We start from the raw sequence: 72,089 nt of genomic DNA, 5'->3' as shown, positions 1-72,089 counted from the left end.
CCAAGAGTACGGAATAACTCAACAAATATATGAAAGGATAGAACACAATTAACTTTTCAGATCAATAGTTAATTGCAATATCTAAGTTTTATTGGGACAGGGGTGCTTCCCTCCTTCATTTGCTTCTAAAATACAAAAGACAAAGTTAAATTAGGAACACATATTTTAGAGAATTTTACTTGTTACATTATAAGGACCCCAATTAGAAAATAAGCCTTTCTCTTTATCAAAATTGCCATAGCCTTCATATAGAAAAATATTTTCACTTTCTACACAATTATCAACATAATTTACTATAGAATTCTTGATTCTTTTTTGAATAATCAATAGAAATTATAGTGTTGATCTCCTAAAACTAACTACTCTATCAATTAAAGTCAGAAAAATGTCTTTTCTATTGTTATCAAGGTTAAGAATTGAATAGTTTTTATCATGACAAGTTAAAGTGTTTCCTAATTATAGCAGGAGTATACTAGCCAAAAGTCACCAGGAGGTGCACCTGAGTTTTATAACTAAAAATATAACTTTCTCCTCTAATTTCTATACCATTCCTCAAGTGGCCCTAATATCACAGTTGTCCTATTTCTTTCCCTGATTCTTCTAAATTTGAATTCCTCAAGTTTTATAATTTTTTATACAATCTCAGATGACTTTATACAGTTCACTAAAAATTGCTGTTATGGTTTTAGCATATAAAAGCCATTAAGCAAAATTTTATGACTTACCCAAATCTCTTACTTTTTAAGTTATATAGTTAAATTTCCACTCAAGTAACCTCTTTTCACTAATTTACCTGTTAGTAAATTATTATAATTATTCACTCAAAGAATGTGACCACATTTTATTCTTTTGCTCTATCCCTTGGTGAGAGAAAGAATGGAGAATAAAGAAAATTTCACTTTCTTTTACCTGCTCAATTTCTAATCATATATATGTATATGCATATACATATATATGCATACACACAAAAATCCATTAAGATATCAGTGCTGTTATTATGAATTTTAAAGAAGGGGAAAGGAAGGTTATACACAAGGGAAGAATCACATATAAATAAAATTAATTTATTAACAAAGAAGGGAAAGGTAAGGGAGGATAAGGGGAAGGGGTTTGTATCTGACTTATCCCAGCTATTAAACTCGCTATCTATCTACCCTAAACGAAATACCTAAATTTCCTAAGGGTAAGTCTAACAGGAACCAGATTTCTCACACACAGAGAGTCCTTGGTGGGTCAGGTACAGGAATCCAATTGAGTCCTCAGATATCCCAGGATTCCTCCAAGTTTCCACTCTGTCCACCAGAGGGAGAGGAGAATTTCCTCTCGCCCTTGTTTGATGGTGTTCAGAGGCTGCTTGCAAACTGTCCAGGAGAATCCAGGAGAGATCAGATCTTTACCTTTCAGGCTTCACTGTTAGCTCCAGACTGACAGTTGGAAACTTGCTCCTTTCAATCACTTAAAATCCTGACCCAGTAGCTCTTGAAATCCAGGCCTATTCATCATATTCTTGCTACTTTTGCCTTCCCTTGCTACAGTGCTTACAAAAAATCTTTAAGAGGCCCAAAATGACCCACCCTCCTGTTGGAGCATTGGAGGTGGGGAAAGGGAGTCCCAAGCATTTTCAAGGCCAACTGATAAGTCAAAAGAATCTTAGCCAAATTAATACTTACAGAAATTTTCCAAATTAAACAATACTTTACTCCTTTTCTGCTCACCTTTCAGAATCTGGGGAGAGCTAATGATCTAAGTTTATTACATTTTGAGAAACATTGTATTTAGAAAAAAAAATTTATTAATAGAATTTATTTACAAGTGTCTAAAGTTCCTCTTTCCCCTCCCAACATCATAGAAGGCATCATCCAGGAAGCATACGTATATATAAAATGTCTTTCACGTTTACATTTTTCAGTTCATTCTCTGAAGGTAACATTCACAATTTATTCTTCAAGTATTAAATCTATTACTGTGTATATTGTTCTCTTGGTTCTACTCATTTCACTGTTTATTACCCTGAATAGCTCTTTCCAAGTTTTTAAAAATTAGTTTTTTTCATTATTTCTTTTGGCACAGTAATTCCATGTTTAGAGAACTTAAAGTGTAGGGTTTGAGAACAGAGACGTGGAGATAATGCAAATAAGCAAAGTATCATCACTTATTTACTAGCGCTCTAGGTGCTCCTCCCAAAGGAGGAGCCGCGCTGGCTAGGGGAACACCTTTTATAGTATAGGGGGCTAGCATGAAATGTTAAACAGTAGGATGTTGTGATTTGGCAGTTGCAGCTAGCTAAGGGGTTCACAATACAGGGAGCGTCTGCTTAGTTGTTGAAATGGTTATACTGACTTGAGAAAGAGTTTACCCCTGGCCCCCAGAGGGAGGTTGTTCTGACCTCCTTCATTCCCTACTTCTTCTACTGTACATGAGGAATCTCCCTCATGCGACCATATCCTCATAAGGGAATTCAGTGGCAGTCAGAGTTTGATATTGCTGGTGCAGGACCATAGGTAGACAGTATTAATGTGATCCTTGACAAAGGCTACTAGGCTACTAGGTGATTAAGAATGCATAGAACTGGGGGCAGCTGGGTGACTCAGTGGATTGAGAGTCAGAACTAGAGACAGGAGGTCCTAGGTTCAAATCTGGCCTCAGACACTTCCCAGTTATGTGACCCTGGGTAAGTCACTTGACCCCCATTGCCTTGCCCTTACCAGTCTTCTGCCTTGGAGCCAATACACAGTATTGACTCCAAGATGGAAGGTAAGGGTTTAAAAAAAAAAAAGAATGCATGGAACTAGCCCCGGATGATCAGCATAAAAGCAAAGAATCCTTAGGCTAGGAGTCACGAGGATGCAAGGGAGCAGAAGAATTTCCTGACAATAGTCTTCCCGAGTTTCTGGAGGTACAATACCTATGTCATCTCCCCTCTCTCCAAATATCTAGGGGAAAGGGATCAATGGTCTCAGTTTTCTGTAGCTTCTTCAGATCTGAGAATGGTTGTAGAGCTGTCCCTGCCTATTGTTAGGAGAGAGGTATTGACTGTAGACAATGTCCAGGACTTCAGGATAGAATGGTTGCCAAGTTTTCAGGAGCATCTAGGTGACTCCCATGAGTCTTTTACCCTAGAAGCAACTAGAGAAGTGACAAGGTTACAAATGCAAGGTCCACATATCCCACAGGGGAGTAGCCAAAAACTTGAACAAGGAGGGAAAGGTTGTGGACACAGGGTCTTAGGTAGGTGGGGACCTGCTTGGAGATCTGAAGGATGTCCAGCGACTGCTTCCCCCAATTGACAGACAGGTCACAAGGGGGAGAGTCAGCCCTTAAGATAGAAGTGTAGAAAACAAGCCTGGGGAAAAAACTAGAACACCAGAAACAGAGAAGCCAATAGACTCCATCTTCAGAAATCATCTTCTGACAGGAATAGATCCTTTTAGGAAATTGGATTCCTGAGTTGTCTGCAGAAAAGAATATCCTTTTGAAAAGTACACATTAGCTATAAACAATTATAAGCATTCAAGCAACAATATTTTTCAGATGTATTTCTTTACCCCAAATTCTGGGGGAAATTCGAAAAAGCCTTGAGCTATATCTCCAAGCTCAAGATCCAAACTTCAACTGTGGTAAATTAAAGCTACAAATACAAGCCATCTATTAATAAACTTCACCTACTTCTCAAAGTATGTTCCCTAACAATTTAAGAATTTTCAATTATTAAGGTTGTTTGAGAAAACGGAAACTAATTTTACAATTTGCATTATATGCTGATTATGGGAATTTGTCACAAAGGAAAAGACTGACAGGGCTTCATGTACAGGCCAAAGCTATCACTGGCTCATGTCATCATTGTATCACTCGAGGACTAACAGCCTAGATGGTCAGAAAAGGTCCATTCCCAGGTGAGCCCAGAATATGCCTCTGTAACCATCCCAGGATATTCTCTGTCCTTTGTGTACTTAGTCACCATTAGATCCCAGAAACCTTATTTTTCCTTAAAAGATAAGTCTCACCCATTTCAGCTGAGAGAAATTCTGCTTATTAGCAGTCCAGAAACAAATTCCCATACCCTCAAACAAGCCTTTTATATCCCTACAAGGCTGATCACTCAATTATTCTTATGTATTTTGGCAATAATTTAGATATCACACTTTAGTCACAAAACCTGAAATAAAGAACATGAGTGCTGAATTGAGTAGCTCCATAGTAATATAAATCAGAGCTATATCATCTCTTGGACCTAGGCCATCTGAAAGACTAAGACAAGATCAGTCAGGAATCACTTCAGGGTAACTGTCCAGAGAAATTATAGAATCATATGTGATTTTCCCACAACACATACATTAATTTTAGAAATTATCCCTAGGTCAGGATCCAATTATAAGAGTAGAACATCTATCTGTTCTCTTTTACCTCCCTACTCATCTTTAAGTTCTATCACACAGTGGCTGTCAACTCTGTGAGGTCCCTATTTCAGTCCCTAAGTATCAGTGTGGAACAATTATAAGCACTTCTTTCTCCTTCCTGTGTGCAAGGAAGGGGTTAATAGCTTGTGAGATGCACTTATTTCTCCTTCCTGTGTGCAAGGAAGAGGTTAATAGCTTATGAGCAATTTATCTTAAGGCTACTTGGCTCAATTTGGGTTTTAACCTTGTCCCATCCTTCTTTAACAAGTGAGCTTAGTTTACCACAATTTAAAATTTTGAATGTATCAAATCCCCTTCATAATAATTTACTCTCAGTGGATTATAGTTTAAACTCCACAACTTCCAAATAACTTCGATTAAGTCCTTTAGCAATCTTTCAGTGTGCAACCAAACTGAAGTGCAAAGCATTTACCTATACTCCTCTCAAACCTCTGTCTAAAGTAGAATAGAACCTCCAGTTTAGTTTTCTTTTAGCTCAAAACATTGACACATCCCTGATTAAATTCCATCAACATTATTCCAATTTATAATTTGTTGTGTCTATTTCACACTAAAATTCATAGTATCAACTAGTAACTCTATCCATTACTCTTATTTCTTCTGGCTTCTCCTCTTTACCATTATTGTAAGTACAGGAAAGGTACTGTACTGAATTGTATTTAATCCTCATGACAAGCCCTTCTTGATTTCAGGGCTGGTCAAATTTGTCTTGTTAAGGACATACAGTTTGCATATCATATGCCCGTAACCTTTTTAGGTGGAAAACTTAATTCTCTCTATAGTACAAATGCACACATGATTTGTATCTGAATACATGTTCATCTCTAGATCACAAATTCCTTCCTATGGATTGGGCACATTTTTAAACAGTTCATATAACCTTGGTCAAAGACAATATCATTTAGAAATTTCATCTTTTGCAAAATACCAAATTCTTAGTACTTGTATTATTAAATCCCATGCACAGATTAACGACTTTAAAAACTTCTTGTGTCATATGATTTCTTGTTGCTAGTTCTGACAGCATATATATTAAAATAACATCTGATTTGAAAAATCCCAAGTTTAAATTCTAGAATAAGTTCTTTTCAACAACATAACAACTTTTTCTGGATGACTTTTACATCTATAAAGTAGCCAGTAGAGTTTCTGTCCTTATAGAATAAAACATTCCCTCTCTGTGTCAGGCTGGCTATTAATCACATTTAGACAATTCTCAAATTCACTGAAACTATTACGCATTGCAAGATCTAACAAAACAAACTTCTAACAAGAAAATCTGCCTAACATTTCACATTTAACTGACAATTACCACAATACATGAAATTACATTTGAACCATATCAAAATCATTAGCAATCCTCCCAAGTTGTATGCATCAACCCTTAGAATTAATCTTAAGTGAAAAGTGCCTTTAACTGTGGTCTGTTTGGCATCACCCCTCTTCCTCCCTGCAGCAGAGGAGGGAGGCAGATCTGATCAGTGAACTGATAGCTTCCAGGTTGCCTGTTTTTCTTATCATCTCTGCCTGGATTTCTCAGTGGGCCCTTGCCTTAAAATCCAAGCAAAGAGTAAGGGGCTTCTACCCATATTATGCCCTCTTTCTTGTAAGGTATGTCCAATTTCCACCTCGTGTTAGAATTTGGGGTATCAAAAAGCCAATTTCCTCAGTTTTTTTTCTGATGGTGCTCAGCTATTTAACATGAGAGAAAACAGGTAAAATAAACAAACATAAAACCCCAGAACCATCAGCCCAACCATTTGGATGGGGAAGGCCGTTGTGGAAGAAGGGGGGTTGTTCTCGGGGTTAGGGGAAATGGGCCTGCCTCATCCCCTCATCCTATGTGAAGGAGGGGGGTAGGTGGTAAAGGTGCCTCCAGCTGCACAACCATGGCCTTGTTAGGAGGAAGGGGAGGGGGAAACCCAGGGATGTTCCAGGTCCCTCCCCTGAGCCATCCGACACTGAGGGAGGCCATTCTCCCGCACAAAAGGTTTGGAATTTATCCCTTTTGATCTCCACAGAGAGATTGTGAGCCCTGACTTTAAAGTCGGGCCAATGAGCTAAAACTAGGAGCAGGGAGTAGAGGGAACCTGGCCCATTTTTAGGGCTACAGAGACACAGATAACAAAAAGAACAAGACAGACAAAGAGACAGACAACAAGTTCTCTGGAGAAACAGGAAGAGAATAAATAGTACAAGGGTCTCGTATTTTTCTGATAGCCAATTGTATTGGTCTGACCAACGAGACCCAGGATGCAGGTCTAAGTTAACCCAGAAATCTAATTCGTGCACGTTCATGAATCTTGCAGCTGGGCTCCAAGTCCCAGGGGACTCCAGTCCCTGTAACCGAGGTCAAACCTCAGTGCCTTAGTTCCAAACTAGGCAGAGGAACTCTAACCCCCTGTATTCTGGGCAAAATTTTCAAACAAGAATTCCTGGCCCCCTCATTTTCCAGGCAGAAATCCTCTGGGCAAAAAACACCAAACAAGAATTTCTGTTCCCCCCCCACACACACACTGTGTTCCGGGCGGAAATTCTTGGCGCCACAGACAAAAATTCCTCAAACATTCATCACCAAATCACTTCCCAGCCTTTCTGGCCTGGACCCTCGCAGGTGACAGAAACCATGTACTAAGCTGGTCCACACTCATACACAGGAGGAACCAGACCACTTAATGGAATTGGACTTGACAATAGGTCCCCTTCATATAAACCCTGAAGGTGGTGGGACTGGCCGGGCCACTTAGTCATATGTCCTAATCCCGTGATCAGTTCCCCATCAGTCACAATCACACAACACTACCCCAACAGTCACACTAACCTGGTGTCCGTGTTCCCATGGTCCACTCGTGGAGGATTCCCGGCCAATGCACCAAATGTAGGGTTCAAGAAAATCCCCCAACAATGGAGACACAGAGACAATGCAAGTAAGCAAAGGATCACCGTTTATTTATTAGTGGGCTAGGCGCTAGGGCTGCCCCAAAAGAGGAGCCGCGCTGGCTAGAGGAACACCTTTTATAGTAGAAAGGGCTAGCATGAAATGTTAAACAATAGGATGTCGTGATTTGGCAGTTGTAGCTAGCTGAGGGGTTCACAATACAGGGAGTGTCTGCTTAACTGTTGGAAAGGTTATACTGACTTGAGAAAGAGTTTACCCCTGGCCCCCAGAGGGAGGTTGTTCTGACCTCCTTCAAAAGAACAAAGTTTACTTTTGCAGCTGCAGACACATGGCCCCAATTTCAGATACTGTAGAAAACAGAATAAACCACAAACTTTAATTTTGAAATTCAGCTAAACTTTAATTTCCAAAATTTCTCTTTAGTTTTCCAATTAAAGTTTTCATCCTAAAAGCAGGAAGGAAAGCCTGTTTTCCAATTTAGACAAAATTTAGGGTTAGGGTTGGGCTTAGGCTAGTATGCATATATGTTTTGCATTTGTAATTGATATCACATTGCCTTCTCAGTGGTGGTAAAGTTAAATTAATAACTGCAGGTTCACAGTTTATTTTTTTTTTAAGGCAATGGGGGTCAAGTGACTTGCCCAGGGTCACACAGCTGGGACGTGTCTGAGGCCAGATTTGAACCTAGGACATCCCGTCTCTAGGGCTAGCTCTCAATCCACTGAGCTACCCAGCTGCCCCCTCACAGTTTATTTTTAAAAAATTTTTTAATATTAAACCCTTACCTTCTGGCTTAGAACCATTACATAGTATTGGTTCCAAGGTTCCACAGTTTATTAATATTACTTGAATAAAGAAAGCAAATAGAGATTAAAGCCTAATCTATTCTAGGTCTGACCACGTGTTGTTCTAACCTCATGGCCCTCAACCAGGCTCTCACACTGCCCCTGTTCAGGGAAATAGAGAGACTGAACTCACCCTGTGCCACTCCTGTAATCCTTCATGCCCATGTGTATCCCTGTGAATTCATGTTCATTCATACAAACGCAGACACACAAATGGTATGAGCTGGGGGGAGGGGGGGACGGGCAGATAAGGGGGGAGGCAGATTCTATTTACACAGCAGGGGGGGAGGTGATGAGAGGAAGAGAACTTGGAACTCACATTTTAAAAAGAAAAGAGTCTTTAAAATAAATAATAATTTTTAATTTTTAATAAAAATGTAAAATACTTTTTAAAATTTATGATTTTATATTTGATCTTGGAAATGATAGGGAGCCACTGAGGTTTACTGAACAGGAAGGTAGAAGATCAACTTGCCTTCTCTGAAGGATAGTTTTGCACAGAGAGAGACTTAAGGCAGGGAGACCAATGATCAGCTTATTACTATAGTCTAGGTGTGAGGTAATGAGGGTTCACGCTAGGGTGTTGGCAATGTCATTGGACAGAAGGGGGTATGTACAAGAAATATTATGAAGGTAGAAATGGCAGGACAACTGATTGTTCAGGGGAAGTAGTCAAAGGGAATATTGAGCATAATACTGAGGTTGTTAACCAGGGGGACTGGGAGGATGGTCATCTTGGAAGTTAGAGAGTTTTAGAGCCACTATCTAAGGAGGAAAAGAATTCAGGTAACAACCAGCATTACCCACAGTGGAACAGTAATCTGCTCTACAGTATTCCCAACACATGGACCTCCAGCCTCCATTTGAAGGCCACCAGGAAAGGGGAACTCACTACTTCCAGAGATCACTCATTTAAATGACTGAGTCTATAACTATCTCCTAATAACCCCCCCCCCCTTGCTTCCTGTTCTTTCTTCTGTGGTCCTGTGAATAAATCCTTCAAAGTGTCCTATTATGTGCCAAGCACAATGCTCCCATAAGGATGCACTTTGGCATATGGGTTGGACTGCAAAGCTGCTGAAGTCCCTTCAAATTCTGAGAGCTATACATTCTTTTGTTTCCACTGCCCAAATCAAAGAGAGAAAGTTTGTATTCAGAAACCTCTCTAGACAATGAGGGTGAAGGTGAATACAAGGGTCTTAACAATCCTAATCACTACCCTACTTTACCATTGCTAAACTGAGTCTTTCCTTTAAATATATACATTTAATAAACCTCATAAAATATAATATTTTTATTATTAGAGATTATAATTTAATTTTTACATGTATATTTTAAATATAAAATAATGTCTACATATATCATGTATACTATATATCTACACTATTTTTCATATATACATATCTATATATATATACATACATACATTTCTATGTATGTTTATGAATATAATTCTGACATCAGACACTAGAAGGAGCTATTTCCATATATACTGCACATTGCCAAAAAAAGTTCTGTATGAAACTGTGAACCTCCATTTCATATTCCTTGTTTTTATATGTATTATACATATATATATACATATATATGCATGTATTTACAAAACTCTAGATAGTTATAGAGGTATAGTTGTAAGTACACATTAGCAGGTAGGTGGCACAGTAGATGGAGCGCTGGGCCTAGAATCAGGAAGACAAGTTCCTGACTTCAGATCTATCTTCACTGACTGTGTGAACCTGGGTAGGTCATTTAAATTCATTTACCTCAGTTAACTCATCAGTAAAATGATCTGGAAGAGAAAATGGAAAACTACACCAGTATCTTTGCCAAGAAAACCCCAAATATTGTTGCAACATCAACCACAACTAAAAACAACTGAACAAAAACAAATGACATAGGTACAGATATGGATTTACACATAGGGTCTTGGAAAACTAAGTATTCGTGTCTTAAGCTATTAAAATTTAAAACAGAACTAACTTTGGGATAGAATTTTTATGACATGAAATATAAAAATTTATATAGGGAATATAAAATTTATGACATATAGACATTTGACACAACTTTCTTTTTCAAAATTCAATTTTATTTTATTTTCAAATCCATATTTTCTCCCTCTCAATTCTCTTTCTCCCCTCATACCCACTGAGAAAGAAAAAATACAACTGTTTACATATATGATTTTTAAAAATCAGATTACTGAATTGTAAATGTCAAACAAAGGAAAAAGAAAAACAGTCATTCTATCACTTCTTAATCTCAGAGTAGGCAGAAAAGTTTTATTATGTGTCCTCAGAAATTGATTTATTTTCCTTCTTGGGGTTCCTAAAATCTTTCAAAGTTGTTTGTCCTTACAATGTTGCTGTTGTTGTATAAATTGTTCTTTTGGTTCTATGGACTTTATTCTTCAACAGTTCATAAGAATCTTCTCGGGTTTTTCTGAAACCATCACTTTTGTCATTGCTTATAATAAAAAAGCATTCTATCACATTCCTATGCCATATTTATGTTCAGTCATTCTCCAATTGATTAATTTCCCCTCGGTTTCCAGTTCTTTGCAACCACATAAAGAGCTGCTATTAATATTTTTATACATGAGTTATTTTCCTCTTTCTGGCATATAGACATATCCCTGGTTCAAAATGTATGCAAAATTTAATAGCTTTGGGGCATAATTTCAAATTTCTTTCCAGAAAGCCTGGAATAGTTTACATTTTTTCCCCACAGCCTCTCCAGATTTTGCTATTTTTCCTTTTTTTTACCATCTTTGCCAATTTGATGAATGGTAAATGGTACCTCAGAGTTATTTTAATTTGAATTTCCCTAATTAGTAGTGAATTAAAGCATTGTAATGGCAGTATTCATAGCCTGAATTTCTTTCTCTAAAAACTGCTGAAATCTTTTGACCATTCATTAATTGGGGAATGAGACAAAAACTTGTCTCTCTTCACTCCAACTCCAAGTGATCTGTCTTCTAGTCCAACTCTGAGTGACTGAATTATCTTGATCTATACCATCCAGTGTGTCTGTTTCCTCTATTTAAAGATCTTTTTCTCTTGTGTCACCTCCCTTAAATTTTCCATCTACCAATCACAGCAGATGCTCCTCTCCAGGGCTGCCCACTCATTTACACGTGGATCACAGACCTCCCACTCAATGTATGAAATAGGTGTTCATATCTTTTTGTGGTTAGTTCACACCTTCTTGTGGCTAAAATGGGTAGATCTACTTTAAATACTGAGTTAACATTTTTGGAGATTAAAATCTAAAAATAGACATGAGATTACAATTTTATCTTCACTATCAAGGAAGAGCTAAGTATCTTCATTGTCACAATCTGGAGATAGCCAAATCCAATCTTCACAGGTGGCTTAAACCTGGCTTTGGGCAGCCCAGGGGGTTAGTCAGTTGTTTCTGATTTGTCACTTGCTAGCACACTAGGGTCATAGACCTTCCTCCCCCACACTTAATCCTTAAGTAGGAGTGTATACATTCCTGGTTGATAAAATTCTAAAGACTAAGCAGGATGGAATAAATCTAAAAGTCACACTTGGATCCCAAATCTCACTGCTAAGGCCTTGTACTGTCCTCAGGGGGTAAGTCTGTAGTGCCCTCAGCCAGCCTCCAAGAATTTAGAGACTGCTTGGCCATCACTCTTCCTCTGGCATAGTAGATCATGGGGAGGTGGGGAAGGGTTAATCAGCTTGTGCTTTGATAAGTATAGTTTTGCCCCCTTATAGCATGGAAATCCCCAAACACTGCCTACCTTTAAGGTTGCACCCCATGGGAGAACCCCTTTACTCATCCGATTTTCATTTTTGTCCTTTTGATATGCTTTGTAGTGATCAGTTGGAAGGGGATTCCAAAAGTTCCTGCTACTCTGTGGCCATCTTAGCTCTGCCCCCTGTATAGTTATTTTAAATAGAATTTGTCTTTCTATCTTTTCTGCAAGAATTCACATTTTATATGTCAAACCTTCTGAATTTCTTCCTATAGAGAAATGAGTCTGGATACCCAGTTATATCTAGGAACAAGGATGTTTTGGTAAAAGGTTCTCTACAATGAAATACACTAGTCTTGCTTTGCAATTGACTTAATGATAAAGTATGTTTTAATGTCTCCCTTTACTGGTTGTTTGTTGACTGACTACCTAAAACAAACCATGCATGTTCTCCAAAGTTGTTTACTGGGCTAATCAGGAGACAGTGCCTCTGTTCATTTTCAGAGATATCCCCTAGAACTGGTAAGGTCCTTCAAGATGCATCTGTTTTAGAAGCACGTTGAGTTGTTTTCCTTGCACTCTAGAATATAGAACATTCTAATAGAGACGTAGAATCCCTTGAAAGAATTTAACTTAACTGTACACTGTATATACATATTACAGACAATGCTGGTAAAAAAAAATGTCTTTCCCAGGATTTGACATTTATTTAGAAAGACAATCTACACAGATTGTTCATCAGCATCTGTGTCTGAGACAAATAGTACAGTGGATTATTTGGGCCCAGAGTTAAAGAGGAAAGGGAGTGCAACCTATAATGTATGTGGGAAACTGTAGTTCTCCTTTATGATCACAGGTTTATTCTAGAAATGAAGGCTATTTTTAGAGTCAATCTTCTAAAAGGGTTGTTTTCTGCCTGAAAATAATGTCCAAAGTACTGAAATTGAAAATTACTCCCAAAACAACTGAGAGGTACATAGTGGATGTGAAGAGATTTTTACCATGTCACCAATGAGGTCATTAAAAGAAGAATAAGAGTACACATCATAGAAGAGTAGACAATGCAGGGCAGGATGAGATGGGATGAACATAAGGTGAAGGTGAAAGATGAGAAGTAGCCAGTCTCAGTGCTCTCAATGTGACCTTGGTATGCTCATTTCCTAATCAGACCAATGCTGCCTCTGAATACTTGGGGGTTTGAAGAAGGGAAAATGCCAAAGAATGAAGGAAGTTTGTAAACAATTAAGTTAGAAAGGTAGATAACTGGGGCTAGATCTGTGAATTCTCGGCTAAAGGGAGCTCCTGGATAGGAATTATCTTAAACAGTATAGATCAGTAATTTTTCTAAATCATATTTTAGAATTTTCTAGAGCATGTAAGGGGCTAAGTGACTTCCACAGGATTACAAGAGCTCATGAATCAGAAGCAGAACTTAAACTCAGCTCTTCCTGGCTTTATATTCAGCTCTCTATGAAATACACTATTCTGCACAATGAGTGGCATCACAAAATAAATAAACTCAGATTAAGGAATGGGACATAACTAGGATGAATAAATATGAATCTGAACTGTAGTATTTGTAGAGTCAGCTGCTAAGCATCTGAGGCAAAATTTGAACATGGGTATTCCTAATTCCAAATCCTTTGCCCTATTCATGTTGCCACCTACTTAAATAAATACATAGTAAAATCACAAGATTTCTATAGTGATTTGTGATATTGAAGTGCCCAGTTATGATCCCAAGTATGAAACCAGACCAACAATGTAACACACAAGAGGGATTTTATTAACACAAATGGCAGTTTGGGCTCAGCTAGAAAAGGCTGGGCCCTGAGTCTGGGTTATTGGTTCCTCACCAATAATAAAATTATTGGTTTCTAGAGGGAGGTATGACAGGAATTCCTGGGCTGGGATCCTTATTGGTTCCTGGCACATTCCAGTTAACTGGTTCTTTATTACTTGACTTTAGGGGCAAGGGGGTCAGGGAGAAACTAGGTTTCAGGGCTGGTCCTTCAATATCACCAACAGACAAATCTGCTTAGATTTTCATTGTGATGTCACAAAAGCAATTGAAAAATTTGTTTGGAACCTAAAAGATTCAAGTTATGAAAGGTTAGGGTTGGGGGGCAGCTTACTGACAAGCAAGGATGAATTTAAGGTACCAGAGAGGGTTTTGGAATGCCATTTCCAGGACACACTTCAAGAAGGTCTTATGGACCTGAATAAGAGGATTAAAATATGCTCAATCTACTATTCCAAAGGTAAGATAAAACAATTCAATCTATGATCCAATGAGAATTTGACTTTAAGCTATCTAATTAAACCCTGATATTAAGGGGACATGGAATTCACTATTAAATACATTGTGGAATGGTCTCAATTTCCTGAGGATTAACAGAAGGACCACTTTCAAAATAAAGACTTCTCTATAAGAAATTTTCTGCCTATTCAATAAATCAATCAATAGCCATTTAGTATGTGACAGTCTTGATGATAGATAAATGGTGAGGAATTTAAAAACAAAAAGGAAATAATTTCTGAATTTCAGGGAGCTTCCATTCCAATAAAGGAGACAACATGAAGAGGGGAAAACAGCATAGGAACATATAAGATACTTCTAAAATGAACATGAGTTAGTTGTAGTAAGAAGCACATTGAGAGCTGGGAAGATTAAGAAAACATTAATTCAACCTATAGCTAGAGTTGCTATTGCACAACACAATGGAAAAAGAGATCTTTATATCTGATTCTAAGTTTCTAAGTTTATTACAATAAGAGAATAGATGAAAAGGAACAGGTATCATTAGTTAAGGGAAACGAATACAGATCATAATAAACATGATCTAAGTCCAGCCTTTAAAAGCCACAGAGTGTTGGGAGCCATCAAACACCCACTGTCTGACAAAATCACAGTTTGGGAAGTGCCCCCAGAATATGAGGTGCCCATTGATCCCCTTCTATGACTTCTCTCTCTTTAACTTCCCTCACTAATGGATGACTATTGTTCTCTCTTCAATACAAAAGAAATGATATAAGAACAAAGACTTATAGAATAAATATATATATCCCACCTTAATCCCCCCAGATTATTACCCTAAAAGATTACATTCACAGAATTAAAACCTAAAGATCATTACCCATTACCTGCCTCCTTTCCCTCTCCACAGAGTTACATTCACTCCCATTACAAGCCAGGCAACTCAAGAACATCAATCACCTTCAAGAAACACTCCACTGCAGACAGAAACCAGGCAACATTTCCAGGTTCTTTAAAATAACACGAGAAAAATAGAACTTGTAAATTAAGGAAAACCCCAAATATGGTCTGCTTTAAGTTACCTTTTAACCCTGTACTTAGATACTAAATGTTTTGTTATCCATCTCCTAAGTAATTGTGATTGATTGTGAAAACTGACCAAAAGTAACAATGATTCTCGTTAGGTCAGGGAGAACTAACCTCCAGATCACCCTGTTTATGTCTTTCATCTATAGCAACAATGATTCATTGACTATCTCCTTAGGCTATGCATCTGTTGTTAAGTTCTATGGAAACATATAGAAAATTGATTGCATGCCAAAGAAGTATGTACTCACTAAGCCTATATAATGAACTAACCTCTGTGTCATGGTAGAACACTATGTGATGCCTACGCATGTGGGACTGAGCACGTAGTTCCTCTCATTCCACAACTGAAATCATCACACCTGGACAAAGTGGACCACGAAACCTCAGAGACACTGCTGGATGGTTCTCTAAAACAGAATGAGTCTAGACTTGGTACCATATAACTTACCAATGAAACTGTTCTCCCAGCAAAGAGAGAGGGGTATTTTGTATCTTATTGAGGGAGGAGAAATTATAGCTATCATGACTATTTCTTCCATCTAGGTATAAGGATTATTCTTTTAATCTAAACCTTGGTTGCCTTTTGCAGATGCAGAGCATTGTATAAAATGCCCAGAGTTTGAGTATCCTAATAAGCAGAGAGATCGCTGCCTCCCCAAAATTGTGACCTACCTGAATGTGAAAGAACCTTTGGGGATGACTTTGGCCTTTGTTGCTATTTTTTTCTCTTTATTGACAGCTCTGGTTCTGTTGGTCTTTGTGAAATTTCAAGACACCCCAGTTGTCAAAGCCAATAACCGGACGCTCAGCTACACTCTTCTCATTTTCCTTACCTTCTGTTTCCTCTGTTCCTTACTCTTCTTGGGCCATCCTACAACTGTCTCCTGTCTCCTCCAACAAACAGTATTTGGAGTTGTGTTCACAGTGGCCATTTCCTCCATTTTGGCCAAAACCCTAATAGTTATTCTGGCTTTCAGGGTTATAAGGCCAGGGAGCTGGATCCAGATATTCATACAGTCTAGAATGTCCAACTATGTTGTTCTCATCTGCTCAGGGGTTCAAGTGATTTTCTGTGGCTTCTGGTTGGGATCCTACCCCCCATTTCCAGAAGTAGACACACACTCTGAATATGGTTACATAGTCATTAGATGTAATGAGGGGTCTGCCTTTTTATTTTACTGTGTCCTGGGCTACATGGGCTAGCCCTTGGAAGCTTTACTCTTGCCTTCCCTGATGCCTTCAATGAAGCCAAGTTCATCAATTTTAGCATGCTAATGTTTTGCAGTGTATAGACCTCCTTTCTCCCTACATATCAGAGTACCAAAGGGAAGGCCATGGTGACAGTGGAGATCTTCTCTATCTTGGCCTCCAGTAATGGATTACTAGGATTCATTTTTATTCCCAAGTGTTATGTGATCCTTCTGAAGCCAAATAGGAACACAACAGGAACAAGGACAGGAACCCAGAGGCAAATCATGAATAAGCCAGATGCCAGAAACAAGATTTTTCTGGAGCATGGCCTTAAACTGTCAGGTATTGGAATAATAGATTTGAAGAATAACACACATTAATCTAAAATAGTCATATCTCTCCACTATGGTGATGTTTGAATCCTAATTGGCATATTATGGCACTTTCTCTGCTACTTTGTCAAATTCTACTTATATAAAAGGGCTGGATTCCCATGATGCAATTGAGTACTGCTATTTTAAGAATGTTGCTACAAGTTCTAGTGGATACTGCTGCCATTGCAGTGGTTAAGTTTGGGAACTCCAGATTTTTAGAATGTTGGAAGTTCTAAGTGTCTTCCTTTGGACAATGGGAGAATGGAGACAAAGATTTATGGGGAAACTCTCCCATCACCCATATGTAATGTCAGTTTCCATTAAGTCTTTCACCATCGAATTCAACAATAATTTAAATGGTTGAAATTTTGGAACTTTGGTATGTATTAACCATAGCTCCACAGGTTTTTACTTATTCTGTTCAGATAAGTTCAAGGTATTTTCTTTATGAATCATCTGCTTTCATCTAATGCTCTGAGGAAATTGTGGGAATCGAGTGAACCACACTGACTCCATCTTGTGATTTAATTCTGGTTCTATCTTAGTTCCCTTTCTATTTAATCATGGTTTTAGTCCAATTTCTGTATGGTAGGACAATTTTATTCAATTCTGATACTTGTGAGAAAACTTTATTGCATTATTTGAACTTGTATGACTGAGAACCTTGACCACCTCTAACTATTTCTTAGAGACCCTTAAGTAAGAACTTAGGCTATGCTGACAAGAAACCCAGTCAGTTTCAAATACTGATAAAAGAAATTTTCTCAAAATTATACATTACAAGCAAGCCTTATGTCTTAGCTGAAAACTGGCCTGGTAATAGTCAATCAGTTATTATTCCCATGCTCCCTTGATTGAATACAAACAATTGGAGGAGTAGAATGCTACTTTTTCTTATTTTAGAGAGTTGTTCCTATTCACTCACCTCCTCCTAACTTGGAAAATCCCTAAAATTTTTTCTAATTTTTAGTCAGAATTCATAATTTTATGTCCTGCTTTATATCATGCTACTTGTTTTCTTAATGCAGAAAAATTTTTATCCCCCTGTATTTAGAGTCCTGTGCCAAACTGAGGAGGCCTGGTCATGATTTGTTATACAATTGGCATGTACATTTAATACATTGATATGCTCAGAAGCTTGAACCTTTATAGCCAGGTCAAATCAGGACTCTGACACCTGGCGTGACAACTTTTCAGAAAAAGTCCCCTGAACATTAAGAAAATGTCTAGTTAAGACTTTATCTCATAAGATTTCCCTCCCAATCTTGGACTTTCTGATCCATTTTGAATTTTCTGAGCAAAAAATAGAAAAGGAACATTGCAAAAATGGAGGAGAAAAGGCAAGTCCTGCCTGACCTCTCCCAAATTCCCCATCACATAATACTAAAATAACAATTCAAAATGAATTCTGGAGCAGCAGAACCCAAAAACACAAGACAAAACAATTTTCTCTGTCAAGGCAACCTAGAAGGTCAGCAGAAAAGATCTCACACCAGATTGAGAGTACAGTGCAGGCAATGCCCCATTAAGATATCAGTAGGCTACATATTGGCAAGCCAGCAGCAGGATATAAGGGCAATTGAATCAGCAGTAGTAGTTTTCTGAGCTTTCATCCTACAGACAGTAAAGGGGGTTAGACAAATGGTTAGGAGGATATTGCAGGAGTTCCTTTGGTACAGGACTCTGTTGCATAATAAATAAGAAGATCTCTGTCATAGTTCTTAGTCACAGTTTCAGGGTAAGTAGGATCACTAGTTTCACTGGAGCTTGTGGACTCAGAGGAACAGGAATGTTGGTCATAGTTCCAGGCTGGGAAAGTGCACTGTTGGTTGCTCACACACAAGGATGAGGGCCAGGAGAGAAATAAACATACGTTTCCTTAGATCATACCACCTTGGGAGTATTAAAAACTTAATAGTCCTGAACTTTTCTGAACAAACTCTGAAAACAACTGCACAGAAAACCTGAAATGTGGAGTGGTACCCCATCCATCCCAGGTACAGAGTCCAATTTTAACATAAAGATAAAAGTCAAAAAATAGGCTGAGAAAATGAGCAAACAACAAAATAAAGATCATGACCATAGAAAGTTACTATAGTGACACAGAAGGTCAAAACACAAATTTAAAAGACATCAAAGTCAAATGTGCTACATTCAAAGCCTCAAATAAAAATGTTAATTGGTCTCAGGACCCAAAAGAATTCCTAGAGGGACTCAGAGGGGATTTTTTAAAATCACATAAAAGTAGTAGAGGGAATATTGGGAGAAGTAATGAGAATGATGAAAAATAAAGAGGCAAGAACTTGGTTTTAAAAAAAAAAGGCATAAAACTGCTGAAGAAAAGAACTCTTTAAAAACCAGAATAGGCCAAATGATAAATGAAAGACAAAAATCTACTGGAAAATAGAACTCTTTAAAAGGCAGAATTGGCAACATGAAAAAAGATGTACAAAAATTCACTAAAGATAATAATTTCCAAAAAATTAGAATTGAACAAATAGAAGCTAATGACTCCATGAGACATCAAGAAAGAATTTTTAAAAATTAAAAAAAAAATTTTTAAATAGAAGAAAATGTGAGCTAAATCATTGGAAAAAACCCTGAAAATTAGGTCAAAGAAATGACAGATCATGACAGTCATGATCAAAAAAAGATCCAAGGAGACAGTTATGTATTCCAGCAGGTTGAGAGCCAGGCCTAGAGATGAAAGTTCCCAGATCCAAATCTGGCCTCAGACACTTCCTACCTGTGTGATCCTGGACAAATAACTTAACCCCCATTGCCTAATCTTTACCATTCTTCTGTCTTAGAACCAATGCACAGTATTGATTCCAAGATGGAAGATAAGGTTGCTTGTTGGGGGATTTTTTAAAAGAGAGATGAAAGGTAAGAGGTTTTAAAAAACAACAACAACTATTCTTCATCTTTTGAAAAACTATCAAGAAAAAGTGCCCTAATATTTTAGAACCAGAATATAAAATAGAAATTGAAAGAATCCCCCAATCACCTCCTGAAAGAAATTCCAAAATGAAAATTTCCTGGAATATTATAGCCAAATACTAGAGCTCCTGTGTCAAGGAGTAAACACTACAAAGAGCCAAAAAGAAACAAGGCAAATATTATATATCTACAGTTAGGATTATACTAGATTTAGCAGCCTCCACACAAAAGCTTCTTGACTTGGCATATAGTATTTCAGAGTGAAAATTACAGCAATGAATCACATACCAACAAAACTAAGCATAATCCTTCAGGGGGAAAATACACATTCAGTTAAAAAGAGGGCTTTCTATCTTTCCTGATGAAATGATCAGAACTAAATAGAAAATTTTCTTTTCAAATATAAGATTCAAGAGTATCATAAAAAAAGGTAAACAAGAAAAAGAAATCACAAGAAAATCAAGAAGGTCTCTACATGGGAAGATGATGCTTGTAACTCTTAAGAACATTAACATTATCAAGGCAATTAGAAGTATACATAGACAGAGGACAAGAGTGTGAGTTAAATATAATGGGATGACACCTAAAAAATGAAATTTATGTGTGAGAAATAGGAATATAATGGGAGAAGGAGAAAGGGAGAGGTAGAATAAAATAAATTCTCTCACATAAAAGGGGAACAAAAAAGCTTTTATAGTGGAAAGGGAGTTAAGGGGTGTGGGGAGAGTGTTTAAACATAATTCTCATCAGAATTAATGCTCAAGGGGGCAGCTGGGTAGCTCAGTGGATTGAGAACCAGGCCTAGAGATGGGAGGTCCTGGGTTCAAATCTGGCCTCAGCCACTTCCTAGCTATGTGACCCTGGGCAAGTCACTTGACCCCCATTGCCTAGCCCTTACCACTCTTCTGCCTTGGAGCCAATACACAGTATTGACTCCAAGACGGAAGGTAAGGGTTTAAAAAAAATTTTTTTAAAGAATTAATGCTCAAAGAAGAAATAGCCTATATATTCAGTTAGGTCTAGAAATGTATTTACACTACAGGAATGGGGATAAGAGAGTAGGGGGCTGATAGAAAGGAGAGTGCATTGTGGGTGACAGTAGTTGGAAGCAAAATATTTTTGAGAATGGAGAAATGTGAAAGGAGAAAGAAAGAACAAGATAAATGGGGGAAATAAATGAATAGAAATAGACATTAATCTAACTATGAAAAAATTATAGCAATTTCCTCTGATAAAAGTCTTATTTTTCAAATATGGAGAACTGAATCAAATGTATAATAATTAAAGTTATACTCTAGCTGAGAAATGAACAAAAGATATGAACAAACAGTTTTCAGATGAAGTAATCAAAGTTATTTATAGTCATATGAAAAAATTCTCTAAATCACTTTTGATCAAAGAAATTTAAATTAAAACAATCCTGGGGTTCCTCCCCATATCCATCAGATTGAATACTATGTCAGAGAAGGAAAACTATAAATATTGGAGGACATATGAGAAAATTGTGATACCACTGTTGATGGAGTTGTGAACTGATTCAACCATTAGAGAGAGCAATTTCAGACTACGCCCAAAGGGCTATAAACACTGTGCCTACCATTCAACCCAGAAATACCACTTCTATGTCTATATCATTCAAGGAAAAAAATAAAAGGAGTTATGTGTACAAAAATATTTATAGCAACTCTTTTTATGGTGACAAAGAACTGGAAATTGAGGGGATGCTTATACATTGGGGAATGTCTGAACAAAATGTGGTACATAATTAAATTAGAATACTATTGTGCTATAAGAAGTGACATGCAGGCTGCTTTCAGAAAAATCTGGAAAGACAACATGAACGAACATGAAATGAAATGAGTAGAATGAGAAGAACTTCATACACAGTAATAGCACTATTTTGTGAATGGCATAGCTATTGTAATTAGAACAACGATTCAAGATAATTGTGAAGGATATATAAAAATGCTATTCACCTTCAGAGAAAGGACTTTTGAAGTCTGAATGAAGATCAAAGCATAATTTTTAAATTGGAATTTTATTTTCCTTTTGGTTTGTGTTTTCTTTCACAATTATTATAGTGAAAATCACCTTTAAAGATGTTATAATATTAATTTATGGTCACCAAGGAATTTACCTAGGAAATTCCTAAGATGAAACACTCAAGTCAAAATGGAGTTTATGGTGGTTTAATCACAATGGGAGTAGGAAAAGGAGAGGGAGAGAAGGAAAGAGGAGGAAAGGGAAAAAGGTTAACTCAACCTTCTGGCAGAGCCAGAGGGAGTTTAGGCCCAAAGGGCCATGGTAGAGAAGAGAATCAGTCCTTGACTCACGTGACTGATCTGAAGGAAAGCTGTCTGCAGGCCTCCTCCCTCCTCAAGCTCCTAGCACAAACTCCCACCTAGTTCTCTCCACAGGAAGTGAGCGAATTCCAGAGGCTGTTCCCTACCTCACTTCCTGTGCCTCACAAGTGCCAATGGTGGCTCAAGCTCAGTTTGGGACATCCCATGTGGGCAGTTATTTATTTCTGATTTGTCAGAATTGACTAGCACATATCCTTGTAGTGTGAGTGTGCACAAATTTGGGTGCTAGACCAAGCAAGATGGAGATTTTAAAATTCACACAATGTGACTAATATGGAAATATGTACATATGTACATGTATAACCCATATCAAATTGTTTGCCATCTCAAGAAGGAAGGGGAGAAAGAGATAGAGAGAATTTGGATCTCAAAATTTTAAAACATCAAATGTTGAAAAATTTTGCTTGTAATTGGGAAAAATAAAAAGTATTAAATTCAGTATCTTTTTTTTTTAATTTACCAAACTAAAGTTTTCACAGAATCTTGGGGAAGGTTTATTCCCCCACTGCTGGTAAAAAGATACTCTCTTTAAGTGAACAATGGGTAAAGAGACATTCCCTTAAGGCAAAATAGATGAATATGTAGCTATACATATATATATATATATATATATATATATATATATATATATTGCCCATATTAACAGAAGAAGAAATAGAATACATAAGTAACTCCATCTTATCCAAAGAAATTGAACAAGCCATCAATGAATTCTCTAAGAAAAAAGTCCCAGGGGCAGATGGATTCTGGCCAAATGAGTTATGCCAAATATTTAAAGAACCATCGATTTTATTACAATATAAACTATTTAGAAAAATAAGTGAAGAAGGAATTCTACCAAATTATTTTATGACACAAATATGGTGCAGATAGATAAACTAGGAAGAGAAACAAGTAGAGAAAAAATTAAAGACCAATCTCCCTGATAGATATTTATCAAAAATTTTAAATAAAAAACTGGCAAAGAGATTAAAGCAATATATCACAAGGATCATATACTATAACCAGGAATGGAGAGATGGTTCAATATTGGGGAAACTATAAGCTTAATTGACCATGTCAATAGCAAAACAACAAAAACCACTGATTACCTGAATAGATACAGAAAATGCTTTTGACAAAATACAATACCCATTCCTATGAAAAACACTAGAAATCACTGAAATAAATGAAGCATTCCTTAAAATGATAAATGACATCTATCTAAAACCATCATCAAGCATTATTTCTATAAGAGATAATAAGCTATAAGCCTTCTCAGTAAGATCAGGGGTGAAACAAAAATATCCATTATCACTACTACTATTCTGTATTGTACTAGAAATGTTGCTCTAGAAATAAGAGAAGAAAAATAAATTGAATGAATTAGAATAGGCAATGAAGAAACAAAGTGATCAATTTGCAGATATGATGATGTACATAAAGAATACCAGAAAATCAACCAAAAAATTAATTGAAACAATTAACAACTTTAGCAAAGTTGCAATGTATAAAAATAAACCCACATAAATCATCAGCATTTCTACTTACCAACAACAAAGTCTGACATGAAGAAATAGAAAAAAAGAAATTCCAATTAAAATGTCTGTATAAAATATAACATGCCTGTGAGTCTATCCACCAAGATAAACCCAAGACCACAATTATAAAACACTTTTCTCACAAATAAAGTCAGATCCAAACAATTGGGAAAACATTTGTTCCTTATGAGTAAGCCAAGCTAATATAATGAAAATGACAATTTTATATAAACTAGTTTAACTATTCAGTGTTGAATCAAATCAATCAATGCCAAATCAAATCAAAATAAAAAATTTAAAAAGTTATATCACAGTGCTAGAAAAATAATAAAATTCATCTTGAAGAACAAAAGGTCAAGAATATTAAGAGAATTGATGAAAAAATATCAAGGAAAGTGGCTTAGGCATCCTATATGTCAAACTGTAGTAAAAAGAAGTGATCATCAAAATAATCTGGTACTGGCTAAGAAATAGAGTAGTGGATCAATGAAATAGATTAGGTACTCAAAACGGTAGTAAAAGAACAGTAATCTATTGTTTGATAAGCCCAAAGATACAAGCTTTTGAAAGAAAACTGACAAAAACTGCTGGGAAAATTGTAAAACAGTATGCCATAAACTAGGCATAAACCAATATCTCATACTATATACCAACCTAAAATCATAATGGATACCTGATTCAGAAATAAAAGGTGATACCATGAACAAATTAGGGGAACATGTAATAGTTTACCTGTCAGACCTATGGATAAGGAAAATTACTAAACAAGGCATAAATAGCATTACAAGATGTTAAATGGTTAATTTTAATCACATTAAATTAAAAAGGTTTTCACAAACAAAACCAATACAATCAAATTTAGAAGGGAAATTTAAAACTGGGGGTGGGGGGGATTTTATAACAAGTATATCTAACAAAGGCCTCAATTTAAAAATATAGAGAGAACTGTGTCAAATTTATAAGAATATAAGTCATTTCCCAATCAAAAAATTGTCAAAGGGTATGAACAGGCACATCTTAGATGAAGAAATTAAAACTATAGTCAATTTTTAAAAATGCTCCAAATCACTATTGTTCAAAGAAATTCAAATTAAAACAACTGAAGTACCACTTTACACCTATCAAATTGGTTAGTATAAAAATGATAAATATTGGAGGGGATGTGGGAAAATTGGGACACTGATGCACTGTTGTTGGAGCTGTAAACTGATACAAAACTTCTAGAGAGCAATCTGGAACTATGGCCAAAGGGCTATAAAACTGTCCATACCCTTTGACCCAGTAGTGCCATCACTAGGCTTGTATCCTAGAGGTCAAAGAAAATGAAAAGGACTTTGAAGATTGGATTTGGCTCTCCCCTGATTGTAACAATGAAGGTACTTAGTTCTTCCTTTATTGTGAAGATTGAATTGTAATCCCCTGATTATAACAATGAAGATACTTAGCTCTTCCTTTATTGTGAAGATTGAATTGTAATCCCCTGATTGTAACAGTGAAGATACTTAGCTCTTCCTTTATTGTGAAGATTGAATTGTAATCCCCTGATTGTAACAATGAAGATACTTAGCTCTTCCTTTATTGTGAAGATTGAATTGTAATCCCCTGATTGTAACAATGAAGATACTTAGCTCTTCCTTTATTGTGAAGATTGAATTGTAATCCCCTGATTGTAACAATGAAGATACTTAGCTCTTCCTTTATTATGAAGATTGAATTGTAATTCCCTTTCTATTTTTAGATTTTAATCCCCAAGGTGTTAACTCAGTATTTAAAGTAAAATAAACCCATTTTAACTATAAAAGGGTGTTAACTAACCACAAAAGATATAACTAACTACAAACGGTAGTTATACTTTGAGTGGGCAGTCCTAGAGAGGAGCATCTGCTATGATTGGTAGACATAAAATTTAGGAGAGGTGACACAAGAGAAAAAGATCTTTAGATGGAGGAAACAGAGGCACAAAAGCATGAATCAAGGATTCAGTCACTCGGAGGAGAGGCTGGAAGATCAATCACTTGGAGTTGGTCTGGAAGACAGACACTTGAGGAGAGACTGGAAGACAGATGCTCAGACTTGAGTGAAGACACTGGGCTGTGGAACTGGACCCCTGGTAGTGTTGCCAGCAGAGTGTAGAGAGGAGACACCCATCCAATATAAGGGAAGTCAACGTGTTTCTCTGGCAATCAGATGCAGGATTGGCCTCCCCAGTGAGTGAGCCCAGATGGTGTTCTGATCTCACCACTTCTGGCTATTTGGAGACATCAGGAAATTTAAAGTAAGGGGGCACCTTAGAGAACTTCCTGAACCCAAGGAAGGAGAGGCCATAGAGGCATTCTCATGCATTATCCTCAGTAATATGCTCTGGAGGGGTCACTGAACAAACCTGGGGAGTGCTGAGCAAGTCAGAGAAGCCTAGGCTGTCAGTGCTGGAAGGACTCTCAGATAGTATCTATAATAGCCCTCATCTGAAAATGAAATCCTCTCCTGCAGCAAGGGAGTCACCCAGTTTCTGACTGAATACCTTTACTAACATGGATTTGACTACCCAGGTAAGTTCCTTCTAATTTTAAATCTCTCTAACTCTACCAATATCCCAGTTCTCCCAGCTCTGTGTTCTAAAGGCTCTTTCAGGAACCTCCCAACTCTAACATTCTAGCTTCTAATGGACCTCCCAGATCTAACATTCCTTATTCTAAAGTCCTTCTCTGGTGTAGGGTCTGCTCTCCTGGCCTGGGATCTGTCTTCCTTACCCCGTGCCACATCCCTATACATGCCGCCACAGCAGATAGCTCTGGGCTAGGCCTGTACTGAGCAAAGTCTGAGACACCTGGGTTTCATACCAAGGAAGATTCAGACTGTAGACAGTGTGTACTACCTAGCCAAAACCCTCCTTGTTACTGGTGGTGGCAAAGTGTAGTAAAAACATTTCTAGGCAGTCAAGTTAACCTGGACTCTTTTTTTTTTTTAAACCCTTATCTTCTGTCTTGGAGTCAATACTGTGTATTGGCTCCAAGGCAGAAGAGTGGTAAGGGCTAGGCAATGGGGGTTAAGTGACTTGCCCAGGGTCATACAGCTGGGAAATGTCTGAGGCCAGATTTGAACCTAGGACCCCCATCTCATCTCAAGGCTTGGCTCTCAATCCACTGAGCCACCCAGCTGCCCCCTTAACTTGGACTCTTGTCCTAGTACTACCGTTGACTTGCCATAGGAGCTTGGGCAGGTCCTTTCAGGTTGCACATCTAAAAAATGAAGAGATGGGATTTCCTTAAGGCCCCGTTCAATGTAAAATTTTCTCTTTCTAAAATTGGTGACTTATGTAAACCAACTTTCTGTTAACCAGAATTTTTAACCAGTTGGTTTTGTCCTGCTCTTGGTCTCTTTAGATATTACCAATAAAATTCTTGCCCTTTGGCCCCAGGATGCTGTCCAACCTATACCAATGGTTCTGGAAGGATGAGTTCTGGTTTCCTGCTGGATACACATGGACTGACATGGAGGATGCCAATGGGGTCACATACCCTCATCCCAAAGACCTCCTGGCAACCATTCCCTTAGCATTCATCTTAGTGATTGTCCGATATAGCTTTGAGAGGTGAGTCAAACATGAGCTTCTCTGTCTCTCCTTTTCTGTCTGTTTCTCCCTGTCGAAATTTCAGTTTTATTGATGCTTTTTATTATTACAGAAGTCACTGCTTATCATATTGTACTCCTTCCTCCAACCCCTCTCACACACACAACTTGAATCTTCCCTTGTAACAAAAGACAAATGCAGAGGCCATGTCTCACAGCAAATATAACTAGTATTCTGCAACCACAGCTCCCTCCCCACTTCTCCAAGGAGAGCAGAAGCAGGTAGTGGATTATCTCTTCTCAGAGGATGAAACTAGATTATTACTGTTATGTAGCATTTAGGTTCTTACCAGTGTTCTTTTCACTGAGATTATTTTAATCATTTCCTAGTTCTTCCTTCTCTCTACATCAGTTTGTAGTTTTCCCAAGTTTCTCTGAATTCCTCACATTTGTTATTACTTATAGCATAGTGATATGTTATCAATCAATCAAGGATTTATTGCACATCTACCATCTGCTTTGCTGCTACCCCCAAAGACCATGTGACTTGCAACTGAAACCTTCATTATATGTTGTCCATCCTATTGGAATGTCAATGGGAATTGACTTACTTCTCTATTTATATCCCCAGTGCTAATACACATAATTACTTAAGAATTTTTTTTCATTCATTCATTCCTACTAAGTGCCAGGCCTTGTACTAGTCACTTGGGATCCAAAGAGGGAAAAAAATCTTAGTTTTCAAGAAGCTTACATTTTAGGGAAGGGGAAAGGGGACAAGATGTACCACATGTTCGTATATCCCATTTTCTCGTATTCTCAATCACTGACAGATCATTATGCTTCTAATTTTTTTTCTACTGAAAAAAAATACTATGAACATTTTGTTATCTATGAGACCTTTTTTCTGCCTTGAAGCTCAGTAGGACATATAACTTGCCCTGGGGCGTGTGGGTAAAAAAGTATGAACCGCTAATGATTTTTCCCACTCAAATCTCAATTGTTTTTCCCATGAGTTTATTAAATTCATAGATTTGCCAATATTGTATCAGTATATCTATCTTCCCACAGGACCTTCAAGGTGGACTCCTTCTATCTTTGGTTATCTTTGCTAACTTGCTGGATTTGAAATGACACTTCAGAAATATTTTGACTTGCATTTCTCATTCCTATCAGTCTTTCCTATAGCTTTTTATAGCTCATTCTTCTTTGAAAAGGCAAAGCATTTCTCAAATGCTTATGATGTTAATCGCTGTTGACCAAACATTTCTGAGAATTATTTATTTGTGTCCGTCAACCATTTAGATATTGGTAAATTATTCCTCATTGCATATTTTTGCACTAGTTTCCCACTGATCTTGGATATCAGATTTTTATCAGAGATAATTGATGTTTTCTCACTTAATGTTAATATCCTCCATTGATTTCTTTTATATTGATTTTCATTTTCTTCCTAAGGCAGCATTTTCTTTCTACTTAGTTTTCCTCATACTAACTTGATGCTGGTCTAGCTCCACTGGTTCCTCCACCCCAACCTCAGTAAGCATTTATCTTTGTACAGTTTCTCATTTGGAGGTGACTGAACTCTAAAAAGTGAAGTGATTTGCCCAAGGTAAAACAGAGGGCAAAAAGAAAAACTAGAGTTGTAACCCTAGGCCTCTGACTTCAGTTTCATTGTTCATTCCACTGAACCATGTTGTTTATTTTATATTTTTAAATTAAAATTTTTTCAACTAAAAAGCATTTTTTCTCCCTCCCATCCCGTCTCCCAAAGAAGATAAACAAAGCCTTTGTAAGAAATATGCCTAGTCAAGCAAAACATATTTCCTTATTGGTCATGTCAAAAATGTGTTTCATTGGATTGAGTCCATTTCTTCTCTATTAGGGGTGGGCAGCATACTTCATCATCAGCCCTCTGACGCATGGTTGAGCATTTCATTGATCAGAATTCTTAAGTCTTTCAAGTTGCTCATTTTTACAAGGTCGTTATATTTTACATTGTTCTCCGGGTTCTGTTAACTTCTGTCTACGTCAGTTTATACAAGTCTTCCCAGGTTTCTCTGAAACTGAACCTGTCATCATTTTTTGAGGCACAATATTAAATTCACAGACCAGGATTCCTTCGGCCATGCCTTTATTGATATGTAGTTCCTTGGTTTCTAGTTCTTTACCACCATAAAATGAACTACTATAAATATTTTTGTACATGTGAATCCTTTTCCTTTGATTTTTTTGGGCTATGGGTCTAGCAGTGGTATCTCTGGGTCAAAGGCATGCATGCTCTTTATACCAGATAATAATTTAAAGAAGCTAGCTAGGTTGAAAAGACACTTTGCGCACAATAAGCCTATGTAATTGTAGCAGATAAATATAATGCAACATTACTAGTTCACTGGAAATAAAAGGGACATTTATATCTTTACTTTCTTCCAGTACTCTATATTCTAGCAGCAGCAGCATTGCTAGAATTTATATATTGCTTACTATGTGACAGGTACTATGCTAAGCACTTTATAATTATATGAACTTTACAACAACTCTATTAGGTGGGTATAATTATTATCCCCATTTTTCCTTTAAGAAAACTGAGGCAGCAGAGGTCAAATAACTTATCTGGGGTCATAGTATCTGAGACAAGATTTGAACTCAGCTCTTCCTGTCTCCAAGTTCTATCCATGCTGCCACCTAGCTGCTTCAACTGGATGATCCTGTGGGCCTCCCTCCTCCTCTCTCTCACATACATTCCTACTCAAATACATTCCTATATCCTGTTACTTCTATGCTCTTTCTATATTCCCTATATCTTGACTATTCTCCATTCCCTAGGAATTGACAACTTATTCTTTATTGTATATTTTTGCATTAATTCTTTACTTATCTTGGATATTGGAAATAACTGATGTTTTCTCATTTAATCTTAAAAGTGTTACATATCATACTATTCCTCCATTTATTTCTTTAGTATTGAATTTCATTTTCTTCATTAGACAGCATTATGCCTTTCTGCTTAGTTTTGCTTATACTAACTTGGTACTAATCTAGCTCCATTGGTTTCTCCACCCCCAACCTCCATAAGCTTTTGCTTAATCTAACTCCTCATTTTCTTGGGAAAATGAGCCCTAACAAGTCAGGTGATTTGAATTCTCTCCACCTCTCAAAAGCCAAGTCCAATACCACTTCTTCAAGAAAACCTTTGCTGATCCTCATCTTCTCTCTTCCTCTACTGGTAATGACCTCACCTATCTGAAAGTGTCCTTTTATTTTTCAAGTTCTCTGATGCATTTATCTTGTAATATTATGGATATCTGTGTGGGTATCACCACACAATAGACTACAAACTCTCTGAAGATAAAGATAACATCTTAGCTAAAGCCTATATTTCTACCATCCCAGTACCAAGAATGGAACTTTTTAGACAATAGGCACAATGCTTGCTGGATTTAAGAGGAGGAGAATATCTGTTCTTTGACTGCAGTCCAGCTTTTCAAGGGATATTTCTGATCAGAGAGTCATTTTCAGTGAAGCTCCTAACCACTTCTTGATAGTCCAAAGGCCTCCCTCCCATAGAGTGATGGACTTTTTTTTGCCCAAGTTCAGCACCCTGTATGAGCTCTCATATCCCTTCATGTAGTTTCCATACATCCTCCCCATTCTCCGTCTCTCAGACTGTGCCATGTTAGTTCTTTTAGGCCAGTTGGTGGACAAGATTTAGCTAAGGCAACTCCCAAATGGCCAGGGATAGTGGGAAAGGGAGAGAAGAGAGTTCTGAGTCATAGTTGGTGTGAAAAGGAAGGTAGATATGGCTTCTGGGTTTCTGACTACTCATCTCTTCCTTTTTCCTCTCGCAGGACCATTGGTATACATTTGAGCAGAATCATGGGTGTTCGTGACCACATTAGATTAAAGGCTGCCCCCAACCCCAATCTGGAGTCCTTTTTTCAGACTCAGAGTTGGAATCCCAAAGAGGTGAGCAGGCTCCAGGTATGGAAAGAATTCCATGTGAAGGACTGGCTCAGACACAGACTCCTTATGCGATCATCTCTGGGAGGATCAATCTCTGCGGAGTTGACATTGGATAGAATTGGCAGTCTACAAGACCTGGCCATTTTATTTATGATCTCTGCCACTAACTTGTCATGTAACACTACTTCTCTACTTCTCCTAAGAGTGAATTTTCTCATCTGAACAACTGGGGTAGTTGGAGGCAGCTAGGTGACTCCATGAGTTGAAAGCCATGAGAGCCAGAGATGAGAGGCCCTGGGTTCAATTGTGGCTTCAGACACTTCCTAAATGTGCATCCCTGGGCAAATCACTTAATCCCCACTGCCTACCCCTTTCCAGTCTTCTGCCTTAAACCAGTTGTGAATTTTAAAAATTAATATCCAATACTCCAGGTATTATATTTAATAATATTTATTAATATTTAACTTGAAGCAAAGGGAAAGGAAAAGGCTAGAGAAACTGAGAGAGCTCCCCAGCCTTCCACATGGACCAGAGGGAGGTGGGGTGGCCCTGCCAGAAACTAAAATACCAGCAATGTAAGTAAAAAGAAAAGGGCGGGAAATGTAGTCCAAAATACAACTTTCTAATTACACACAATTCAGAAGATAAGGGCTTTTGAAAAATTGGGGGGACTGAACCTCATGATTTCTAAGGTCATTTGCAGATCTGGCATTCCATTTTTTGGACATAAGTTTGCTCATTAAAAGTCAGCCTCTGTTCTTCACTCTCACTCACCACCATATTCAATCAGTTGGCAAAGTTTCATTTCATCCACCTCGAACATCTCTTGCATCCCTCCCCTTGTCCCCTCATTACATTTTGTCTTCATTATTGTTCCAAATTGATCCCCTTGCCTCTAGTCCCTCCCATCTATCACCTATCCACTGCACAGCTGCCAAGCTGACAGTTTGATAACCGAGATCTGAACTTGTCATTCCCTTACTGGAGAAGTACTAGTGATTCCCTATTAGCGCTGAGAATCAAATGGAAACTTTTTGATATTTCAAATCCTTCATGATCTGACTCCACACTGTTTTTCAATGATCATTACACATCACTCTCACTCTAACTCTCCCTGGGCCAATTTAACTGGCTTAGTGGGTGCTTAGAAGGGTTTGTTAAGTTGGAGTAATTGAATGAGGACCCACCCAAAGGTGGCAGGCAGCTGCAACAGTGGAGAGAAGACTTCGATGAGTGATGTTTTGAAGGGAAAAACAAGACTTGGCAGGAGATTGGATTTGTGGAATGAGTTCAAGAAAGGAGTCATGGATGATTCTAAGGTTTTGAGCTTGGGTGGATGACTGGGAGAATGGTGGTACACTGGCCAGCTGATGCTCATTGAATGCTCTCCATATTCACTTACACCTCTGGGAACTCTCAGCTCTAGGATCACCTCCTACAACATGGCTTTTCTGATTTCCCCACAATTTGTGTTCTCCACAAATTACTTCCTGTTTATTTTGCATGTATTTTGAATATTTTTTATCACATAGATTTCCTTCTAGTAGAAAGCAAGCTCTTGGGAAAGGAAAATATTTGTTCTTTGGTTTTGCATCATACTTAGCACATAAAAGACATATAGTAGTTGCTGAATTCAACTGAAGTCTAATGTTCCTGCCAAGTTTGGTTCTTTCAGAAAGACTGGCCCAACATGAACCTCTTCCTTGTGTCCTCAATAGCAACAAGACCCTGGCAGGAACTGGCATGTAGCTTGGGGAATACTTTGACTAAAGGACCAGCCCAATGCATTGGTCTGGGGACAGACAGGGAGGTGGCTTCCTGATTGCTACCCATGGACACTAGGCTCAAGCTTTCTGGATTGAAATATGTTCCTTACCAGTCTGTGGTACCTGTGGTGCCAAAAGGTACCTTCTGGAGGAGAAGACCTAAGCAAACCAAGGGAAGAGGACATGTTCTCCATTGTCACTGAGATTAAGGTCTCCCCTTTCCCTTGTTCCCCAGGCTCAGCTGAGTCTCCTGGTCAATCAGTGTGGCCTTTCTGTGAGACAGGCTCAGTGCTGGTTTCACTATCGAAGGAACCAAGAACAGCCAAATTTGACAAAGTTCTGTGAATCCAGGTAAGCTCAGGAGGGGGAATGATGAAGAACTAGCACTAGGATGGGGAAAGTGGGGAAGGGGAGAGGGAGGAAAGAGAAGGTTAGATGAAGGAGCTTTGGGATCAGACTTCACTGGGAAAGGAGGAGCCCCATTTGTTTGTCAATCAACCGCCCATAATAATAAGTACATTTCAATGTCCTGACTCTCTTTTACCCTTCTCACCCTTGTTTTTGTATTTTCAGTTGGCGATTTTTATTTTATTTTTCTTCTTTCTTTGGTGGCCTCTTTACCCTCTACAATGTGAGTATATCCTGTCCCATTCTCACCATAAGGCTCTCTACTCCACTCTGTCCTTTCATCTTTGCTATTCTCATCTTCAAATCTTCATTATCCCTCTGACTCTTTCCACTGAATTTTGCCAATTATTTTATTCCTTTAGTATTTGTTACAATTAACAAGCATTTATTTTCTTTCTCCCATTTCTCCCCTTCCCCAAACCCCTTATGACAAAAAATGCTTTGTCCAGCAAAACAATTCCCATATTGACCATGTCCCAAAATTCTACTTTTATCCATGATCATCATCCTCTCTCCTTCCTTCTCCTCTTATTTACTCCATCCCCATTCTCTTTGATCCAGTTTCCATATTTATCATGTACCTCTACCTCTAAATTCTCAAGTGCCAAAACTCATCTCCCTCCCTCTACTTTCTTTGCCCTCTCTGACCATCTTCTTTAGCCCTCTCCTTCCCCTCCATCCCCTGTCCTTTTTATATTCTTCTGTTACCTCAATCCTCTTGATCTCCATCTTCTTGATCACTCTCCCTGTCCCTCCATTCCCCTCTTCACTGCCTTCTTATCTATCCCCACTGTCTTTATCCCTTTATGACCCCTTCCTACATTAGCAATTTCACTCATTATCTTCCTTGCTCCATTTCCACCTGTTCATTCTGTTCACCCCACATTCTTCTCTAAGCAGGTGAACAGGCTAATAGCTAACCTGGGACTCAGAAAATAGGGAAACTCGGGTTCTTTGGTGGGTCCCCAGATTTATGTGTACCATTTGGAAGGTCTTCGTATGATTGGGGTAAATATCCCTTTAAGTCACAAACAGATTTGAAGCCTGTTGGTTAGCCCTTTTGAAAGGTTTACTTGGGTACAGCTACTAAGCAGGCTACCACTCCCCAGAGCCACAAGTCAGAGTTGGATGATAAGTGGACACCAAAATGAAAGCTCTGAAAAGGGCTTAGCAAGCCTTCACACAGAGATGCTAGTTCTTTTTGGTCACCCCATAAAACCCAGGTGAGAATAATTTGTTCCAAAATCCATGAAGTCAGACAATAAAATCACCAAAATCATCCAATATATCCAGGCCATCACAAGTCATTCTGACTTTTGTCTTGCCACTGGACTTTGACTTTTCTGAAAGTCAGAACAGGGCTGATAACTTTGTACAACTCTGATTCTCTTAAATCCAATTCAAATGCAAGTCAAGATATTATCTCATGGTGTCACTTGTCTGCTTTAAAAATGAAGGGCAAAAAAACAATGATTTGGAAGGTTGACAATTTGGCCAGTATCCTATTTGATGATTTCCTAGTTTGGCAGATCACCCTAATCCCTCCTGTGCCCTGGGCTATGTTAAAAACAAAAGAGGATTTGGGTGTTGATGGACCCAAAAGAGGAATAAACAAGAACAAGACAAGAGTAAAAGTTTTACCTTTTACATAAGGCTTTGCCTCACAGGTTTGATTCTAATGTGTGTCCTGATGTGAAGAGGGAGAAGATGAGGCCAGAATAATAATAAGGAATGCTTTAAGTGGGACTGGGAAAATTCCTGTTAGTGATTATAATTCTCTGGGGAATTAATGGGAACACAGCTGTTGCCTGTGAAGAATGGCCTTACTGAGGGTTTTTCCCCTCTAAACTGTCCTTTGTTTCTCTCAGGAGACATGGTTTTGGGAACCCACAACATGCTTTGAGGGATACCTCAATCAGGTAAGTGAGCATAGAACTAGGATGGGGATCAGAGTTGTCCACTGGGAAGGAGAAAATAGGGTTATTTTATTAAAAAAAAAAAAAGGTTGGACTGGATTATTAAAGAATAGGGTCGCCAGGAATTTAATTTATTCCAAAGAGATTTATTTACAATTTATTTACAAAGCATAGAAAGAGAGAAGTAAGAAATCAGAGCGAGGTAAGGTATCTAGGTAAGGGTAAGATATCTAGCCTAAGAACTAAGTAATTTACTCCCAGCCCCTGGCTCAACCCAGGCAGGGAGAGTTAGTCCTTAGTGGAGAGGCCTCAGCAAAACCAAGGATCTGAGGGTGTCTCTCTCAAGAGGTAGGTTTCTCCTGAGACTAGTCTCTTCAGAAAATACAGGAAAGGAGTCAGCCTTTTTCACTTACCATGTATCAGTCCAAAGGAATAGATTTAAGAAAGCCTCACCAGGAACAGGGTCTCAGGTCTAGTCAGCAGATTCTTCTCCAGTCTCAACTCCAAAGAATGAACTGTCTCCCACAGGAAGTTGTAATTCCTTTTAAAGACACTTTCTTTTGTGTCACTTCCTGTGCCTTCCTCCACTTTTTTTCGTGGACAAATCATAGTCTAAAGCCTTGCTTAGGACTGCCAGGAAGCAGTCAATGGATTCTGATTCATCACCCACTATTACACAAATGGGTCACAGACCTTCCCACTAAATGATTAAGTGGGATATTTATACTTTTGGTGATTAGATGGAAAAATGGGCAGATTTCCCCACTCAAATTTAAGTAGGGTGTTTACATTTTTGGTGATTAAATCTAAAAATGGACAGGGAAGTTAATTTAATTTTCACAATCAGAGGAGAGTTAATTAATTTCATTTTCACAATCAGGGAAGAGTTAAATTTAATCTTCACACTACCAAAATACATTTTAGAAACTGAGGCCCATTCCTACTAAGAATTAGAGGATCTGAGTTGGAAGGAACCTGTAGGCCAGCGGTTCTCAACCTCTCAATTTGTAGCAGTGACAATACATCATGCATATTAGGTATTTGCATTCCGAATCATAACAGTAGCAAAATTACAGTTTTGAAGTAGCCACCAAAATACATTTTTGGTTTGGGGTCACTGCAACATGAGCTGAGCAACTGTATTGCGGGGTCACGGCATTAGGAAGGTTGAGAACCACTGCTCTAGGCCATCTAGTTCAAACTCTGCCTGAGGAATATTGGAGAGGAATCTTCTCTACAATATAACCAAGAAAAGTTCATTGATTTTCTCCTAGAGGACTTCCTGGAAAGTATAAACCAATATTCCCCAGGTAATTCATTCCTCTTATAGACAATTTAAATTGTTAAGAAGTTTTTCCTTATATCATCTAAATTTACTTTCTTTCAATTACCTCCCTTTACGCCTTAGTATTGTCTCCTGAAGCCAAAGAAAACAAATCTAATTTCTCCTGTTCCACATAAAAGGATTTCAAATACTTGAAAACTATCAGGTCCTTCTACTTCTTTTCTCCAAACTAAACCTGCCTAATTCCTTCAGTTAGATCATGGAATGGTATGATTTCAAGGATTTCACCATCCTTGTTGTTCTTCTATGGGCTCTGTCCATAGAAATTCTCAAAATCATCTTCCTAAAATATGGCATCCAAAACTGAACAGAATGATCCAGAAGGAGTAAAATAGAATGGGACTATGACCTTCTTCATGATGAAAACAGTTTCTTTTTTGATGCAACCTAAAATTTCATTAGCTTTTTTTGGCCTCAAAAGTCACATTGCTAACTCATATTCAACTTGTATTCCCTCATACATACAAAAATTTAAACTTTCTTAAACAAATTATTATCCTGAAAACCCTATACCATCGTCGTGAAGCTGATTTTTAACTCAGGTATAAGACTTTAGATTTATCTTTAATTTATTTATATATTTCAGATTCTGAACTTAATTTAGGAGCTTGATCAAACCATTTCATTTATTATGTATACATGTGTAATATATAATTGTGATTCTATGGTTTAAGAGTTTATTTTTCTTTGTTAAACTACTGGTTTCTTCTGTTAATAAATAAATAAATTCTGGACTTAATACCAAATAAAACAAGTATTTCCATGCACATATTATGATAGAAAGAATTGTATGTGAAACTGAATTTCTACCATGCACAGCTAGATTTTAAGTATATGTAACATATGACAAATATATATTATATATGCAACAATAAAACATACAACAAAGATATTACACATAAAATATATAAAATAAATTCAACATATATAAAGCTTTCCTGACTGTGACTCCTTTTGATCTTCTTTCTATTCTCTTCTATGCATTTAAAAAATATGCTTCAATGATAGTTTTTCTTTTTCTTTCTTTCTTTCTTTTTTTTTTCTTTTTGAAATCTTTATCCTTAGCTCCATCTCCTTTCCATTTATCCTGGCCCAAAACAGAAAGAAAAATAAAACCAAAACCCTAGTAACAAATATGGATAGGCAAACAAAACAAATTTTCACATTGTCTATGTCTGAAAATGTGTCTTATTCAATGTCTTAAGGTCATCACTTCTCTATCAGGAAGTAGGGAGCGTGCTTCATAATTAGATCACTGGGAGAATGGTTGTTCGTTGCACTAATTAGAGTCCTTTAAAGTTGTTTCTTTATAATATTTGCTGTCACTGTATATTTGTTCTCCTGATTATGCTCCTTATTATACATTAAGTTCATGTTTTTCCAGATTTCTCTGAAACATTCCATTTCAACATTTTCATCCATTCATACACCCTATTTTGCTCAAATTTTCCACACTTTATGGGTACCTCCTTAGTTTCAAGACCTTTACCTACACACACACACACACACACAACCTTCTATATTTTGTACACATGTCTTTTCCCTCTTTATTTGATCTTTCAGTTATAAGCCTAATAGTTGTATAACTGTATCAAAGTATTTAATGATTTAGCAACCATAATTCCAAATTGCTTTCAAGAATGACTGGATTAGGGTAGCAGCTGGGTAGCTCAGTGGATTGAAAGCCAGAACTAGAAACAGGAGGTCATAGGTTCAGATCTGACCTCAGACACTTCTCAGCTGTGTGACCCTGGGCAAGTCACTTAACCCCCACTGGCTAGCCCTTACCACTCTTCTGCCTTGGAACCAATATACAGTATTAATTACAAGACAGAAGGTAAGGGTTTAAAAAAAAAAAAGAATAACTAGACTAGTGCAGTGGTATGTGTTCTTCCAAAGCTTCCAATAAGGATTGTTTTCTTTCTTGTCTTTGCCAGTCTGATGAATATGAGGTGCAAACTGGGTTATTTAAATTTGCATTTCTCTAATTATTTGTGATTTTTAAGCATTTAAATTTAAACATTTTTCCAAATACTTGTTGACAAGTTGAATATCTTTCTTTGAAAACTGCTTGTTCATAGCTTTAAAGAATTGTCTTTTAGAAAATATTTCTTGTTTTTATAAGAATAATAGTATTTATATATGATTTAATCTTTGTGGGAAACTGTGAATGTTTTTCTATGTATTACCATGTATGTATTACTGTAAGGTAGGTCCTATTATTATCTTCATTTGCTGGTGAAGAAACTGAGCCAGACACAAGTTAAGTAACTTCCTCAAGGCCATACAGCTAGTAAATATCTGAGGCAAGATTTGTACGTAGGTTTTCCTAATTTCAAGTATTGCACTCTCTTGCTTCCCTGAAGCAGTTCTTTATTTATCCTGAGTATATAAGACCATTATTACAGAAAATTGCTGTCAATTTTTTCTCTATTAACTGTTTTCCTATCTAATTTTAACTACATTGGTTTTGTTTATATATTTTTCTGTGTTATATCATCAAAATTGCCCATATTATCATCTCTGATTCTCTCTGTCCTTCTTTGGTTGTGAATTCTTCACCTATGCATAGCTATAAAAAGTATTTGCTTTCTTGTTCCTTTATTTTGCTTTATTGTGTGACCTTTTATATCTAAGTCATGCATTCACTTGGAGCTTATCTTCGTATGTGGTATGAGATAATCGTCTATACTTAATTTCTGCCAGATTTAACTTCTGTTTTCTGAGAAATCTTTGTAAAATAGTGAGCCCTTACCCCAGAGCTGAAGTCTTAGAATTTATTGAACTCTACTCTACAATGTTTATTTGCTTCTAAAATCTGTCCCACTGATTCAACTATTTTTCAACCACAAACAAGTAGTTTTGATGATTATTCCTGTGTTGTATCATTTGACATCCAGTTCAGTTAGGTCCCCTTCCAATTTTTAAAATTATTTTCCTTAAGATTTTTTACCTTTTTTCACTTATATATATGTTATTATTTTTCTAGTTCTATAAAGTAATGCTTTTGTAGCCTAAATGATTTGGCACTGAATAAACCCATTAATTTAGGTCATTTTTATTATATTGGTATATCCTACATCTTGACAAATTAATGTTTCTATACTCATTTAGGTCCATTTCTATCATGTACATTTTAGAAGTTCACCAATTAATGGACTTCTTTGTTTAAGAACTTTGCTATCATGAAAAGTGTTCCTTTAAGTATTTTTGAATATATGGAGGCTTTCTTTTTGTCAGTGACCTCCTTGAGGATGTATTACCTAATACTGTAATCTCTAGATCAAAGGACTTGACATTTTAATCCCTTTCTTAGCATAATTCCAAACTGTTTTCCAAAATGTCCCACTCAGTTCACAATTCCACCAATAATGCATTATTGTGGCTCTTCCCACGACCCTTCCGACTATTCATTTTTATCATCTTTGACTATTTGCTAATAACTAAGAAGTGGAAATTTGAGGTTTTCATTTGCCTTTCTCATCATAGTGCTTTTAAATCTTTTTCATCTAACGTAATGATAGCTTTCCTAATATTGTATTCAATACTTTTCTTTCTCTAATTTCTCTTCCTGGCCGAAGTACCAAGACCCTATTTTTATCATAGAGTTTGGAAGGATTCCCTATATTCCTATTTTTGAAAACAGTTCATATAATATTGAAATTGTTGTTTGAATGTTTGGTAGAATACTTATAAATCCAACTTATTTAGTAGTAAATTTATGGCTTGTTCATGTTTCTGATATTCAGTTGTTGGAATCATTTATCTGTTTTGATAAGTAGGTTGTTTTGTATTTGTGTAAATATACATTAATTGGATTGAAATTATCAGGTTTGGCATATATTGGGGCAAAATTCCTTTATTTCCTCTTCAATTGTTATAGATTGTTCTTATTCATTATTTATATAATTTGACTTTCTAAAAAAATCAGAGTAACTAATTTTGTATCTATTATATTAAGTGTTTTTCAAAAAATATTTCCAGTTTTACTTATTAATTCAATGATATTAGTATCTTCTTTGATATTCAGATTTTCTACTTTGATATTGTGGTGATTAATAATAACTGAATAAATAGCAAAACAGGCATTATAAATGACTCAATGAAATCCCAATCAATCCTAAAACTCTAATTCCAGAATGGGACAGATTTTTATGTATTAAAATCAACTAATCAAATAGACCAACTAATGAAAAGAAAACAATATAATAGAAAATTAGGTAATCTGATTTTTAATTAGAGAACAGACTAAAGACTTTCCCTGTAGGGAGAGAAGAGTTAGTTTCAGACAAGTTATGAAGAAACAAATATGTTTCAGAGTCTTTCTTTTCCCAAAATTGAGAGATGCTGATTAATTGTACCCACCTGCATTTATGAAAAAATAGATGGCTTTTACCATCTAGTTTGCCACTAATAATTTGCAGAAAAATGACAAGATGGAAAATAATACCTGTGGCAGCACAAGAGAGAGTCAGTATTCATGAGATAAAAATCTCATTTTCCTCAATTCCCACACCAAATGAACTCCATTTTGTAAATGGTCTTCACTCTATTTCATCAATATTTAGTTGAGATTTTTTTACTTTGGGGTGCGGGGGGGGGGGGGGGGTCCTGTCTATCTGTGTTTTATGCCCAGTATGTTCTTTATATCTTTTCTTGAGGAAATCATTTTAAATTATACATTTTCTCCTAAGGACTGTTTTAACTGAATCCAATGAGTACCAATTATGTTGTCTTGTTATTTTCTCTGCTAAATTGTCTATTGTTACTATGATTTGTTCTTTGACCCAACAATTATTTAGGAATCAGTCTAATTAATTTTAATCATTACTTCAAAGGTTCTTCCTGAATAATTTTATTGCACTATGCTGAGTAAAAGATGTGTTTAATAACATTCCTGCTCTTCCACATTTCTGTCATTTTTGTGCCCTAAAACATTTTTTGCAAAGATGCAATGGTCCTTTGAGAATGTGTAGCCTCCTTTCTACTCATGCTAGAGTTTTGTCATATCTAACTTTTATAAAATTCTATTCACGTTTCTAACTTTCCTTTTACCTTTGTCAGCTTTGTCAAGGTCTGAAATTGAAGTGCCCCTCACTATTATAGTTTTACTATCTATTTTTCCTCTCAATTCAATAACTTTTTGTTTATGCATTTATATTATGTGGTACTTTTAAACATAATGTAATTCTCCTTTTTATTTTATCCTTTTTAACTGCTGCAGTGCCTAAAATCAGGATTCTTTGTTACATTCATTCATGATATTGTTCCTTGAGAACATTATTTTAACTCTGCAAAAATATCAGTGTGTATCTTTGTTTCAGTTGTGTTCCTTGTAATCAGCATCCTGTTGGATTCTGATTTCTAATCTATTCTGCTATCCTCTTCCAGTTTAATAAATGAGTTCATCCTATTTTCATTCAAAGTTATAATGGATAATTGTGGGGGGTTTTGTTGTTAATCAGTTTTATTAGTCATGTTCAATACTTCCTGACCCTTTTAGGGGTTTTCTTTTGAATGGTTGTAATTCTAGTTCCTTTTCCTTATAGAATATCTTATTCCAAGCCCTCTGATCCTTTAAGGTAGAAGCTATTAAATTCTACATAGTCCTAATTGTGACTCCATGATATCTGAATTATTTCTTTCCAGCTACTGGAAGTATTTTTTCTTTGGTCTGGAAGCTCTGGAATTTGGCTATAATATTCCTGAAATTTTTCCTTTAGAGATCCCTTTCAGGAGGGGTTCAATGGATTCTTTCCATTTCTATTTTACCTGCTAATTCTAAACTATAAAGGAAGTTTTCCTTGATAATTTTTTGAAGTTCAATGCCCAGGTTTGGTTTTTTTGGTTCAGTGGAGGGGTTGCTTCTGGCTCTCTGGCAGTCCAAAAATACTTAAAGTCTCACCTCAATATATTTTTCCAGATGAGTTGTTTTTCCAATGAGAAATTTCACATTTTCTTCTTTTTTTTCATACTTTTTATTTTGTTTGATTGGGTTTTTTTGAAGCATCATAAAGTCTTTAGTTTTGTGAAGATGAGATTGACTCGCCCCTTGCCTATTTTGAATTAATCAACCAAAGATCGAACACCCCTACCAGGCACTAGGTGGGGGAGTTCACAACTCACTTAGAGAGTTCTACCCTTTCAACTCAATCAGTCAGAAATGTGTGAATCTTTTGATAAGATTTTACACCCTCATAGGATAAGAGGTAGAACTTACAAACACTGCTCCTCAGAGCAATGCTAAGCAAATTTAAAGTCTGCAAGTTCTTCTCCCTTTGGATCTTCTCCTGGTAAGTGAAAAGCTAACCCTCCTTTCCTGGCTTCTGGAGAGATTAATTACAGAGAGGCCTCCCCCTCTTGGAGGAGGCCAAGTGGGTTCAACCCTTGTTTAATTCAACACCAACTCCTCCAACTAAGTGGTTAATGAGTGCTGTTTGGGTTGAGCCATGGACTGGAGCAACATTTAGGGTGATAAACTAGACTTCTTATTCTACCCTCTTTCACATTTCTCTACTTTCATTCTCTTTTTTATAAATAAAAGCTGCTAACAGTCATTTTTACTTGGGCTATGTTAATTTTAAAATCAGAGACCACAGTATTATCTTAGAATTCTCATATATTTAGTCCAAACCTTAATTTTAATTTCTTACAGTTTCCATTTACCCAATTCTAATTTTTAAGGAATTATTTTCTTCAGTGAGATTATCTATCTCTTTTTTTTATTTGGCTAGTTCTACTTTTTAAGGACTATTTTCTTCATTGAATCTTTGCAACTCCTTTTCCCTTTGGTTAATTCTATTTTTAGCTGTTTTCTTCAGCAAAAATTTTTATATCCTTCTCCATTTTTTATGCTTCTTTTACCAAGCTATTAATTCTTTTCTTCGTGGTTTTCCAGGATTGTTCTCATTTTTTTCCAATTTTTCTTCTGACTCTCTTATTTGGAAAAAAATGCACCTAATATATCTTCTTATTTCTCAAATATATAGATAATTGGTTCAGATTAATAAGAATGCAAATCATTCCCCAATTGATAATGGTCAGAGGATATGAACAAGTAGTTTTCAGATGAAGAAATCAAGGCTATCCATATTCACATAAAAATTAGCTAAGTCATTCTTAATTAGAGAAATACACTTTAAAACAAGTCTGAGGTACTATATCACATCTATCAATTTGGTTAATATGACAGAAAAGGAAAATGATAAATGCTAGGGGGAGGGAGGGCTGTAGAAAACTTGGGAAACTGATGCACTGTTGATGGAGTTGTGAACTGATCCAACCATTCTAGAGGGCAATTTAAAACTATATCCAAAGGCCTATAAAATCATACCAATATCCTTTGATCCAGCAATACCACTAGTTACTCTATATCCCAAAGAAATAACAAAATGGACAAGGTCCTATTTGTACAAAATTATTTATAGTAGATTTCATTGTAATAGCAAATAATTGGGAATTAAGGGTTTCCATCAATTGGGGAATAGCACATAAGTTCTGACATATGATTGTAATGGAATACTATTGTGTTATAATAAATTATGAGCAAAAGAGCTGCATGAGCTGATGCAATGTGAAGTGAGTAGAACCAAGAAAATATCATACTTGGAAACAGCAATATTGTATGATGAAAAAAATATTAATATCTTATCTATTCTTAGCAATAAAATGATCCGAGACAATTCCCAAGGACTCATGATGAAAATGCTGCCTTCAGAGAAAGAATTGAATGATTCTGAATGCAGACTAAAACATAATATATTTCAGATTTTCTTCATTTTTTTCTTCCACAAAATGACTGCTTTGGAAAACTATTTTACCTTACTACATATGTAATATTTCTATCAGATTGCTTATTGTCTTAGGGAGCAAGGAGAGAAGGGAGAGAGGGAAGGGGAGAACTTGGCCCAACTTTTTTTTTAAAGTTTAAAAATTGTTTTTACATGTAATTGAGGAAAAAATAAATTAAAAAAAGAATTTCACTGAAAATGGATATTGTTCTACTTTTTGCTAATACTAATTATTATGAAGTTTTTCCTGACATTGAACAAAAGTTGGAATAAGTTCAAGAATTATCTAGTAGGTACATTTAACTGTAATTTAAAATACAGTTTAGGGGGTGGAAACAAAGTGAAATAAGTCTAGAAAATAAAACTCCATATAATATTATGAAGGACTTTAAATACTTTAAATGCCAAGATAATTAACCTATATTTTATCCTAGAGGCATTTATGAGCCACTTTTTTTAAGCATGAAAACAATATGATCACACATGTTTCAAATCACTAATAACAAGATAAATGCAAATGAAAAGGGCCCTAAAATTTTACCTCACACCCATCAAACTGGCTAAGATTACAAAAAGATGGGAATAGTCAATATTGAAAGGGTTGTACAAATATACAGATACTATTGTATTGTTGGTAGAGTTGTAATTCAGTAAAAGCAATTTGAAATTCTTCACATAAAGTGACTAAGATGTCTGTATGTCCAGAAAATAATGCTGCCAAATGCTTTGCTAAAACTTAGATAAGTTATATATACAACATTCCTCCCATTTACAAGCTCAGTAATCTCATCAGAAAAAAAAAATGTTAGTCTGGTATGGCCTGACTAATTGTAAGTGTCTGATTATGGAATCCAAATGGTTGTGAAAAGAAAAGGTACAAGGGAAGGTCCTTGGTCTCATGGTACACAAGTCCCTGATCGTTTCTGTCTCCCTTTAAAACTTGTAGCTTTTTGTTTGTCAGTTTGTTTGGTTTGTTTTATGGAGTGTTGGATCGATACAACATCATTTGACCACATGGTGATTTAACCCTAAGCCTCTGAAGATTGGTATATATTGCTGGTACTTGCTGGAGATGAGCTTCTACCACTCTTTGCTGCTCACTCTGCCCTTTGATGTGAAGAGGAAGGTGAGTGTGATTAGAACCCAGGCTTTAGGGAAAAGCCCTGTACCTACCAGCTAGATGAAAGGAGAGAACCAAGAGTAAAGATGGAAGGTTCCTTTCCAATCCCTGCCCTCATGGGAAAGTGTTAAGCTTAGCCATGGCTCCAAAGACTAATCATTGGGACATACATATGGCCTCCTCCCATAAAAGCAAGGGTAGCCTGGCCAGTCTAAGCTATTGTGCTTTTTTAGGCAAGATGTGGGATTGAGGAGGGCTAGAAGAGAGAGCAGGATCTTAAGTGTCAAATTAAGTTTAACTCCACAATTAGCATATATCCTCTGAAACTTGTGTCACCAGGTTAATATCAGATCTAGTTTTCCTCTCTCCTATTATATATTTTTTCTACAACCTCTACCTCCATCTCCTGCTGTCATATGTATCCTGACATTAATCTTCTGCTTCTATCTCACTTGGTGAGACATTGCCTCCCCTTGACAGACCTAGACCTCCCCTAGAAGATACTACTGAAGCCAGATAGATAGAATTGGTGTATGATGCTTTGTTAACTAAACTATAGATCAAATCTAATATTGATCAAAGGCCAGGCAAAATTCAAACCCAGGGAAATCCTAGAGGTTCTAATGTGATGGTCGCCTTCCACTTCCCAGGACACCATGGAACATGTCATCCACCACTTTGTCACCATTACCTTGATGTTCTTCTCCTATTGTTGCAACTTTGTGCACATTGGTGCCCTGACACTGTTGCTACATGACATAACTGACGTCTTATTGGAGGTGAGTAAACCATCCTTTCTTTTCTTGTCAAGATGAATGCGACTAAGATCAACCTGAGTCTCTGAGAACCCTTATGTACAAAGGCTACAGTCCCAAAGTCACAAAATGTGTCTTGGTATTGCATACACATTTTGGGAGGGATAAGGCAGCTAGGCAGCATGATGGATATAGTCTTAGACATGAGGTGAAGAAGATCTAAGTTTAAAACTAAACTCAAACACAACTAACTGTGTGGCCTTTGGCAAGTCACTTCACTTCCATTTGCCTCTGTTTCCTCAACTATAAAATGTAACTAATAGCAACTCCCTCCCCAGGTTGTAGTGAAGATCAAATAAGATAATATTTTTAAAGTACTTAGCAATGTCTGACACATAGAAAACACAATATAAATACTATCATCATCATTTTTATTTATGAATATCAGAAATGAGGTATCCATTTGAAATACTGGATATATATATAGAGATAGATATAGATATAGATATCTATAGAGATAGAGAGAGAGAGAGAGAGAGAGAGAGAGAGAGAGAGAGAGAGAGGAGAGAGAGAGAGAGAGAGAGAGAGAGAGAGAGAGAGAGAGAGAGAGAGGAGAGAGAGAGAGAGAGAGAGAGAGAGAGAGAGAGAGAGAGAGAGAGAGAGAGAGAGAGAGAGAGAGAGAGAGAGAGAGAGAGAGGGAGGGAGGGAGGGAGAGAGAGACTAGAAAGATTCTAGAGAAGGATAGTCAGGAGAAGTAAAGGACTGAAGTGTAAGCCAAACAACAATCAATTGAAGGAATTGGGGCTCTTTGACTTGGAGAAGAGAAAATTTGCCATTTGAAGTAGGTAAAACAAAGTAGCTGATATCAAGTATTTGAAAGACTAACACACGGGAGAATAGACTTTTAAGTGCCTCATTCTTTAAAAAAAAAAGTTTCAATTGCCTCATTCTTATCCTTTCTAATTCATCTTATTAATTAACACAACTTATTAATAAATTTTCCTAAAGTGAAAATTTGGTCTATTACACTCCTACACAACACACTCTAGTGGCTCCCTATAATTAATGTCCAAGATCAATTAAAGATTCTTCTATTTTGGCCATTCAAGATGTCACAACCCAACACTAATCTCCCTTTCTAGTCTTGTTGGACATTACTCCCCTCTGTACACTGCAATGTAGCAAAATTGTCATCCTTGCTGTACAAATAGTTCAACATCACAACATTAAAGATGCATCAGTAATCACATGATTATCTCAATAGATGCAGAAAAAGCCTTTGATAAAATACAACACCCATTCCTATTGAAAACACGAGACAGTATACGAATAGAAGGGTCATTCCTAAAAATAATAAACAGTATATATCTGAAACCATCAGCAAACATCATCTGCAATGGGGATAAACTAGATGCATTCCCAATAAGATCAGGAGTGACACAAGGATGCCCATTATCACCTCTACTATTTAACATTGTCCTAGAAACACTAGCAGTAGCAATTAGAGAAGAAAAAGAAAGTGAAGATATTAAAATAGGCAATGAGGAGACCAAGCTATCACTCTTTGCGGATGATATGATGGTCTACTTAAAGAATCCTAGAGATTCAACCAAAAAGCTAATTGAAATAACAACTTTAGCAAAGTATCAAAATACAAAATAAAGCCACATAAGCCAGCAGCATTTCTATATATTTCCAACACATCTCAGCACAAGAATTAAAAAGAGAAATTCCATTTAAAATCACCGTAGACAATATAAAATACTTAGGAAACTATATGCCAAGACAAACAGAGGAACTATATAAACTCAACTATAAAACACTCTCCACACAATTAAAACTAGATCTAAACAACTGGAAAAACATTAATTGCTCATGGGTAGTGTTAAGGTAGGATTTGAGGGTAAGGGAAACACAAGAGGAAAACATATAAATAAATTCTGCTTTATTGTTTGGGAAGGTTAGGAAAGGAATAAGGGTTTAGGAATATACTTATTCTTATACTTAATTTAAAAGATTATAAGTAACTAAACTATGTAAACTATATTACTAAACTAAAACCTTAACCTCCCAAATATGCCAATCTCACACCAGGAGTCCAAATCAAATAGGGTCAGGAATCTTATGTTGTTAGATATCCAAGTAAGTCCAGACTAAGGCTGCCAGCAGCCAGATCCAGGAAAAACTCCTTCCTCAGTTGATCACAGGGAAAAAAAAAAATCTTCTTCAAACCTTAATCTCAACTTCTTCAGGAGAGAAGACATCAGTTGGGCAGGTGGAATCTTCACCTAGATCCCTCAGGCTCCCATGTGACCCTTGATCATATGCTCCTGTCAATCATTCCCTAAGGTTTGCATCTCTCAGTTTTTTGCAACAGTTTTTGCAAATTGCAAACCTTTTCATCCTTTATCACAGTAGCATGAGCTAACATAAAAAAATGACAATCCTACCCAAATTAATTTACTTATTTAGTGCTAAACCCATTGAACTACCAAAAAACTTTTTTGCTGAATTAGAAAAAACCATAACAAAGTTCACTTGGAAGAACAAAAGATCAAGGATATTCAGGGAAATAATGAGGAGGGAAATTGCGAAGGAAGGTGGCCTTGCAGTACCAGATCTCAAACTATACTATAAAGCAGTACTCATCAAAATAATATAGTACTGGCTAAGAGACAGAAAGGAGGATCAGTGGAATAGACTTGGAATAAGTGACCTCAGCAAGACTGTCTATGACAAACCCAAAGATTCTAGCTTTGGGCACAAAAATCCAATATTTGATAAAAAAAAAAAACTGCTGGGAAAATTGGAAGACAGAATGGGAGAGATTAGGTTTGGATCAACATCTCACACCCTACACCAAGATAAACTCAGAATGGGTGAATGACTTTAATATAAAGAAGGAAACTATAAGCAAATTAGGTGAACACAGAATAGTATACATGTCAGATCTTTGGGAAAGGAAAGACTTTAAAACCAAGCAAGAGCTAGGAAAAAAATCACAAAAGGTAAAATCAATAATTTTGATTACATCAAATTAAAATGTTTTTGTACAAACAAAACCAATGCAACCAAAATTCAAAGGGAAACAACAAATTAAGAAAAAAATCTTTATAACAAAAACCTCTGACAAAGGTCTAATTATGCAAATTTATAAAGAGCTAAAATAAGTATACAAAAAATCAAGCCATTCTCCAATTGATAAATGGGCAAGGGACATGAACAGGCAATTTTCAGATAAAGAAATCAAAACTATTAATAAGCACATGAAAAAGTGCTCTAAATCTCTTATAATCAGAGAGATGCAAATCAAAACAACTCTGAGGTACCACCTAACACCTAGCAGATTGACTAACAAGAATACAAAGGAAAGTAATGAATGCTGGAGGGGATGTGGCAAAGTTGGGACATTAATGCACTGATAGTGGAGTTGTGAATTGATCCAACCATTCTGGAGGGCAATTTGGAACTATGCCCAAAGGGTGCTAAAGGACTGTCTGCCCTTTGATCTAGTCATAGCCCTGCTGGGTTTATACCCCAAAGAGATAATAAGGGAAAAGACTTGTACAAGAATATTCAGAGCTGTGCTCTTTATGGTGGCAAAAAATTGGAAAATGAGGGGATGTCCTTCAATTGTGGAATGGCTGAACAAATTGTGGTACATGTTGGTGATGGAATACTATTGTGCTCAAAAGAATAATAAAGTGGAGGAATTCCATGGAGACTGGAACAACCTCCAGGAAGTGATGCAGAGTGAAAGGAACAAAGCCAGGAGAACATTGTACACATAGACTGATACACTGTGGTACAATCGAACGTAATGGACTTCTCCATTAGTGGCAATGCAGTGAACAACTCAGAGGGATCTACAAGGAAGAACACTATCCACAATCCAGAGGAAAAACCGTGGGAGTAGAAACACTGAAGAAAAACAACTGCTTGATTACAGGGGTCAATGGGGATATGATTGGGAATGTAGACTCTAACATCAACAACATGAAAATAGGTTCTGATCAAGGACACAGGTAAAACCCAGTGGAATTGCACATCGGCTTCAGGAAGGGGTGGTGGGAGGGGAGGGAGGGAAAGAATGATTCTTGTAACCAAGGAATAATGTTCTAAATTGACCAAATAAATTTAAAAAAAAAAAAAAAGATGTATCAGTGTCTGTTTCCCTTCTGCATCTTAAGGGTCACTGGACTTTTCTCTCTGGCTTACAGCTGAGTGTTTAGCACAGTGCTTTGCAAATATTAAGTGCTTCATAAATGTTTTTTCAATCATTCTTTATTTGAATGTAGCACCACATTTCCTTTCTCCAGGCCTTTGCAATGCCTGTCAGATTCACAGAATTTAGAGTAGTAAGGGATGCTCAGTGACTATCTAGTCTAATGCATCAGTGAAGGAAGCTTTATTATATTAACATGTGGTTGTCCAACTTTTGCTAGAAGATCTTGAAAGATTCACCAACTCTAGCTAGAGGCAACCCATTCCACTTTGAGACAGTTCTGATTGTTAGGAAGTTTACCTGACCTCAAACCTAAATTTCTCTCTTTACAACTTCAGTTCATTGTTCCTTACTCAAGCACCTGGGAACAAACAGAGCAAGTCTAACGTATTCTTCACATGACAGCCCTTCAAATACTTGAACAGAGCTATTATGTTGCCCATGAGTCTTCTTTACCACAGGCTAAAAACGTCCAGTTCCTTCAGTCTTCATATGTCATGAACACAATGCCCTTTACTATCCTGGTTGCCTTTTCTCCACACTGTGCTCAGAATTGAACACAATATTCTAGTTGGGACAAGGGTGGAGTACATTGGGACTATTACCAGGCTAGATCCCTCCTTTTGGAGGCTAAGACCACATTAGATTTTTAGCTACCAAATCATCCTGCTGGCTCATGTTAAACTTCCAGTCCACTAAAACCTCTATATTCTTTTTAGAACTACAACTGTCTACCCACATATGAAGTTGATTTTTTTTGTACACAAATGCAAGGCTTCATATTTATTCATCCCTATGGAATTTTATCTTATTAGATACAGTCCAATGCCCCAGCTTGTTGATACCTCTTTGAATCCTGACTCTGTCATCCATCTGATTACATTATTTTTTCATCTTTCTCCCATCTTATCCATAGGAATATGGTACTTCATAGGAAACTTTGATAAAATCTAGATCAGTTATCCATAGTATTCCCAATATCTACCTAGTTAGTAATCTTAGTCTGCCACCACTTGTATTTGATGTGCCAGCTCTTTTTATAATCAGTTTATAGGTGTTCATGAACCATCTTTGTAACAATCCTTTTTAAAAGTTTCCCAGGAATAGGATTCAAGCTTGCTACCCTATAGTTTGCAATCTATTCTCTTCCCTTATTTAAAAAAAAAAAAAGGAGATCCTGCTCTTCTCTGGTCTTGTGACTTATATCCTATTTTCCATGATCTTTCAAATATCACTGACAAATCACATCTACCAGTTTTTTCAGAACTTGATGATATAGAAGTTTTGGACTAGATGACTTGTATTCATCAAGAGCAACTAAATACTCCCTAACAAATTCATTACATATCTTGGATATCAATTTCTTGTGATTTTTGTTTTTCTTGTCATTTCTATTCTATCATTTTTTTGGTGAAAAGTCATTCATTTTTGCAGAGAAAACAAATACAATAAAAATCAAGCAGTTCTATGCTCCATCTGTTGCCAGTGATTGACCCATCCACCCTAAAAGGTCCAAGCCCTTCAGTGAGTTGGTTTTTTTTTATCTATCAAAATTTGATGTTATTATAACCCTTTTGGTTATTCTTAATTTCTCTAGATAGGTTCAGTTCATTTTTAGCTTTCCTGATGCTATTTTTTTAATAGAACTTTGCTATACTTTTACATTCAAGTTCAGGCCTTGCTTCCATCTTCTACATATTTCTTTTTAAAATCTGAATTACCTTTTACATCATTCCCTTTAGATCTCATTTTTCCTCTTCAATTGATCTATTTCCTTTTGTCTCAGAATTTAATTCCTGAGCATTTCCTATCTCTCTTGGGAAAACTTTCTGAAAGAATTTTAGCCTGTTGGATCTAAAGTCTTCTGAATCCTCTGAAATCTGTCAGACTATGCCATTTTTTTCTTCTTCATAAAATCTAGGATGTGGTGGTTATCTTCTCCAAAAGGTCCCATCATTTCTCCCATCCCATCTAGTTCCTCTCTGTTAATAAGAATAAGATCTAGAACACAATTCTCTTTTGTTAGTTCTTCTACCTTTTGAAGTCTGAAATTATCACTAAGTCAAATTATGGAGTCATTAACTACTCTGCTTTTGGTAGAGAGAGACCCCCAGCAGATGTTTGGATATTTGAAATCCCCCATCACTACTATACCATACTTCTGGGTGAAGCTTGGGATCTATTTGACCTGCACCCAAATATGACCATCATTTTGATTTCCTCCTTTGGTTTTCAAATTTTCTCATAAGAATATATTCCTTCTTAATATGCAATATTACCCTCTCCTCTTTATATCTTGTTTCTGAATTTGGGGATTATTTTTTAACAAGGTATGCCCATTGTTATAGAGACATGAGAGAGAAAGATTTTGCAGGACTTGTGGACCAAGATGCAAAAGAGGATGATGGTGCTCTGCCGTTGGCTTGAATACAGGGTCTTGAGGTCTCAATGTTGGCTTGAATCTAAATTCAGAACCTCAAGCAGTAGGTGGGGCTTGTTGTTGACTTCCACTGGTGCTTCTTAGTGGAGCCTTGCTGAAGCTTGTGCTCCCTTCTCACACAAGTGAAATAGACCCTCTCTGCCTACACTCCAAGTTCTTTTCTGCAGAAAAATTGCCTCAGTAGGTTCTCCCACTCCAGCATTAATTTTGAATCATTATTTTAAGGTTGATTGGAAAGGATTCATAGAGAAGTTCAAGTTCCCATGCTTCCATTCTGCCATCTTGCCTCTGCCTCTTCTATGTATCTTTCAGAATCACTAGTTTCTTTTAGCACCCCCTTAAAAGCCCCCCTTATATAGGAGGCTTTTCTGTATTTTCCAAAGATAGTGCTATCTTACCAAAATCACCTTGTATTTGTGTCAAATATACCTACATAGATACATGTTTTCTCCCCAAGCTAGTATCATTTATATTGAGGAAATAGTCCGTTTTCAATTTTGTCTCTATTCTTAGCACCAAGTTGGTGTCTGGACCAAAGTAAATATTAATTATCAATTTATCATCTGATTTTTCCAAGAGAGAAGTTTTAGGAATAATGGAGGTGGAGAAAGTGAGAAGAGACCAAAAAAAATAATAATAAGCATCATTAGGCTGATCTGGGGGGGAGGAGGGGGAAATGAGTTCTAATCTAAAGAGCAGAGCTTGTAAGGGCAGTTTGCAAAAGGAAAAATGGAACAGTGAAAGAAGAGATGATTGACAGCAAAGAGAGTTGAAAGCAGAGGATTCTGAGAGAGAAGAACAGACTTAGAGGAGCTCCGTGAAGAATTCTGGATTTTTGAATGGAGTAAGGAAGCATATTCCTTGCTAAAGATCTTGCCAAGAGCCAATTGAGGATTCACCTGTGATTAGCCCTGAGACTACTCCTACAAAGTATTTCAACAACATTATACATCTGAAAACAAGTCTTTTCTGTCCCAAGAGGGTCATGGACTCTCTGTCAGAGAGCCTGATTCTCTCCCTTTAGCCTTTTGCACCAGTTTTGATTATTCCTTAGATCCAGTAGTACTATATTAGGAGTGAGAGAAATAGTGGGAAAGGGGAGGAGAAACTCTGGGTAGCTTGGACCTCAGGGAATAGAAATCAGGGACTCCTAATTCCACACCCCAACTCCCCGTATTTCCTTATATTGTTTGTCTATTAAATAGTATAACACGCAGTCAGATTTATTCAAGTGGCTTATTCTAGGAGCTAAAGGAAGGTAACTCATTGAGGCTACAGATCAGCCATAACAGAGTCCAAACCAAGACCCCTCCCCTGCTGAGTCTGAAGATTCAGGGGAGGCTTGTCCCCTTGACCTCCTCATGTCAGGGAATCTGGCGGTCCCCCTACTACATAAGATAGGGAAGACTTTCCTTCATCTCCCCATCACCCTCTTAAAACAGGGGATCCCCAAATTTCTTGAGAAAACACTCATTAGCACAGTCAAGCAGGAGTGTAAGAAAGAGAGTAGGAGTCATCCCCTCGAGGCTCCCACCATTTAACACCTTCCTCATTCACAACAACCTTCTCTAGTCTATCCTTTACCATCTTCAAAGTAACATCAGTGCCTGTTCATATATAATCCTTACAAGCTATATGAAATCAGAATGAGTGGTCTTTTAGAAGTAGCAATATTATCATTATTGGAGGTCTTCAAATAGAATTTGAATGATAATTTATCAAGAAATTATAAGGGAGATCCATGATCAAGTAAGCATTGGACTAAATAAGGCTTCTCTTAAATCTGGAATTATGTGATCACAAAATATTCTTTCTTCTTCCCTCCCAGGCCAATAAGATGTTCCATTATGCACAGTGGGAAAACACAAGTGAAATACTCTTCATCATCTTTTCTGTGGTGTTCATTTTTAACCGGCTTATTCTCTTTCCAACCAAGTGAGCCTCTTCCTAGAAAACAGTGATGGTTGTGAGCTCTGGGGAATCTAGGCCCAAAAGTTTTCCTCTTATATGACCTTCTGGTGCTAAAATCTGCCCTTCAAAAAGTGAGATGGAAGGGATGGGGGCAGTTGGGTAGCTCAATTGATTGAGAGCCAGGTGTAGAGATGGGAGGTCCTACATTCAAATCTGACCTCAGATACTTCCTAACTGTGTGATCCTGGGCAACTCACTTCCCCATTGCCTAGCCCTTACCATTCTTCTACCTTGGAACCAATGCATAGTATTGATTCTAATATGGAAGGTGAGGGTTTTTTAAAAAGTGAGCTGATGAAGCCTTCCATGTATGAAGAAATTGAGATGGGGATTGCTCAGGTTTAATGCTTTTCCTCTATCCATGGGGGCTTATGTTTCTAGTGACCAAGTGTTGTCTGGAAGGTCTCCAATGTGACCTAATTTCCTTTCTCTCCTGCAGAATCATCAATACTACCTTGTATCATTACACATTAAAGCCCTTCTTTGGATATTATGTAATGATTACCTTCTTGATAATCCTGCAGGGTCTCCATGTCTTCTGGTCCTATTTCATTCTCAGTATGGTCTATTCATTTGTTGTGGATGACGAGGTATGTACAAAATTGTCCCTAGTCTTAGCTCCTAATCCTTATAGCTTGGAGAGCTTCCTGTTGTCTCAGTGGTCACTTGAGCATCTCCCTCTAATACTAATAGTTATCCAGGCAATCCTGGCAGAAGAGGAGGAAGACGTTGCTCTCCAAGAGTCATTGCCTCTCTTTCTCTCTTTCCACTTCCTTTCTCTCCTTTTCTCTATCCATCTCCATCTGTTGCCATCTGTCTTTCTCCTCTTTCCATATCTTTCTGTTCCCCTTCTCCTCTGCCAGTTTTTTCTTCTTATCTGTTTCTCTCTTTTCTGCCTGTAATCTCCTTTGTTTCTCCTTTCTCTTTTCTCCTTTACTGTCTTTATCCATTTTCCTCTATCTTTTTCTTTTCCCTCTGTTGGTTATTTCCATATGTCCATCCTTCTACCTTTCTGACCCACTTCCTGTCATAGTCTCTGATTTTCAGGTGAAGAATGATATGAGGAGTGACTCAGAGGAACAAGACACAAGTGATGAGCAGACCAAACCAGAAAGGGAAAGGAAAAAGAGCATCCAATATAGTGATGACACCAACTCTAGCAATCTCCTTCGGACTCGAGGACAATTGGTCCTAAAGAACTGACTACTGCGCCTGCTCCAGCATTATAACCTAGTATAGCCTAAGGCCATTGGATGGCCCACTTGAGAGAGGAAACCTGGATGATGTATCTTCTGAAAATTACATCATTTTGAGAAATATCCCAGACTCTTATTGGTTGTGGTCTTCACAAAACAAGACTGGTTCTGGACTTGTAACCTTTAGCTCTGTTTCTCCTTATCTGTAAGTCCATCCCTCACTTCTGTTGAGGAAAGAAAAGAAAACATGGAATCTGTACATGTGATTTTAGGATGGACTTACTTGTAGATGGCAAAAAGCCTGAGACCCCCATGGAGCAAAGTCCTGGGAAACACAGATCCTCAGTAAAACCAAAACCATAGATCAGCTAAAGTTAGGCATGTAGCTCACTCCTCACCTAAGGCCTCAACCCCCCTCCTTTCCACCCCTCACACTGTAATCGAATGTTCTAACAAAACTATTCATGTATGCATTCTCTGGGAATCTGGGTTAGATGGTTACATATTGGCATATTGATTTATTAACCTATAGAATACTCTGTCTAGATTCAATGAGGTAAACCAAATCCATTGTATAATCTTGTAAATCATTAGTTGATCATTACCTTTCATGGTGTATATGAAAGCTTTCCTAAGCTTGCTTTCTTCCCCTATAAAAATAGATGTAACTTTCAATAAAGTGCTTTTGGTTGTTATTAGTGCCTCTAGCCCTCCTGATCCCACACAGGTATTTCATCTTATCCTTCCTACGTCTCATTCTTCTTACCCCTCTAGGATCCCTTGACAGATGGCACCAAATGTGGGACTCTTCTTGAGTCCCAAGATGGCTGCTAAGCACTGTTATTATCATTTACGAGATTTAATAGATGACCAGAATGGGGTCACCTATTGTTTTTGGGGACTAGAGAGTGAGAGAGGTGTGACAGAGACAGAAGATGAAGAGATAGGATAGACTGATCCTCCCCTCTCTTCCTCTAGGGAAGACAACAAAAATTGTCTTTTAGAGGGACAGACAGAATGTCCCTTCAGAGACTGGGTTGAGTATAAAGATTAAGGACTAAAGCTGACTCTTCCCCCTTGAGGAGAAAGTATGGATTTCCTCTCTAAGCTTCAGTTCCCTTCCTTGATGGTATGAGGCAGGCAAGCTTGATCTTAGAGGAATAGCTTCTTTTATTCTAAAGGGACACACAAGACAGGGAGAGTGGGGTTGTTGGATAAAGAAAGTGGGAAATGGGAAATCCTTATGAATTAACAACTTACTTCCTCCCCAAATCCTGAGGGCTCAGGCTATCTGCCTGACCCTCTTTGGTCAGTTGTGAGATCTGTCTTGACTTCTATCTAGCCTAATTGTAGCATGAATTTCAAAGGACAAATTTCAGGGAATGGAGAGAGTTCTTCTTTGGGTGAATGGCTTCCTAACAAAGTCCCATCCATTCCTTTATCTTTAACTGGACCCAAGGTGTTTTGGGTTCACTGAGAGGTGATCAATGCTCAGAAAGGTCTTCTGTCTCAGAAGTTTCTCTCAGACCAACCACTCCAGGAGCACTCCCAAAGAGAAGTGAGGTGATCTGGCAGTTTTCTCCTCAGCTCTCCTGTGTTCCTTCCTGGAATTCTCCATCTTCCTTGCCCTTCCCCTGCTTGAGTTGTTCTTTTTCCATGCTGGATCTGATTTCTCTCTTACAAAGGTGTTAGTAAAGGTGATACTGGGAAGAGGATAGAGATGCTTTAGACTTTCCCAAACTACTGGTTCTGTTCCTGCTGTGCAGATACTGCTGAGGATAGTCATGAGGGACCCCACAGAGGAGTTCTTTGGGGGTTTTCCAAATACCTATGGAGACCAAGAGGGAGCTATCAGTTCTCTGAACCAAGGAGAATGGACTCAGGATACAATGTTTGGGTTGGACTAAGCTGGCTGGGCTCTCTACTTGCAGAACCAAGGGAACCAGGCCCAAAGATGGAAATAATAAAACTAAATGACTAGAAATCACTGACTCTGAGTTCTTGATCTCATTCATTATCAGCTTGTTCCTTATTCCGTAGTCACCTTATCATTTTCCCTAACTCTTTCACAATCTTTTTCATTATTTTCATTTTCATAATATTCCTGAATATAGAATCCTAGAATGTCAGAACTAGAACCCCAGAGACCCCAATTTGAACAAGATGTCCTCTACAACTCCCCCTCACATGACCTGCATTACTTTCTTCACTTCCTATTCTCCCCGTCTCACCCTTTTGTGTTCCCTTCCTTATATGTACTTCTGGTCTTACCCCCTCCTAACTTTTCAGGCAACTGATTGCAAGAAAATTATTTTTTAAAACCCTCAAGCATTTATTAAAAACCTCCATCATACTAGGCCCTGGAGGTACAAATCAATCAGTCATCACCTACTATGTTCCTTTAGATTCTCAGCCCCTGAGCATGCATACTATCCCTTCATTATAGTGTATCTATGTAGGCCTGACCTCTCAAAATATTTCAGTCAAGCCTTGCAGGTGGAAAAACTTATATTTCCCAAAAGGCACTGCCGCCAATCTGACCCATACCTATTTTGTATTTGTAGGCACTTAGGTGGTGCAGTGGATAGGTGTTATAATTGGAATCAAGGAGACTTGAATTCAAGACCTAGACAGGCATATGCACTTTTTGCTTAGAAGAAAGCACAAACACACATTGTGGAGAGTGAACAATGCTTATACCTAAAGCCCAAGCTCTAGTATTACACTTTTGTTCTCAAAAGAGTCATTAAAGAATGAGTGAATTAGGACATGAAGGTGGAGGAGAAGGAGGAGGAAGAACTGACCTGAGCTCTCCCAAATTTCCCTCCAAACAACTTTAAAATAATGCCTCAAATCAAATACTAGAGTTGGAGAGTCAACAAAGGTCATTGTGAAACAATTTTCTACCACAAAACAACTTGGGAGATCAGAAGATAAGTTCTGTGTCAATGGGATGTGGTCAGCCAGGAACATCAGATAAACCACCCACTATAATACTAGCAGCAAGCCTTGGAGGAGTCCTCGACAGTAGTGGCAGCAGTTTGGGGAGCTCTCAGTCAATAGACAATAGGGGAATTAGAAAATTTGTCAGGAAGAGATTACAGGGGATACTTTGCTAGCTCTGGATACAAGACCCATTGGCATTGGTAGTAGTCTCTCGGTAACCGAGAATGATGATTGTCTTTGTGCGTTTTGCACAAAGACACTTGTGCATGAAAGAGATTTAAGTGGAAGAGTCGATGCACAGAGACAGTCCCATGTACAATTCCCAGAGGAGTGATAGCACTTGTGGCTGCAGGTAAGCAGGGGCCTGAGTTCCCAAGAGTTGTTTGAAAATTTAACAATCGACTCTCAAATTGCTTTCCTCTCAACTACTTCCTTCACTGTACTCAGTACAATCAAAATGATCTACTTGCTGTGTGGTTTGCACAAGATATCTGCCATCAATATGCTTTTTGCAGTAGCTATCTCCCTTTCCTACAGTGCTTTCCTCCTTCATTTTTGCCACTGAAAATTCTGGTTTTCCTTTAAAAACTATTCAAATCTAACCTCCCAGTGGAGACCTTTTCTGGTCCCTTTCCCTTCCTCCCTCAGAGATTACCTTCCTTTTACTATATATATGTACTTCTTATTAGCATGCTGTCTCCTCTATTAGAATATCTTCTTTGTGGGCAAGTTTCATTTCTTTTGTCTTTCTTTAGACCCTCATAGCACAAAGCCTGACACATCATAAGCAATTAATACCTACTTGTTAACTGATTGATTTTGCTTCTGTTTTCTCTGTGAAAGAGAAGATGCTTTTCCTAGAAATCTAAGAACCAAAGTCACTGATGGGGAGTTGTTTGATAACCCTGATATATTGATTGTAATGCACGGCTGGTTCGTTGGCCTCCCTGGTGCAGGTTGGAACAGCACCTCTGTTTTGCTGAGGCTGATAGTCAGGCCAAACAGTTTTGTTGTGGTGGAGAACCTGTCCAAAATGGTTTGGAGATGATTTCCTTGGTGGGCCATGAGAGCACAGTCATCTGCAAAGAGAGCTTCCAGGATGAGCCTCTCTGTTGTCTTTGTTTTTGCAGCCAGGCGGCGAAGGTCAAATAGTGAGCCATCCAGTTCGTATTTGATGTAGATGCCCAGGTCTAGATCCATCACAGCATGTCGTAATACTTGGGTGAAAAATGGGTTGAATAGTACCGGAGTGAGGACACAGCCTTGTTTCACGCCATTGGAGATGTTGAAGCGATCAGAAGTCTCTCCACCAGATAGGACTTCCCCTGTCATGTCAACATGAGAGAGCTGGATCAGTTTGATGAATTTTGCTGGGCAACCGAGCTTGCTGAGGATCACCCACAATGCCTCCCTGTTCACTGTGTTGAAAGCCTTTGTCAGGTCTATGAAGACAATGTAGAGACTCAGGTTCTGCTCAAGGCATTTTTCCTGCATTTGCCTCACTGTAAAGACCATGTCGATGGTGCTGCGATCTGGTCGGAAGCCACATTGTGATTCAGGCAGGTTCTGCTCTGAAACAGATGACAAGAGTCTGTTGAGTATAACACGGGCGAGGATCTTTCCAGCAGTGGAGAGTAGTGAGATGCCTCTGTAGTTGTCACAGGCTGCTCGTGAGCCTTTGTTCTTGTATAGGGCTATGATGGAGGCATCTCTGAGTTCTGGGGGCATGTCTTCCTCTTCCCATATGCTGGTCAGCACTTTGTGGAATGCCTGGAGAGCCTTTCCATTTAAGGCCTTGTACACCTCGGTTGGGATCCCGTCTTTACCAGGTGTCTTGCCTGCACTCATTTGTTTAATGGCTTTTTGGACTTCCTCTATTGAAGGAGGGATGTCAAGTTGTTCAATGGAGCGGTTTTGGGGGATCTGGTCAAGGGCACTTTAGTCAACTGAAGAGGGTCGGTTGAGAAGCTGACTGAAGTGTTCTTTCCACCTGTTGCTGATGCCTTTTTTATCTTTTATGAGAGTGTCACCGTCAGAGGCTTTGCTCACCCAGCATGTGAAGACTGCTTCGGCTGAACAGATGGAAGAAACCAATAAAAAGGCTCAACGGCTGAGAGGGCAACGCAGCAAAGCACTGTGGAGTGCTTAGGGCATGTTGGAGCACAAAGGACAACAGGACCATCCAATGCAGCTGAGGTAGTCTCCAGACGTAACAATTTTTCATGCCACTGGACCCAGGCTTCCAACGCCAACACCATTGCCAACGACGGGTCCTTAGACCACGAGATTAATGCCAGGATCCAAAAGGCCAGCCAGGCACTTGGCTGGGTGTGCTGCAAAGTCCTCAAACACAGAGGTGTAAGCACTGCGACGAAGTTCAAAGTGTATAACGCAGTGGTCCTCAGCTCGCTCCTGTACGGTTGCGAGACATGGACACTGTACCGGAAGCGCATGAAACAGCTGGAGCAATTCCACCAACGCTCTCTCCGGTCAATCATGAGGATCCGATGGCAGGACCGAATCACCAATCAGGAAGTCCTCGACAGAGCCAACTCCACCAGCATCGAAGTCCTGGTCCTCAAAACCCAGTTACGATGGTCTGGACGCATCATCCGCATGGACCCACAGCGAATACCAAGACAGGTATTCTACGGTGAACTGTCAGCTGGACTCAGGAAACAAGGCCGACCAAAGAAAAGATTCAAGGATCAGCTAAAGTCCAACTTGAAGTGGGCTGGCATCACACCAAAGCAACTAGGACTCGCTGCCTCTGACAGAAGCAGCTGGCGAACCCACATTCACCATGCCGTCACCACCTTTGAAGATGAGCGACGTCGATGTCTTGCCGCTGCCCGTGAACGCCGACACCAGGCCACAACCGCACCTCCCGTAACAACTGGTATTCCATGCCCCATGTGCCACAGACTGTGCGCCTCAGCCTTTGGACTTCAAAGCCACGTGAGGGTACACTGTAGATGAAACTGCACAAAGACAATAGTCATTCTCGATCACCGAAAGACTACCACTATTTCTAGAACAATAGGAATTGAAACTACATCCAAGAACTCTAAATTCTCGGTGTTTCCTTTATACCACATTCTAGTAAGGTCAGCTAAATAAGCTATTGGGTCCATACCCAGAAAATGTTGGTTTGCACCATTCCCATACTAATGTCTCCATATGTACTAATAATCAGTTCACTTAGTTTACTAATATGCACATCAATTGCACTAATTAGTAACCACTGACTAACCACCTGAAAAGACTTAGAAATCAACACACTAGCTATCATTCCAATAATAACCTACCTGTACCACATGCATAATACAGAATCCACAATCTAATACTTCCTAACTCAAGCCATAGCATCTATAATCATTTGTATCTCAGTGAAATCAGGAGCAGGCAGGAAGGGAATGGGCTTCAAGGATCCATTGGGCATTCATAGGAGTGTCTAGATTCCTGGGAACTGGCACTGAGACAGAGAGGGACTGAAACAAAATTAGACCATTCAGCAGCCCAATAAGATAAAAGCATCTATGTAATTTTAGGCATGTGAGTGAATGGGAGCAAGACATATCTGAAGGACTCTTCAAGCTCTTCAAAGTTAACATCCAAAAGAACTCAAATAGACCCAGACCTAGTAACCTGTGAGGATTCTGAAAACACTAACAACTGTATAAGCTTTCACTTAAGATGTTTTTTTGCCCCTTCTCATTCCTAAAGACAATCAAGTCAACACAAAAAGCATGCCTTAAAAATCTACTATATGCCAGACACTATGCTGAGTGCTAAGAATGCAAAAAAAGAAAAGCAGAAAAGAATTCCTGCTTTGAGGAGCCTATAGTTTAATGTCTGAAACAGCATACAAACAATTATTTACCTGTGTGTGTTCTAGGGAAGGATCTGAGGAGGTGTTGCACCAACACCAAATTAGCAGATGTGATTATAATTTTACAGGTTAAACTATCCAGGGGAAAGGTTAAAATTTATGGAAAATAGCCTAGCAAGACATCTAAGAGAGGAGAATGATGGATGGATTCTTTTAAAGGCATTTGACAGTATTCTCCAGGCAGTAAGAGCAAAGGTAAGAAGAAATCAAGTACCTGAAATAGAAAGAGTGGATGGAATTGCAAGGAAGATGAACTGTAAGGTCATAGAATAATAAAAGTTAGGAAGATGAGATAGAGAGAAATAATTTAACTTACCTCCCTCTCACAACATCTATAATGCCCTCCTTTTCTCTCACACGTCAGCTTTGCATCCTGCCCAGTGAGAGTCACATATCAAAATAATCTGGCCTGTATTTCCATGTATTTCTCCAAGACCTCACTCTATCCTGACAGATACAACATTGACTCTGAGTCACAGCTGAAAGAGATGGTGAGCAAAAGAATGGGGCAGAGCTAGAGTCAATGATCTTGGCAGGGCTTGTGGTATAACCAAGCACTGAAACTACTGTTGGCATAGAATCAAACCTTTCCCCATGAAAGTGAACAGAATGGCACATGATCAAGAGATTGTGATAAGACCCCCTTCCCTGAGGGGCCTAAGGGTGTCTTTTCTTTGGTGAATTTTTATGAGGACTAGCCAAAGTGGTGGCACAGTCCCTTGGAACTATCTAGGAATGCAGAAGGAATACGAGAATGAGAAGATTGAACATAATTCATGCAATTCTGGCAACAGTGAATGACAGCTCAAGGGGTCACCTGTACTTTTAGAGTGCTTGGCATCCTTGATGTAGGGAGTCTCCCAGACCTGCCTAGAACAACATCGTAGGAGCTCAAGCCTCTCTCTGGACTATGGTTGTTGCTTTGCTTTCATGCTTATTCTCCTAAGGGCAAAAGGAAAGGTTGCAGGTCATTTTAGGATAACCTCCTAACATGTCTTATAAATTGTTCTTGAGTTTGTAAAAGTTCCAGTTTGTCATTGTACAACCCTTACAGAATTCAGAGTGATGTGGGAACCATCAATCAGTCAATGAAATGTTTATTGAGTACCTAGTATGTATCAAGAGCAATTCTAGGTACTGTGAATATGAAGGCAAAAGTGAAACAGTAGCTATCCTCATGGAATTTATATTCTATGGGGAATGCAAGATGTACATCTTATGGGAAAATACAGAATAAATATAAATAAATACAAGGTGGTTAAATGCAAGGAAGTTTGCAGAAGAGGGAGCTAGCAGTTGGTAGACCAAAAAAGCTTCATGCAGAAGGAAGTGCTTGAACTAAAAATCTTAAATGAAGAGAAGGCCTCCATGAGTCAGAGTGTAAACCTTAAAATTTCTTAGACTTATGAATGTTGGAAATTTCACCATTGGGAAATTTCATACTTGGAAAAAATTTCCTACTGATAGTAAGAACTCTATTGGAATGTGAACCCCCTTGGCATGGGAGGATCTTTCTCCTCCCTACCTAAGACTACTTTAGGACAGAAACCTTTTGCTAGACAATGGAAAGGGCTTTGACCTATGCTTAAGCATAGAACAGGAAGTTCTTTGAGTCATGATTGATTTTAGAATTGATACAATAGAGATACTTGGAATGACAGAACCAGGTCTTGAAACTACAATCTCCACCCTACTCAGAGTAAAGGGAATTAGGAAGGGCTGCAGCAAAGGATCAAGATTTAATTATTTGAGAATATGACCTTCAACAGACATGTGCAAAGGGGCAGACCTCTGGGCAGTCCTGGGTTAAGCTAGAGCCACCATTGGCACGGGGAAGACATGGACAGTGATTGGTAGATGTGAGAACTGAGGGGAGGGAACTTAGATGGTTTCCTTAAAGATATCGGGGTCTGAGGACTGGGGGGTTCGAGAGGTTTTGCTCTGAGAGGTTGTGCTCTGAGAAGTTTGGCTCTGAAGGAGGCTGGCGGTGGAGGCCCCTGAGACTGTTTCTCCATTTTGGTCACGTGAGTGATAGGGAATGATCTCTTTTCTTTGCCTCAGCTATCTAAGGGCTTGGGCCTTTTGGCCCAGCCTAAACAGAGGGGGTATTTAAGCCCTATTCCCTTCTCTCCCCTTTCTCTCTCTCATTCTCTCTCTCTCTCTCTCTCTCTCTCTCTCTCTCTCTCTCTCTCTCTCTCTCTCTCTCATTCTCTCTCTCTCTCTAACTCTCTCTCATTCTCTCTCTCTCTCTCTATCTCTATCTCTAATACCTTTCTTCCTCCTGTTTGTAATTAAAAACTCCATAAAAGGTTGACTGCTGACTTGAGTTTTCATTTAGGAATTACATAGCTGAATTCCTTGGCAACCTTAAATTAATATATATCAGTCTTTTAAAGTGATTTCCTTGTCACAGAGGCGAAGAGAAAACATATTCCTAATCTAATCTTACAATTTCCCATCCAATGTGTTCTTTCAAATGGACATGCATGTTGACAAATGTGAATCTCTGAGTAAATTTCTTTTAAAAAACTTGTAAAAGGGGGCAGCTGGGTAGCTCAGTGGATTGAGAGCCAGGCCTAGAGATGGGAGGTCCTAGGTTCAAATCTGGCCTCAGACACTTCCCAGCTGTGTGACCCTGGGCAAGTCACTTGACCCCCATTGCCTAGCCCTTACCACTCTTCTGCCTTGGAACCAATACACAGTATTGGTTCCAAGACAGAAGGTAAGGGTTTAAAGGGGGGTTGGGGGAAGCAAATAACTCCCCAAGGCATCAAGAATCTATAAAACAAAATCAAAAGAATGAAAAAATTGAGGAAAATATGAAATACCTCATTGATAAAACAACAGACATGGAAAATAGATTGATGAGAGACAATTTAACCTCCCTGGTGTCTACGGGGCAGAGGAACCTATCCTTAGCCTGGTGTTCAAGGCTCTGCCCTGACTTTCCCCTACTTTGATCCCATCCATCCTCAACAACCTGCAACTTCTTCATGTGGCAAATGAGGGACTGGAGGCTCCAGGAGGTCCAGGTCATCCCAGCTGCCCTTCTCACTCTCTGTCCATTGGGCAGCCACTTGGAGATGGCATTAATAACCATATAGCTCATGTTTCTGTAACTGCTTTTGAGAGAACTTACTCCAGGGTCTGCTGGGTAGCTCAGTGGATTGAGAGTCAGGCCCAGAGATGGGAGGTCCTGGGTTCAAATCTGGCCTCAGACACTTCCCAGCTGTGTGACCCTGGACAAGTCACTTATCCCCCATTGCCTAGCCCTTACTACTCTTCTGCCTTAGAACCAATACTCATTATTGATCCTAAGACAGAAGGTAAGGGTTTAAAAAAAAAAAAGATACTTCCTTCTCTTTCTGCAATTTGTTGACTTGGACATTCCCTACCAAATTCATCCCAATTCTTTTCTATCCTTGAGCTGGTCACATAACCTCTTTCACACAACCTAACTCAGCTAAGGATCTCGTCCCATACTTTATAGAGAAAAGAGGCCACAAGATCTCTCTTTTTCCCTTGTCCAGGTATCAAGGTCCCTTGATATCTTCTTTCTTTTTCTCTTCTTCCATTCTAGATGATCTGCTGGCATCTCAGATTCAACATGTCTAAAATACAACCCTTCATCTTTGACCCAAAACCAATCCTTCTTCCAAACTCCCCTGTTCTGTTAAGAGCAGCCCTATTCTACCAACTGGGGTTTGCAATTTCACTTGGTTATCATTCTCAATACTTCTCTATTCCTCCCTTATTTCCCTAAGTCTTCTTGTTTCTACCTCCCCCAACATCTCTCATCCCCTTCTCTATAGTCAGCCACAGGCCCTCATCACCTCTCACCTAGATATCCTCGATAGTCTCTTAATTAGTCTCCCAGCCTTAAGTCTCCTTATTTCATCTCATCCTACAAGCAACTGCCAGAGAGAATAGTGTGAACATGTCACCTCTCAATTCAATAAACTCCATTGGTTCCCTTTTATCTCAAAAGTCAAAAATAAGTTATTGTGTTTAGTATTTGATCAACCCCTCCCTCACCTACCTTTCTAGCCTAATTGTTAATTACTCACCCTCATGTATACTATGATCCAGCCAAAGAGAACTCCTTACTCTTGTCATATGTCACTTTCCCTTTCCCATCTCAATGCCTGTCCCCTATGCTTGGAATATTCTCCTTTCTCACCTCCACATCTTAGAATCATTATATTCCTTCAAGACTCAGTCCAAATACCACTTTCTCTGTGAGGGTTCCCTTGATTCTCAGATACTAGTGTCTTCCCCTCTAAATTAGTCTCTCTATTCTATATATGTTGTATGTGAATATTTATATAAATGTATGTATGTGGTAGTAGTCTCTCGGGAACCAGGATGATGATTGTCTTTGTGTGTTTTTGTGCACAAAGACACTTGTGCATGAAGATTTAAGTGGAAAAGTCGATGCACAGAGACAGTCCCACTCTCTCGGCGTTGGAAGCCTGGGTCCAGTGGCACGAAAAGTCGTTACACCTGGAGACTTCCTCAGCTGCATTGGATAGCCGTGTTGTCTTTTGTGCTCCAACACGCCCTAAGCACTCCACAGTGCTTTGCTGCGTTGCCATCTCAGCCACTGAACCTTCTTGTTGGTTTCTTCTGTCTGTTCGGCCGAAGCAGTCTTCACATGCTGGGTGAGCAAAGCCCTGGTTCCCCAGGGGTCGACGACCCGATGGCTACCCTCACAAGGTTTAGCTGGCCTGTCAAAGCCGTTGCCCAGGGTGTGGCTGCTGCCGCATGCTAGCAGCTAGTAGGAGCCACAAGTGAGAGCTGGGTGTCAGGTGAGGGTCAGAGGCTGGAGAGCTGCCCTAGGAGAGCACGACAAGCCCTCCATACCAAAGATATTACTCCTCCCTGAGTACCCCATACACCCCTGTATGTATGTATATGTGTGTATATATGTTCAAGTATGTAAATGTGTGTATGCATGTTAGAACAAGTGATATGTGCATGTGTGTGTTGTTTTCCCTAATAGAATCTAAGCATATTGAGAGCAGGAATGATTTCATTTTTGTCTTTGTATCCCCTGTTCCTGGCACATAATAGGTAAGGGATTTTTTGGATAATATTTTATTTTTCACCAATTACATGTAAAAATAATTTTTAACATTTTTTAAAATGTCAAGTGCCACACCCTACACCAAGATAAATTCAAAATGGGTGAGTGACTTAAACATAAAGAAGGAAACCATAACTAAATTGGGTAAACACAGAATAGTATACATGTCAGACCTTTGGGAGGGGAAAGACATTAAAACCAAGCAAGACATAGAAAGAATCGCAAAATGTAAAATAAATAATTTTGACTACATCAAATTAAAAAGCTTTTGCACAAATAAAACCAATGTAACTAAAATCAGAAGGAAAACAACAAACTGGGAAAAAATCTTCATAGAAACCTCTGACAAAGGTTTAATTACTCAAATTTATAAAGAGCTAAATCAACTGTGCAAAAAATCAAGCCATTCACCAATTGATAAATGGGCAAGGGACATGGATAGGCAGTTCTCAGATAAAGAAATCAAAACTATTAATAAGCACATGAAGAAGTGTTCTAAATCTCTTAGAGAGATGCAAATAAAAACAACTCTGAGGTATCACCTCACACCTAGCAGATTGGCTAACATGACAGCAAAGGAAAGTAATGAATGCTGGAGGGAATGTGGCAAAGCAGGAACATTGATTCATTGCTGGTGGAGTTGTGAACTGATCCAACCATTCTGGAGGGCAATTTGGAACTATGCCCAAAGGGCGACAAAAGAATATCTACCCTTTGATCCAGCCATAGCACTGCTGGGTCTGTACCCCAAAGAGATAATGGACAAAAAGACTTGTACAAAAATATTCATAGCTGTGTTCTTTGTGGTGGCCAAAAACTGGAAAACGAGGGGATGCCCATCAATTGGGGAATGGCTGAGCAAATTGTGGTATATGTTGGTGATGGAATACTATTGTGCTAAAAGGAATAATAAAGTGGAGGAGTTCCATGGAGACTGGAACAACATCCAGGAAGTGATGCAGAGCGAGAGGAGCAGAACCAGGAGAACATTGTACACAGAGACTAATACGCTGTGGTATAATCGAACGTAATGGACTTCTCCATTAGTGGCGGTGTAATGTCCCTGAACAATTTGCAGGGATCTAGGAGAAAAAAACACTATTCATAAGCAAAGGATAAATTATGGGAGTAGAAACACCAAGGAAAAGCAACTGCCTGAATACAGCGGTTGAGGGGACATGACAGAGGAGAGACTCTAAATGAACACTCTAATGCAAATATTATCAACATAGCAATGGGTTCAAATCAAGAAAACATGTAATGTCCAGTGGATTTACGCATCGGCTATGGGAGGTGGGGGGGGAGGAAAAGAAAATGATCTATGTCTTTAATGAATAATGCTTGGAAATGATCAAATAAAATATTAAAAAAAAAATTTCAAGTGCCAAATTCTCTCCCTCTTCTCCCCTCCCATCTCAGTGAGGTGGTAAAAAAACTGATTACAAATTTTACGTGTGAAATCATATAAAATATTTTTCTATATTAATCATTTTGTGGAAGAAAATTCAAACAAAAAAGTGAAGAAAATAAAATATAATATACTTTGCTCTGGATTCATATTCCATCAGTTCTTTCTCTGAAAGCAACTGGCATTTTTTCATCTAGTCCTTTGGGATTGTCTAGATTCTAGACAGGCATTCCCAAACTATGGCCTATAGGCCACATGTGGCCCTGAGGCCATTTATCTGGCCCCCACCACACTTCCAGAAGGGGCACCTCTTTCATTGGTGGTGGAGTACTGTATATGGTGGTGCCACTAAACCACAGACAATTTCAGGAATTTCTGTCTGAACTAAATGTTGCCTATGAAGATGTGATGTACCACACAGAAGTCCATTGGCTGAGTTTAGGGAGAGTTTTGAGACATTTCTATGACTTAGTTCCACAGATTACATCTTTTATGCTTTCAAAAAACAAAGAAGTACCAGAGCTCAATGATGCAGAATGGAAATGGCACCTCGCCTTTCTGACAGATGTAACAGAGCTACTCAACAGTTTCAATGTATAACTTCAAGGAAAAGGGAAGTTCATCTGTGATATGCTATCAAATGTGAAAGCATTTGAAGTAAAATTAGGCTTTATCAAACAAGTGAAGGAAGAAAACTTCCACCACCTCCCTTTAACTCAAAATCTGTTAATGGAAAAGCCCTTGATTGCATTCCTAAAAGAAACATGTGTGGATTCACAGGAAAAGTTGCAAAAGGAGTTCCAATTCAGATTTAAGGAGCTTCATCTCCATGAACAGGACATACAGCTTTCCCATAACCCATTTTCTATTGACACTGAAAATGTGGATACAATTTACCAAATGGAACTGGCTGAACTGCAGAATTGTAACCCTCTGAAAGACGCATTCAAGTCAAGTAGCTTGCCTAATTTCTATGAATCTCTCCCCTCTGAGACATAATCCAAATCTCAGGAACCATGCACTCAAAATGGCAACCATCTTTGGCAGCCCTTAAGTCTGTGAACAATTCAAATTCAATTCAAATATTCATGACTCCAGGCCTGGAGCTCTATCCACTGTACCACCTAGCTGCCCCAGCTTTGCCCCCACGAAAGAGTAAAAGTCCAGGGAAATATCTAAAAAAAAAAATTAGTTAAGGTTCATATCTTGGATCTCCCTAAATTGTAAAGGAAACACTAACTGGATCCCTTCTAGGCATAGGACAGCTATTTATTTTACCCATGAAGAGAATATCTTATGCAAAAGACTCCTAAGTATGCACGAGCAAATATAGTTAGTTCTGCTATAACGTGATATGTTCCCAACAAATGTTGTGCCATCCAAAATCACCCCAAAAAGACATAGAATGAGTTTAGGGGCACAAAACTCAAAAACTTCATCAGTGGCACAAACACAAAAACCTACTAAAAAGGATAGCCCACTTTTATACATATTAAATAGTTAATAAATACATATAAGTAAAATGTAAATAGTACAATATTCCCTTTGCCTTGGACTGCTGCTCCACCTACGTATACATATAAGTTAGCATAAGGCAATGAGGGAAGGGAGAGGGAATAGGGACAAAGGGAAGGCTGCTGTAAAGCAGCCCTTCTCTTCTGCTACTGTACTAGAAGATAGACAATGGCACTTGACCTTAACAAAGAACTGAAGGCCACTTGTGACAGTGGATACCTGGAAAGGTTCCAGCTTCTGAGTTCTTGTGAAGTGGTGCCATTGTCTTGGTTCTGTCACGATCTTTTGTAGAAGAAAATTCGAGTTTCCTGTTGTGCTCAAACTGTTCCCTAATAAATCTATGGCACTGGAACAAATTCATGTTTTCAAAAGACGTACAATAGCAGAAGTGATTATACAGAAATATAAAACATCATTCCTAGCTCTCTGCACTCATTTTATTCCTTCCTAAAAGGTACAAGTCCTTTGTGGAACTATGTGACAGATATTTCACATTGACTTCAGGCTCTCCTTGTCAACATCAAGATCTCCTGTCCAACCAGGGCACAGATTACTTTAGTCCTTCAACTGCAGGACTATAATAGGAATAGCTGCTTCTCTGAGAAACTCTACTCCTTCTGAGCAATTGATACTTGAATTCAGAGCTCTGGAATTCTCTAGCCATAAGGTTACCAACAAAGCTGGAAATAACTATTTCTCACAATCACTAGTCTATGACCTGAGCTGCAGAAAGACAGTGGCGAAATTCCTTCCCCATCTTTGTTGGGTATCCAAGGAAGCAAAAGTGTTAGCAAAGAGCCCTACTGATGAAGGGCCCCAAAAGAGAATTGGTAAAGATGTTTCCATAATTCTCAAGGTCCAGTCAGAGAGGGAAGTTCCTACCTGAGTCTATCTTCCTGATTTTTTATGCAAAGTAAAAGCCCCTGTCAGGAGAACTAATTGAAAATTGCTGCATCATTCTAGAGTAGTCTATATGCCTCTATAAAGGCCAAAATAATTGTCAGGACTCCGTCCTACATTTCAGGAATTCACACAGCAATGAAGTTTCGAATCAAACTGTAATGACTCCCTATTACTTCTAAATCAAAATAAAATACCTTTATTGGGCATTTAGAGATCTTCAGAATTTGATCTCTTCCTGTCTTTCTAGTCTAATTAAT

General features: G+C 38.1%; 1 protein-coding gene across 3 annotated transcripts; it reads left to right on the top strand.

Moving 5' to 3' along the window:
• The first annotated feature begins 12,950 nt into the window (after positions 1-12,950).
• On the top strand, positions 12,951-56,203 carry LOC100025667 (ceramide synthase 4-like). Of its 3 annotated transcripts, XM_007489473.3 has the most exons (12): positions 12,951-13,030; positions 14,075-14,144; positions 27,036-27,209; positions 31,036-31,153; positions 33,152-33,267; positions 33,490-33,547; positions 35,193-35,243; positions 45,409-45,501; positions 46,146-46,274; positions 54,744-54,850; positions 55,326-55,476; positions 55,934-56,203. In XM_007489473.3, the coding sequence occupies exons 2-12, from the start codon at positions 14,122-14,124 to the stop codon at positions 56,087-56,089; spliced, it is 1,176 nt and encodes a 391-aa protein (XP_007489535.2). In that variant the 5' UTR covers positions 12,951-13,030; positions 14,075-14,121; the 3' UTR covers positions 56,090-56,203. The 3 variants fall into 3 exon arrangements, with proteins under 3 accessions (XP_007489535.2, XP_056678027.1, XP_007489536.2); XM_056822049.1 differs by lacking the exon at positions 12,951-13,030 and having other exon boundaries at positions 13,853-14,144; positions 55,920-56,009; XM_007489474.3 differs by lacking the exon at positions 12,951-13,030 and having other exon boundaries at positions 13,859-14,144; positions 27,001-27,209.
• The last annotated feature ends 15,886 nt before the right edge of the window (positions 56,204-72,089 follow it).

Source organism: Monodelphis domestica, chromosome 3 (genome assembly GCF_027887165.1).
Source record: "Monodelphis domestica isolate mMonDom1 chromosome 3, mMonDom1.pri, whole genome shotgun sequence".
In the NCBI taxonomy this organism is placed as follows: Eukaryota; Metazoa; Chordata; class Mammalia; order Didelphimorphia; family Didelphidae; genus Monodelphis; species Monodelphis domestica.
The sequence above is the reverse complement of the archived record's forward strand: the minus strand, read 5'-3'. Positions and strand labels throughout refer to the sequence as shown.

Excerpts from the sequence above, each read along its gene's own strand:
- LOC100025667 (XM_007489473.3), top strand. The coding sequence starts at position 14,122 with ATGCTCAATCTACTATTCCAAAG. Across the intron at positions 14,145-27,035 it reads CTCAATCTACTATTCCAAAG|GATGCTGTCCAACCTATACC; the intron begins GTAAGATAAAAC and ends CTTTGGCCCCAG. Across the intron at positions 54,851-55,325 it reads CTTATTCTCTTTCCAACCAA|AATCATCAATACTACCTTGT; the intron begins GTGAGCCTCTTC and ends TCTCTCCTGCAG.